The 72,089-nt window shown below is 38.8% G+C and overlaps 1 long non-coding RNA gene across 1 annotated transcript; it reads right to left on the bottom strand.

Moving 5' to 3' along the window:
* Nucleotides 1-28,370: 28,370 nt before the first annotated feature.
* Nucleotides 28,371-60,429, bottom strand: LOC138154019 (uncharacterized). The gene is made up of 3 exons (XR_011166534.1): nucleotides 60,290-60,429; nucleotides 47,840-47,937; nucleotides 28,371-29,102 (listed from the first exon to the last, which is right to left on the bottom strand). It is a non-coding gene; the product is annotated as an uncharacterized lncRNA (long non-coding RNA).
* Nucleotides 60,430-72,089: the final 11,660 nt, after the last annotated feature.

The following is a 72,089-nucleotide window of genomic DNA, read 5'->3' as shown; positions in this document are numbered from 1 at the left end:
CTTGCAGCAGAATCCTTAGGACCATCTGGCCTTTCCATTCACCCTGAAGCTGAATTCTCCTATATGTAATTTTCTCTTCCAATTAGAATATGAGCTCCTGAAGAGAAGGGACTACTTTACCTCTCTCTTAGGATTCCCAGAATTTAGAACAAAGATCTGCACATGCTGAGCACTTAATAATGCTTTGTCATTCATTCATTGAAGACAATGGCTATTGGAAGAATCTTTCATTCAGTTCAATTCAACAAAGTTAATTGGCTAGTCTGGGCAAAGAACACTTAAGTGCTGTCATTTCCCAAAGGCAAACAATCCCACTATCCTCCTTTTATTTAATTCTGGTTCTGGTTCATTTTCTATCTACAGTGACTGCTCAAGATATATGTACTAATGGATCAGCTCTATTAATTATCCATTTATTGTATATCATGGTCTTGGCAAATGGGCATACTTTATCCATCTGGTTTTTCAGGCATGGATATAGTTAGCCAGTTTATGTGAAAATAAAGAGTAAGCCATTAGTAATTCATTCAATGTCAAATGATTTTTAGTTCTATGCCTAGAACACTGGATAGGTTTCCTATGGAACATTTATAGAACTCTATGGATGAATTTGCATAGGATAAGACATGACTGCGTTATGAGTGAATACCTATATTGATGAGATCACCAGTGCCCCCCAATAAAGTCTTAAAAAAGTTAGAAATTAGATGCAGTGTGATTGCTAAACCCTTTGCTTATTCTTATATTTATTTCATTCAAAAACTGAGTAATAGAATTCCTATGAGAAGAGTTACTAGTTAGTTGGCAGCTGACCTTTCAAGGCTAAATCCTTGACAGAAATTGTTCTTTTGTCCCCTGTGAACAACCCAATTACTTGGAAAGACCTTCAATATGTCCCTCGTTACTAGTCATTAATGCTTGAGCAAATTCCCCCCTAGAAGTCACTCCAGACCACTTCCTCTGTTCTTAAGTCTTCTCCTTTCCCTCACAATTTTCACATGAATCATAAGAAATGATTATCATCTTACCTTACAAAGCAGATTGAAACTGTTGAGCAGAAGCTCCTTGAAGTACTGTCTCTTCAGCCTATCCACATTTATTCTCTCATCCTTCTGTTTGGTCTCAGAAGAACATTTTTCATTCTTTTTCAAGAAAATCACTTCATTATAGGTCTTCAGCAACACATACCTGCCTCATTATATAATAGCCTTTTAGCTTTTCTATCTCCTTTCAGTTGCTGTTCAGTTTCAATTCATTTAGCACTAACTTGTTCTCTATTTCCTGAGGCTGAAAAATCCTGGGAATCCCTCCAACTTAGGTGTTTCTCAGAACCTTAAGCTAAGGAAGCCCTCCTTGAACAACCCTATCTCAGATGTGTGTTTTCCTTCCTCTGAATTCCTCAAACATTCTTGTATGATCAGCACCACGACATCATATACTGGTCTCTATAATGCGTGGGTATTGTTTTTCCTGGTTCCACATGTGTGTTCTGTTGCCTAATTAGATTGTATATTACTGGAAGGGAATGTGCTTTTTTAGTGTGCCTTATAGGAGACCTAAACACTAATTGTTGTTGCATAGAGTCCTGTCTAAAAGTCTCTGAATCTGTGATTAAGCAACTGTGAGCTCCCACAAACCATTCTCTTCTCACCTATGTCTTGTTCTATGCTGATTCATTCAGACTCTTAGGCATTTCAAGGTGACTGAATTTTCTTATCAGGCAAATATTTACCTGCTTTGACATCTGCAAGTCTTTTCCACTGAGACACTATTAACTGAATTTGTCCTTACTCATGCATTTGTCTTATGCTCTACTCCCTCTTATATTTGTTTTCAAGTAATTTAATTACCAATTATGACAGCAGTCCTGTTCATGCTCAAATACCAGATCTTTGAAAAAAATAGTTGGAGTCAGAAACATGGCAGAAAATACTACACTAGGGAATGAAGTGCATCAACTCATTCTGAATAGGCCTTAGGGCAAAAATTACAAATGGACATTTTTAAATTTAGAGAATTTTAAAATGAACTAAGAGTAATTCTCCCTAGGCAATGTTGGTAATTTCTGGAAGAAATTCTGGGAAGTGAATAGGAGTAATACAATTTCTCTAAAATGTTAAAGATTCACAGAATCTCAGAGATGGATGGAATCCCATTGGTGATCCATCAAGTCTAGCCTATACCTGACTGAGAAGCCCCTTTTCAAAATCCTCCATAAATATGATCATGTGAGCATCTGCTTTACCATCTCCAGTGAGGAGGAGATGTACTACTAGGGCAGCTACTTATTTTGAATAACTCTAGTTGTTCTGCCCCTTAGGACCAGATGGTCAATCAACATCCATTAAGTCTCTAATAGGTGCCAGGCAAGGACATGAATATGAAAAAGAAAGACAGCCTCTGCCCTCAAGAAACTAACAAACTAATAAGGGATGATTACATATAAAAAGGAGCTAAAATGGATGGGGAGAGGAAAAAAGTACTCAGTAGGACCAAAGAATATTCATTTTTATTATTCTTCCACATGACAATCCTTCAAATATTTGAAGGCAACTAATCATGTAGTGTGTTCCCTATACATCACACCCCTCCCTCTCCAATATCTGCCCTACTAAAGTCTTCTCTAAGCATTCTCATTTCCTTCAACTAATGCTTCTATGGCATGATCTCAATCCCCTCTCTGTCCTGATCATTCACCTTTGAATATGTTCCAAGTTGTCAATACTCAAATACTCAGGTGGGTCTGCAATCTTGTCAGCTGAGCTATTTTCTACAAGAAGGCCTAAAGCAACCTCACTGGCCCATCCTGTATAACTCTTATTCATGTTCTCTCATAAGTTTGCTAGAGAGGTTCCACTCAACAGTCTGGAGGTCTTCTTCCAGACATCACAAGGATACCAGTGGCACATTCTGGCTGTCCACCTGCATCTCTTCATCTCACTGCTTGACTTGTTTTTCTTTTCTTCCTACCATACATTTCCCTGATAACACTTTTCACTCTTGTTTTCCTTTGAAGTTTCTTATAGGATTGTGTGGTTCAGCATGATGACTGACACCCACTTTGCACCTCTCCATTGCCCTCTGTGTGATATTAATTTTTAATTCTTTGAAGACTGTTGCATTCCGTGTCTCTCTACAACTGAGCAATTCTGGTAGAATATTAATGTTTAAGATATGGGACTTTGTTTCCAAGAGAAGTTTGGTGCTAAAGGAGCTTTTCAAATTCCCAAAGGCAGTCTTGCCCACCTCCCCTTCCTCCTGTTAAAATCCAAGCTCAACTTGTTTTCTAGACAAAGATGATGAATGACAAGCTCTATAGGTTGTCCTTCAAAATGCCTGTCAATCTAGACCATAGGCTTTCTTTATCCACTTGGTCTTTCCTGGGTGTGGTTGGACCAAACTCTTTTGAACAGTATTAATGTATTCTAGGAGACTCTGCAATATATTAGGGCTTAATAAAACCAGAAAGAGTCATTCGCAAATGGAAGCATCTAAAGGACCACACCTTCTGTAAGGCATGCCTCTTCAACTTGGACTTTTCCCCTCATCCTTCCAAAACTCCCACCTTGCTTTTCACCTTCCTTTTTTCATATTGTCTTTTGCCATTAGATCATGAGTTCCTTGAAGGCAGGATTGTCTTTCTTTTTCCTATTTGCGTCCACAGTGTTTAGCATAGTGCCTTGCATTTACTAAGTACTTAAACGTTTATTGGTTGACTGACTGCACTGGATCTCCTCTATCACAGTGACACACATTCTTCATGTTTTATGCCTCACCTGAGGTTTATTTTCAGGGAGTTCTTAAACAAGATTATTTCTATTGTTGTATCTTTCAAGTACTCCTGAATGATTTTGGCATATGGATAAGGATACATATTGTTGAAAGAGTCTGAAAAAGAGACTTTAAGGTAATGTTTAGCTTAACTGAATCAAATACTTTTCCCCAATCTACAGACATTAAGAACAGTGGGATCTTGCATTCTCTCCATCTTTTATTTGAGCACAAATATAGAATATTGCTTGCAAAAGCCTGATCTTTGCAGACTAATACTGTCACTGAGGATGCCCTCAGATCACCCCTGTGTAAGGATAGGGTTGAAACTACCCATTTGGCAATGGTACCTTGACTAGGTACAAATACTTTTTTTTTGCTTTTTGGAGGGGGGAAGGCAGGGCAATTGGGTTAAGTGACTTGCCCAAGGTCACACAGCTAGTAAGTGCTAAGTGTCTGAGGCAGGATTTGAACTTAGGTCCTTCTGACTCTAGGGCCGGTGCTCTATTCACTGCCACCTACATGCCCCACAATACTTTTTAAAAAAATAAATCAGAACTATGTTCAGGGCCTATATATCTCCTCCAATCAAAGCCATTGTATGTGAAACTAGGTCACACAGTAAGCACTTTGTATAAAAAGTAGAAGTTACCTCAAAATCCAAAAAGAAGAGATTCTAAATCTCTGGATTCAGGAGGTTGAAGCAAGTATTGAGCAAAAGGGAGGAAGGACTAAACTGTGCTATAGAAGAGTGATATAGAGCACAGTCCTTGACTCTATGTGGACCATGGAAAGGAAGATGCAGGTTCTTAGACTTGATAAATGTACTAGGCTAGAAGGAGTGGGATGATTTTGATTCCATCCTTACCCGAGTTGAGTTTAATTTCTTTTTCTTTTGCTAGTAAAATAATATATACGTAAGAGTTTTTGTATTTTATTCCCATATCTCAAAAGGGTCACCTTGTGCACTCCACTTTGGAGCATAATTTCATAGAATAACAGTGTAGTAGAATATTAGACTCGGAATTAGGAGAACCTGAGTTTAAATCCTGTCTTTAATATTAGCTTTGAGATCATGAATGATTCATTCAATCTCTTTGGGCTTTGGCTTCATCTTCCGAAAAATGGAAATAATTTCTCTGCTCACCAATCAATCCTTCACACAGCTGCTAAAATAAACTACCTAAGGCATGGGTCTGACCATGTTATTCTCCCACTAAAAAAAAATCTTCAATGGTTCCCTCTTATCTTTAGGATAAAGCATAAATCCCATATCATTCTCCTTTATGCCCTCTATGTTGCATCCCAATGGCACTAGTGTTTCCCCAAATCAGTGTTCCATCTCTCACTTTCAGCATTTGCACAGTCCATCATACTTGCCAAACAACACCCTCCCTCATCTCTGCTGTTCAGAATATCTGTCATTCTTCTAGACCTAGCTCAGATGCTACCATTTCCATATAGTCTTTCCTGATTCACACACCTGAGAGCATTCTCTCTCTCCTCTCTTGCCCTTATCACTCTCTTCCTTGTATAATACTTATGTGAATAAATGCAGTATCATTCTTATAAGTAGAATGTAGTTAAGGGAACGAGCTGTGTTCGAATTTTTTTCCTTTATATATAACTAGTGCCCAGAAAAGTATCTTTCAAATAGCAAGTATTTAATGAAGATTTATGGAATTTGAATTTGATGTAAAATGGTTGCCAAAATAGGAAGGCCCCAAAAACATAGAAAATATTTTAGCTATGAACCACCCAATAGTAACCAAGAACAGCATCAAATGATATGGTACACGCTCATTTGCCAACTGGTAAGGAGTCAGGTGGCAAGGATGATGAGTGGTATTGCTGTAATGAAAGGGGTAAGAATCTAGGATTATCCTATGAAAACTTTTAAATGAACCAGAGGGAAGATCAAACAATCAAATTGGAGCAGCTAGGTGATGCAGTGCATAGAAGCCAGGATTTAGAGTCAGGAAGACCTGAGTTTAAATTTTCCTTCAGACACTTACTAGCTGTGTGACTCTGAGCAGTCACTTAACATGTCCTTGCTTCAGTTTCCTCATCAGTAAGACAGGATAATAATAGCACCTACCTCCCAGGGTGGTTGTGAAGATCAACTGAATTAACATATATAAAGTGTCCTACAAATTTTAAAATGTCATATAAGTGCAGACTATTATTATTTATTTCAGAAATTAGTCTCATCATCAACAACAGAGGAACTACTATAGTATCATAGGATTTTAGGGGTCTTAGTGGCTGTTTAGGCAGACCTCTTTATTTTACAGATGAGGAAGTGTTCAACAGGGTCCAGTGACTTGCATGAGGTCACATAATTAGTAAATGGTAGTTGTGGAGCTAAATATAATTTTTATCATTAATTTAAAATTCGACAAATATTTCAGTCTGCAAAGAACAAAAAAGAAGAATATATATGAAATTGTGAACTTCCATTATGTCATTAACTTTAAAAATATAGATCAAATTTAACAAAATAATAACAAAATAGTCACCATTGTGTCCTCTTCTGAATTTTGTTTTTCTTCTACATATATTAAAAATGTTTTATAATAATTTTTACTTTTTATCTTTTCTGTCTCTGTCATAATTCACTAACTCATCCCAATTGCAATCCCTGGTAACATGGAAACCTTCCCTTGTGGCAAAACATTATGAATACTATGGTAATGTCTGAGAAAAAAATGTTTGCCCTCATCATCTTACATCTCTAGCCCTCACCTCTCTGCCAAGTGGTGGGAGAAATGTTCTAAACTCAGTTATTTTAATTCTTTAATCTCTTTATCTTTCCATTTCTTTGGGCTACAAAAGGGGGTTGGTGGACTGAGGGTTGTCATAGTTAGTGAAAGGATTCTAATTCCTTCTCTACTGTTCTCACCTCACACTCAGTTACCTGTGCATTTAGATGGATTCTTGAGTAGGTCTTTTTTTAAAAAAAATTTTATTTTAAACTTAAATATGCAATAAAAATGAAATCTATTATAAACTTAAATGTTAAAACAAAAGTAAGAAAAGAAAAAAAACATTTCCATGTGCACAACAGAAATTGAGAGGGTTCAAAATATACAGCAATAAATTTGCATCTCCACACATGTACAAAAATATTTATAGCCGCTCTTTTTGTGGTGGCAAAGAACTGGAAATTGAGGGGATGCCTATCAATTGGGGGATGGCTAAACAAGTCATGGCATATGAATGTAATAGAATACTATTGTTCCATAAGAAATGATGAGCAGGTAGATTTCAGAAAAACCTGGAAAGACTTACATAGAGCTGATGCTGAGTGAAATAAGCAGAGCCAGGAGAACATTGTACACAGTAACAGCCACATTGTGTGATGACCAACTTTAATAGACTTAGACCTTCTCAGTAGTGCAATGATCTAAGATAATTCCAAACTCATGATGCTATCCATATCTGGAGAAAGAACTATGGAGTCTGAATGTAGATTGAAGTATACTGTTTTCTTTCTCTCTCTTTTTTTTCTCATAGTTTTTCCCTTTTGTTCTGATTCTTCTTTCACAACATGACTAATGGGGAAATATGTTTAATATGACTGTATATGTATAGACTATATCATATTGCATGGTGTCTTAGGGAAGGAGGAGGGGAAGGAGGGGGAAAATTTAGAGCTCAAAATCTTATAAAAGTGAATGTTAAAAACTAAAAATATATAAATAAATAAAATTTAAAAAAATTTATATTTCTAGAAAGCTTATAAAACAAATACTTCTCATTGTGTTCAAAGCTATTCATCCATCTTTGCTTCCTAAGTGTAAGTATTCTTTTGTTCTCTGGTGTTCAATTTTTCTTTGTTCTTTTTTCCCTTCTTTATCCTTCCCTCCCCCAAGAAGTCACAATTAAATGTGGATATATTTATGGATATAAATATACATATATACATACATATATGTATAAACATGCATATATACACATATGTACACTCATATACACATATATACTTAGATATTGATAATCATACTTATGTGTAGACCTATACATTCATATGTATCTATGCAAAACCTTATTTATACTGAGTAGGTCTTATATCATTCTTTTATAAGCTCAAAAAATTTCTGAGAGGTAGTATACCTAAGTAACAAAAAACTTAAAATTAGATGCGCTTAGTTCTACCAGTAATGACCTTGGGGAAGTTTCTTAAATGTTCTATGACTTTGTTCTTTCATGTATAAAAAGAGAAACACAATGCTTAACCAGCAGCATAGCATGGCTTAACAAAAGACTTAATATGGAATATAGAACATTAAAAGTTTTAAGTGCTACATAAATGATTTAAAAACATGCATAGTTCCCTGCCAGCTAGTGATAATCATTTCTCAACAATCATATAATCTACGAGTTCAATTTCAGAGCTATGGGGTCATAGATGTGAAATGACTCCATTTAAAGGAAGCCCAAAATAGAGTAATTATCTTGGTATTTATTGAACAGGATTGCATTATCCTAATGAATAAGTTATACTGTAAGTTTGTTGGCAAAGTTATTACTGTGACCTTAACTGATCCCTCTGTTTCATAACACTTAACATTACAGTAGGTTTTAAAAACTGAAATAAACAAACCAATAAAAAAGTAGATTTTATTATTGAGTTAGAGTAGTGTTGTAGAGCAAAACAAAACAAAACATAACACTAGAACTGAAGTCAGAAGAGATTTAGTTTCACATCCTACCTCTGTCTCTCACTAACTATGTGACCACTTAACTTTTCTGAGCTCTAATGTCAACATCTGTAAAATGGGCATGCTAATACCTGTAGTATCCCCCTAGCTCAGAAGTTTTTTGTGAATACATTACCTCCTCTGGGCTTACTCTCCCAATCTCTATTTGAGAGATTTTTTTTATCTAGTAACCTTTTAGAACTATTTTATGCACACACACATTCATTCATAAGCTCCCATCTACTATGCTTCCCCCAATATTAATCAACCAGTTGATAGCAATTAGCTTTTACTAAGGAATATTTACTGAGAAGGTATAGCAAGGACAAAGATATCAAAATATTCCTCCAAATGGGATGTGGGGGAGTTGTTTCACTGTCCCTTGGGGATAGCTGACACAGGTGTTTGAGACAAAACATTCCCTCCTAAACTGCAGGCATATTCTTACTTTTGCATATACATAAGTTTCCCATGGCAGAATGGCCTCAAACTTGAAACACAAAGGTATTTAAGCACAAATGTACACCCTGTGACTCATATCTTTTTTTCCTCGTTTAGTTCCAACTGAACTCATTTTTGAGTAGTATATGGTGAGATGTCTTAGCTGATGGCTCACTCCACCACTAGGCTGAGTCACAGCTAGTTTATCACCAAACTCAGCTACTGTTACTATTGCCTCTGGTGGACTGAACTACTCATTCCAGTTATTGAAGGACACTCTGGGTAGGGGGCAAATAAATGAGGTAAAAGTATAGTGGGAAACTAACCACACGGCACCATTATTCCTTTGAGTGTCTGTTTATATATGTAGCACTGTGTAAGGCACCATGGAGGACTACTAAAAAAAGCATATAATTTCCTTTCCTAGAGAGGTAATCATCTAATTGGGTACCTAAGGTCGGCAATTTTGCAAAACAATTAGAGAACAATGTAAAACAATATAATTTAGTACAATAACCATTTGTAAAATGTGGGGATGAATGTGGGCTAGACTAGAAGGTCATCAGCCCATTTTACTTTCACTTTCTTCCTTTTCCAAATCTCTTTAGTTAAACATTTCGATTTTACACCAAATCACAACTTTCCATTACTTCCACCATAGAACTCCTCTGTCCTAAGGTTCACCACAAATTTAGGTTGTTTTATCTCAACTCATTTTTACGGCTATCAGGCAATCCTTTGACTCTTTCAAACCTTTTCTTCTCTCCTCAAAGCCCACTTGTTCCTGACTCCCATTTTATCAGCTATAAATCTTGGTTTAAATTTCACTGAAAGACATTGAGGTCATTTGCCAAAAGCCTCTTCTCCTCTCCTTCTCATCTCACATCATCCAAATGCCTTCTGCCACTATCTCTTCCATTGTCTCACATGAAGAGTTGACCTCAAGCAAACCTCATTCCATCCCATCCTTCCAGCAGATTACCCCCTTCATTATCTTCATTCTCTCCTTATCTACTGGCTGCTTCTTTATTGGACACAAACACGTCCATATGCTCCCATTCCCAAAACAAAACCCCTCACTTGATCCATCCATCCCTACAAATTACTGTCCCATATCTTTTCCCTTTTATGACTAAACTCCTTGAGAAGGCCATTTATAATTGCTATCTCTGTTTCCTTTCCTCTTATTCTCTTCTTAACCCTCTACCGTTTGGTTTTCCACCTGTTCTTGTATCCAGGTACACTTTGCAGTATAGTGCTTTTAGGTGCTAGATGAACAAAGGCAAAAAAAACCAAAACGTCTTAAATAGCTCCACCCCTGCCTTTTCAATCTTGCTCCCAATTGGCTTCCTTTTTTTGGGGTGGGGTTGAAAATAATCTCAGCCCATTGTTGGCAATTTTATTAAATAGAGTTCCCAAGATATTTTGATAGGAACCCAGATGAGCAACCAATAGAGCTGATAAGAATTAGGGAGCTAAGTGATGTGAAAGGGGAATTTCAAACTCAGGGCTTTGACTGGATGAATCTGAACAGCAATAGAGAAAAGCACAGTGCAAATGATGGCAGGGGTGGAGGGGGTGAGAAATGCTTCATAGCTTTTCTATTTACCAGCTGGGCATTTCTGACTGGTGTTTGCCTCTCCAAAGCACTGAAATTTCCTGAAGCAATAGACTTGATAACATCCCAGTTGAGGACCAGCAGATGGTAGCAGAGATTAGAAGTAGCTCGATAATGTCACCGTGTTTCAGTTGAAGATCACTAGATGGCAGAAGAGAACCACAGAAACTCCTTGAAGATCCCTGCTTAAGAGAAGTGTGTTCACCTCGTCAGAGGACATCAGCAGTTCTGGAGCACCCAGAGCACGATTTGTCCCGCCGGGGTTGTTCACTGACCGCAAGAGCTCCCCAGATGCGTGCCCCTTCTGTCCATGTTAGCTGGTCACATGTATTTCTGGAATACATTCTTCTTTCTCTGGTGGTGTGGCAACCTGTGGGAGAGTTTATCGCTAAGTGATCTTTCTTATCATTTTTTGCTATTAAATGTATTTTGCTTTGAACTAATCAATGTGTTTTCTAGCTGCTCTAGTAAAACAAAACATTGACAGTGGTTTGCCAGCAACGCTTTCAAGTGAATGTGGGCCTACAAAGCATCTTGAACCTGAGAAGTAACTTTTCAGGGGCTAATTTATAGAGACCCCACGAAAGGCTTTGAACTAGGTAGTTCCTAAAGTTCCTTCCAGCTATCACTATACCATTCTAGACCATGAGAATTTTTTCTGTTCCTTGACAGGAATGAAGGAATGATATTTATGTTTCTTTAGAGAAGCAAATAAAGAATTTGATGGTGTTGGTTTCATCATATAACCAAAGGCAATAAGACATATCATTTCATGGAACATTTGGTCATTTTGCCTTTATAGTACATATGATGAGAATAAGAAAAAAATCACCACGAAGATATTTGTGGTTTATGTGCTAATAGCTGCCATAGAGGAGAAAGGTAGTGAAATTCTATGAAGAATTTGCCAAGATCCTTCAGGCTGTGTGTGTGTGTGTGTGTGTGTGTGTGTGTGTGTGTGCATGTGTTCATATGTTAATACTTAGTGACTTTAGAGCACAGGAAAGGAAACAGGGAAAAACAGAAAATATGTTTAAGGATTTTAAAAAATCCAATGTTTACTTGAAAACCTATAATGAAAATCCAATGTTTACTTGAAAACCTATAGTGAAGAGGAAATCCACTGCCCCTTGTCACCCAGGAAATTGGCAGTTAGTTTATATTCAAACTCCCCGCCAATTGGAAAGGATTTTTTTTTCAACTGTTGTTACAAACCTTACTTTGATAGGGTGAAACACGGGGTTTGAGCCTCTCAGTGACCTTCTTTGAACAGCAGGGCAGGGAGTCTACTGAAGTCCTTCACAGGTTGAGGGTGTACTTTTTAGTTATTAGCCTGGGATTCTACATTTTTTGGAACTGGGAAAGGAAGAGATGAGAATTAGTCTTAGGATAGACATAGAATACCTATTGACTTCAACTTTCACTTTCAGGAGACCTGTGAATGGCAGAGCATAGAGTTAGTTTTCTTTGAATTGCTAGTGAAGAAAAGAGATTGGACATGGTATCTGTGACTCTTCCCATAGGTAAGATGCCCTAAGTAAGAGGTCTGGTATCTGAGTCATTAGTCCTTGACTAGATCCTTGAAGTAGGAGCCTGGTGCTGATCTTGTGTGTGAGGAGCTTCATGACTGGGGCTTTGCTTCTAGAGATGAGAACATTTGTTTTCTGACCCTGGAGATGTGGCTTAGATCCTAGAGAAGAGAGCAGAAGTCTCTAAAGCTTTGGGCTTTAGCTGGGTCCTATCCAGCAACAGAGACTTTGCCCTTGTCTCAGCATGGTGGTAATAGGTAGCATTGATTCCTTGAGTTAGGAAAGAATACCAGTGGATGTCAGGGCATTAAGTTACAAGGAGGAGGCTAAGGGGACTTCTCATAGCATAGGAAGACAGAAGTCTGGGTCCCCTGGTGATAGTTGATTTCAGCAGCTGTCTTTCTGGGACTTCCCACCTTTCTCTACTGTATTTTTCATTAACTACCTCTTTAATAATATGCTCTTGAAATTGTCAGAAGTTGAAGTCAATTTCACTCGTCTCTAGTGTGCAGACTCCAAAAGGGAGTCTGTCTTGAGTATCAACTCTCAATTAGAAATCTGTATTCTGTCCTTTCCATTCCAAAGATCATTACACTTGACAGAAGAAACAAAATAAAAGCTGAGCAACTTTATCTTTCTTCTGTAGTCAATGATAATCCCAGCCACCTAAAACAGGCAGTCAATGAACATTTATTAAGTATCTAATATGTGCCAGACACTGGGCTAGGCACTTAAGATACACATAAGAAAAAGAAAGACAAATCCCCTCATAAGGAGTTTATTGTCTAATGGGAGGAAGACAAAACACAGAAGGAAGCTGATAGGAGGGGAGGGAGGAAGGAAAGGTACTGCTTTCAAGACACGATGAAATAGTCCAAAGGTGTGCAGTTGGGTGGGAAAGGAAGAGATGGTTGACCTGGGAGTCTTCCTTAAATGGAAGATTGGGGATGGGAGTTCCACTTTCCAATCAGAGGGAGGGGCTCGAGGGGAAGAGGGTACTGATGAGGTCTTGATAAAAGAGTTATTCTATGCCTTCTGTAATTTCCTTGTTTCCCTCCCCCTGTATAGTTTTAAAAATACAACCTTTTTCATTATCCTTATCTTCCTTTGCCATCTTCAATTCATTCTGCACTTTAGTATTCTAGACACTAATCCTATAGGATTATGCCAAGCTTTTGCATCTGCTATATATGTCTTTTAAAAAAAACCTAGGTTGGTTGATGAATTTCCTGGGCATCCATATTGGTCTCTTTAGAAAAACCCCCTTTTTGGTCCTCATCAGAATTGTCTCTATGTTCTCAGAATTTCATTCTTGAGAGCTACCCTATCTCCTGCAATGACTTCCCCTGAGTTTCTACCTATCTCTCCTCAGAGTCCTTTAAAATTCCCTCCCTGAATCTAGATTGCATGCCAGGCTAAGTTTGCTTTTCTCTTCTCTGTCAAAAATTCTAGGAAGGAGTTATCACTTTCCCCAGAGTTGCAACCATTTCTACCCCAACAATCAAATTGATTGGAATCAGATCTAGAATAGGATTCTCCTTATTGGTTCTATAGTAATTTTAAGGAAAATTAAGACGTTGTTAGCTCCTTTGCTTTTGGCAGAAAGTGAGTTTCTGCAGATGCCTTTATAAATTAAATCTCCCATTACTACTGTATCAACATCTCTTTCAGGTTTGCATTTTGTTTTCTGATCTATTATTTCTTTTTTCCAGGTAGTCTAATATTGCCTATTGTTCAGATTAATGACTATTGAATACCTGTTGTTGAGGCTATGACATGCAATTCAATGGGCAGTTCATTGAATTGGTCCATCAGTACACATATTTTGTACAGAAACTGCTTATGGGCAATGACCTGGGTCCAGAATTGAATAACAGTAAGAGAAAGGATTGTATTGCTGTTGGGAAATAACATACCACTTGCAATGATGGCAACTTACTCCCTGTCACAAAAATCCATCTTTTTTAAAAAAACACTAATATTCACTGGATGATACCAAATGGCTGTGAATCATTGAAAACAGCAATCTCAAAAGAATCAAAATTTTAGGTGACTCAAAGAGCAATGGAAAGATATATGAGAGGTGTAAATAGGCCATAGTTTATTACCAATGATGACTTGTATATAAGACATGGAGTAAAAAAGCATCATCCAAGAAATGAACTCCAGAAAAAATTATTGTCCAGTCATGTCATGAGAGAAGTAGATGATAGAAGGGAAACCTGAGCCCTGCATCTGAATGTAATGTTAAAAGGTCTAGGGGAAGGCCATCAGCACTTTGAGGTGATGCTTTATGGAAGATTACTGGATAATATGGACAAGAAATATGTAGGATGAGAAGATTGCTTTATATAACTGCGTTTTTTGTTTTTTTTTATGTGTGTGTGTGTGCATGCTTGTGCCAGATTTTTGATGTCTTGACTTCTATTACTACTTGCCATAAAAAAACAAACAAAAGCAAACCCCAACTATGTGGGGTTGGCTATTTCTTATGGCTTTCATACAGGACTTATTTTCCCCCTGAAGAATGATTTGGTCTAATTGATAACAATACTTTCCAGTACCCTTTTAAGACTGTGCATTAAAAATGTCAGAGACATTTTTCCTCATTCTGTAAAGGTATTTGCCAAGGTTAACTTGTTTCTTGATATAGTGGAAAGAGACTTTGTAGTCAGAGGACTTTGTGTCAATCCTGGCTCTGCCACTTCCTACTTGTGTGACCCTCGGTTATCTCATTTAACATCTCTGTGTCTCAGTTCCTCACCTATAAAATAAGAGGGCTGCCCTGAATGACTTCTGTCTTGAAATCTATAATCTTTATGATTCTTTCCTCTGACCTTAAGAGCTCCTGACCTGGAAGACTATGTCTGCCCCTCTACTTACTGAGTGAGTCAAACCTTGTGCAAAAGTTAAAAAAAGAGAAAGGAAATTCTATGCCATATTCCATGTCCATAGTCTCCTACTTCTGTTAAAAAGAGAGGGAGGTACATTTTCTTAATCCTCTTTCTCTCTCTGCAATGTCCCCACCTTTACCTCATCTTTCTGCGTAATACCCAGCATACAAACCCTATCTTTTCCCATGCATCTGTATCAAAACATGCCTGCCCCGAGCCCTATTTCCGTAGGCATTCAGAAAGCTCTCCTTACTTCTACTCTATCCACTCATGAAGCTTTGTCTCAGCAAGAACACACAAAGAAGCTAGTGGGGGGCTGAATTATTGAGGTGCCCCATATTAGCACTGCTCCCAGCTTGTCAACATTTCTTTTCAAAATACAAATGCGGGGGTGGCTAGGTGGCACAGCGAACAAAGCATAGGCCCTGAGGCCAGGAGGACCTGAGTTCAAATCCAGCCTCAGACACTTAACACTTACTAGCTGTGTGACCTTGGGCAAGTTGCTTAACCCCAATTGTCCTGCCTTCCCCCTTCCAAAAAAAAAAAAAAAACCAAAACCAAAATACAAATACAGATGGAAAAGCCTTAATCTTTTGCACTAGAGAAGTTGTGTTCTATCAGAAAGGAGTTATTTCCCTCAGGTAACTCATTCAGTTAAATGTTGTGGTGAAACCATCCATGTGGCTTCCCTTACCTCTATCTCCAATCTATTTCACTTAGCTTACTGTAAGCTTAGAGTTGGCATGTTAAAAGTCTAGACATCAGATCCCTGGCAGAGAGATTTCTTTCAGAACCTGTCTTTCCAAAGTGGTTTCCAACATTCCTGGCTGAGACTAAAGATAATGACATTTCTGTAGCACCGATCAGCAACATTCTGAAAATGAATTCAGGTTAGAGATTGATTTCCATAAACTTCTCTTTGGCTAGCTTTTATTCTGAAATTGGGTTTTCCTCTTGAATTATAGCCTGATTGAAGTAAGGAGACAGTTGGTGACAATATTAAATCAAAATGGTGAAAACAGACTCCTTGCAAAATTCCCCTCCCATATAGATCACATCTCTCTCTCCTTCCCAGTGATTGGTGCGACACACAATTAAAGGGACACATTCAAGGAACTTAAATGTTACACTAGAGAAATTGGACTCATCACCAAAATCTGCTCTTTGTGAGCCCCAGTCAGAAGCTCTGTAACAAAATGATGTTTGGTGACTAAATTAAAACTGGTTCTTAGGCCAGCAAACAGCAGCAGCAGCTGTGGTGGCTCCAGGATAAGGCCCTTAGGATAAGTATCAGACATGTTGGACTCTGCCCAAGGGTTCCATGAATCAAACAATTGGAGCCATCCCCTAGAGGATTCCCACGGAGTGCAGGGCTTTTCCATGGGGCTGTGCACTGCATAGTCTGCATCCCTCCCACAAGTCCCAGGGTGAGGGCTTGTCATGTCTCCACTCACCATGGCTCCTCCCTCCTGGCATGGAGAGAAGACAGCTCTTGATGCTGGCTGGCATCAGGAGAACAAAGGAGCTGTTATTTTTGGTGGTGATGCAGCTTGAATTGGTGGGAAAACATGATGGCTTTAGAAAACTCACAGAGCAAGGAAGAGCATCATTCTTAGTTCTCTGCTTCCATCTCTCCACCCTCTTTCCTGGCCAAGAGCAGGAGACTGTGGCATCCCTAGGGCTAGAGGTAAGTGAGAGACAAGACAAACCTCAGGAGACCAGATGTGTTTGACAATGTGGATACAACTCTTTGCAACACAACATTGGATAAAAAGTTCATTTAAAAGGGGTCTCATTGGAAAACATTTTACGTTCATTAGGGACTGAAAGGTCGCTAGGTAAAGTGGAAAGAGAGTGGGATTTGGAGCCAGAGGACCTGGGTTTGAACGCCCATTCTGCTACTTACTAAACATATAAAGTTGGAGAAATTACATCTCTAGGTCTCAGTTTCCTAATCTCTAAAATGAATCTCTAAGGTTCCCTTCTAGCTCTAAATCTGCAGGCTAAGAGCTGGTATGTTAAAAACTAATCAACCAAATGATCTCTAAAGTTCGTTCCAGTCCTAAATCTATGATTCTCTGACTATTTATTGCTGCTTTTTTTGCCTTAACATCACATTCAGTTTTGGATATTTCCTTCTTCTTCACCATCCAGTGAGCAAAAACTTAGAAAGGGAAAAGCAATTTAGTAAAACCAACCAACATATTGACTGAGTCTGACAGTATATACAATATTCCACACCATAGTTCCTGTGGCAGCTAGGTGGAGCAGTGGATGGGGCACTGGTCCTTGAGGTTAAGAGGACCTGAGTTTAGATTCTTACTAGCTGTGTGACCCTGGGCAAGTCACTTAACCCTGTTTGCAACAGTTTCTTCATCTGTAAAATGAGCTAAAGAAAGAAATGACAAACCACTCCAGTATCTTTGCCAAGAAAACCTCAAATAGAGTCATGAAGAGTGGGACACAACTGAAACAATTCAACAATAACAACAAAAGTTTCTGTGTCTCTGGGTGCAGAGAGGCGGAGGGGAGAGAAATACAGAAAGAGAGAGAGAGAGAGAGAGAGACAGAGAGAGAGAGAGAGAGAGACAGAGACAGAGACAGAGAGAGAGAGTTATTTTCTCAGTCCTCCAAGTCCAAGATTGGTCATGAAAACTACACAGCATTCAGTTTCATTTTTTAAATTCTTTCTATTATATTGGTGTAGCTATTATATGGTTTTCTCTTTGAGAGTAGGGTCTACCTAACATTTATATTTGTATCCCCAGTGCTTAACTAGTACTTTGAATAAAATTTTTATATTAATTTTTAATTAATTATTTTTTTAGTAAAAAGATTTTCCCATGAATTTTCATTTATTCATTCTTAGTTCTCCTGCTTCACTCTGCACATCTTCCTGTATTTCTTTTAATTCTTCAGTCACCATTCCTAATGGCATAGTAATATTCCATAATATTTCTGTACCACAGTTTGTTTAGTTATTCTCCAGACTTTGGGAATCTTGTTTCCAGTTCTTTGCTACCAGAAAAAGTGAGGTAAAGATTATTTTGGGGGCAGCTAGGTGGCACAGTGAATAGATCACCAGCCCTGGAGTCAGGAGGGCCTGAGTTCAAATCCGGCATCAGACACTTAACACATACTAGCCGTGTGACCTTGGGCAAGTCACTTAACCCCAATTGCCCTACCTTCTCCCCTCCAAAAAGCAAAAAAAAGAAAGATTATTTTGATATGTATAGGAAACTTTCTATACTTGACTCACTAAGGATATGTTCCTAGAAGTGAAATCTCAGGGTCAAAGAATATGAATGTTTTAGTCACTTAACCCCCTCCCCCAACATAGAAACTGAGGGGATGCCCATCAATTGAGGAATGGCTGAACAAGTTGTGGTATATGAATGTAAAGGAATACTATTGTGTTATAAGAAATGATGAGCAGGCAGAATTCAGAAAAACCTGTAAAGACTTATATGAACTGATGCTGAGCGAGGGGAGCAGAACCAAGAGATCATTGTATATAGTTACAGCCACATTGTATGATGACTAATTTTGATAGACTTGGCTCTTCTCAGCCATGCAATGTTCTAAGACAAATCCAAAAGGCTCATGATGGAAAAGGCTGTCCATGTCCAGAGAAAGAATTACGGAGTCTGAATGCAGATCAACATCTCTCTTTTTTGTTTTGTTTTGTTTCTTCTTTCTTGTGGTTCATTCCATTGGTTACAATTCTTCTTTGTGATGCGACTGATATGAAAATACATTTAATGTGAATGTATATGTAGAGCCTATATCAGATTGTATGCCTTCTTGGGAAATGAGAAGGGAAGGAAGGAGGGGAGAAAATTTGGAACTCAAAAGATTGTGGAACTGAATGTTGAAAATGAAAAATAAATGAATGAATGAATGAATAAATGAATAAATAAATAAATAAACCCACATAATCGCATTTGCTTTCCAGAATAGTTGGATGCATTCACAATTCCATTGCATTAGTTTGCTCCAACCTTTACTATTTGCATCTTTTATCACCATTGCCAATTTGCTGAGCATGAGGTGAAACCTTAGAGGGTTTAGGTTTACATAGCTCTTCTCATTAGTGATTTGGAACATTCTTTTGTATGGTAACTAATTGTTTGTAGTTCTTTTGAGAACTTCATGCTTATATCCTTTGGCCATTTGTTGATTGGGAAATGACTCATACATTTGTACTCATTCTCTATATGTCATGACTGTAACACTTTCATCAGAGATATTTGATGCAAAGATTTTTTTCCAGGCAAAAGTTTCCCTTCTTATTTTCATTGTATTAATTTTGCTTGTTCAAAAGCTTTTCGATTTTATATAATCAAAACAATCTTTTTTTTTTTGAGATCTCTCCCTCTATCCTTTGTTTGGTGAACAAAGGATATCCCTTTAGCCACAGATTTAATAAAATGGGTCTTTTCTACACAGCAAGTTTCTGATGAGAAACATTCTCTCCCAATGGAAATGAGTGCCTCTTTTTTAACTTCTAGTCTTCAAGAACCACGTGGTATATACTTATATACTTAGTATATATATATACTAAGAGATCCAGGGCTACACAGTTTGTGTGGATCAGAGGTAGAACTTGAACTCAGGGCCTTCTTAATTCCTGGTCTGTGTTCTCTCCAGTACACCTGTTGTCTTGGAAGTAACATGTTTCATTTGGGATTAATGAAAATGGATTGTGATAGCTAATTCTAGAGATGAGAGTAGTTGAACAGATTTGGAATTTAGTGATGAATGAATATCATTCTTTTTTTCTTCCCTTCATTTACTGATTGGTCTTTGTGATTGCTGAGTAATGACTGAAACTCTCTGATATCTTATAGGAAGTGTGCACATTTTATTAGTCTAAAAAGAAAAGCGATGACATGTATGTTGCCAGTGAGATAAAATGGTTCAGACATTGTGTGGCAAGGGGACTGGACATTTTACAAGACTATTCCCCATTCTACAAATTCTATAACTGACTTTAGTAAGTAAATTAACATCCTTAGATGAATACTCATCACTGTAGCCAGGTTCAGCTCCTTGCTGCCTTCCAAATATGTCATTTTCGTTAACCCTTCATGACTTTGTTCTCTTTTGTTCCTCAACATCTCTGCTCTACCTCTTCTACTCTGACACGTCATTGAAGCCCTAACTCAACGTCTGTTGATACTTCCATGACTATTCCAGCTCTTTCTGTTCTTTCTGAACTATCACTGGCATTATTCATACATTAACTTTAGTATTTAATCATTATACCCATCTTGTAAAGAGAATCACAGAAATCCAAAGATGGAAGGGACCTTAGGGGTCATGCCCCTGACGGAAAATCACCTCTCCAACATCCCTGACAAGTGATTATCCACAATTTGTTTAAAGACCTAGAGTGAGGAGATAACCACTTACTCATGAGGCAGCAAAACCCACTTTTGGATAGAGTTCTAAAGAGAGGCAGTGTGCCATGATGACCTGCACCCACAGTCAGGAACACCTGGTTCCAGATCTTGATCCTTATACCTACTAGCTGTGTAATGAGGGACAAATCACTTAATCTCACTGTAAACTTCTCAGTTTCCTCATCTGCCAAACAACAATAATACCTTTAATAGTGACTCCCTCCCCAAGGTGTTGTGAGACTTAAAAGAAAAATTGATGTAAAGAGTTTTCCAAACTTTAAAACCCTATAGAAATGCCTTATGATTAGTCTACTTTGTATTTTGTTCATACTGTTTTTTGGTTTGGGTCTTCTCTGTCCAGCCAGATCATAGGTGCCATGTCTTAGTTTTCCCACCCAGGCAGCACAGAACTGAACATCTAGGAGGGTCTCTGTAGATGTTTGTTGCATTTTTTACACGATGAGTTTAAACTAAGGCATTCATATCTTTCTTGCTCGGGGCTCTCCCTCTCTCCCAATTCCCCAAGTACTAAATCAATTTGGTTTTAACATTTTTCTCAGTAAGAGAATTCATTTTGTGGATTAGCCAGGACCCCTGCTTTTCTTCTCTTTGCCTGCCACATTCCCTTTTACCATTTTACTGTTTATCTTTGCATCTATCCTGAGAGGTCGACCTTTGCCTCCTCCCCTGATCATCTCCTTGACAAAGCATCTGAGTCTGAGTAAAAAGAGAGATAGTGGTGGTTGTCTCAATACCTGCTAAGAAGCAATAACTGGAAAATACAAAGGAATTTTGTACCAAGCACAGAAATTGCTATTTACCACACTGCATGGAAGCTTTCTAGGGATTTTTACAGGGTTCTGAACACAGCAGTGACTCAATAAATGGTGGATGATTGCCTGACTGATTAACTCCTGTTATCAGATACAGATCATACCTCCACATCCAAAACAAAGTAGAGAATTGGTCCAGCTTTCCAGGTTGCCCAATCCCAAGAAATTCATCAAGGGAAGTGATGTTAACCCCAGAATCTCTTAGGAATTTTCCTGAATTCTCAAAGTTGATTTTTGTTTGAATGATTGTTTAATTGACTCATTTAAAAAAATATTACAAAGAATTGTTCTGAAGGTTTGGCTACTAAATTGAAAACATTTTGAGGTATTCCTAGAGCCTAAAGTAGACCAAGAAACAAAGGTTAAATCCTGAAGAAATAGGGGCTGGTATGATAGAAACAGGGTTGGGAGGGTGGGCATGTAAGCTTGTCCCAAACTAGGGGTACCCAACAATGGAGTTAGCTTTCCCTCTTCTGTCCTTAGGCTTTGTCTTGACATTTGAAATGGGGGGAACGATCTGTTGTTTATCCTTCATTCTCAAAGAGGACCATGCCATCATGAAAGTGATGCCATGACTTGCAAGTGAATTGGATTTAAGTGAGGGAGGGCTAGGCAAAGTCACCAGCCTCACTCTCTCCTTGGGAAATGTCTGGGTCTAGTAGCCAGATATAGATCAGAATGACTGGAGATGGCCCTGGGTGCAGTGGGAGATGGCTTTTTTCAGGGAGGGAGCATCTAGGGAAAATTGAGAGGAGTGTGTGCTCCTCAAGAAAGAGCACAAGATAATCTGAATCATAGAATCATAACATTTCAGAGTTGGGATAGCAATTATAGCTAATACATGGTCCTTACTATGTGCCTGGTACTGTGCTAAGTGCTTTATAATTATCTTTTTTTGATCTTCACAGCAATCCTGGGATGTAGGTACCATTGTTATCCCAAATTTATATCTTAGGAAACTGAAGAAAAGAGATGTTAAGTGTCTTACCGAGGGTCACATAGCTAGGAAGTGTCTGAGGCTGGATTTTAACTCAGGTGTTCCTGACTCCAACCCTGGCAGTCTATTAGCTATAGCACCTAGCTAAGTCATCATCTCATTCAATTCATACCCAAAAGGATTTCCCACTATAAGATGCTCAATGAGTTGCCATCTCACCTCTTCTGTGAGACCTCCAATGAGGGGAAACTCACCACATCTAGGGCAGCCCATTCACTTCTGGACAGTTTTAATTATGAGGAAGTCTTTCCATCCATCAAACATAAATTGGCTTCTTTTCCTTTTTTTTTTTTTTTTTAAAGCAATCGGGGTTAAGTAACTTGCTCAAGGTTACAGGGCCAGGTGTTTCTGGGTGTGGTGCTAAGTATCAGAGCCTGGATTTGATCCCAGGTCATCCCAACACTGGGGCCAGTGCTCTTACTCACTGCTCCACCTGGCCACCCCTAAATTGGCTTCTTTTCAACTTCAACCCATTGTTCCTGGTTTTGCCCTCTGGGGCCAAACTGAACAAGTCAATCCCTTTTCCAATCCCTTCAAATATTTGCACACAGCTCCTGTGTCTGCTCTGGGTCTTCTCTTCAACTAGTTCCTTCAAGTGATCTTCATAGAACATGAACTCAAGATGCTTCCACATCTTCTGTATCTTCCCTAGGGTGCTCTCCAGCTTATCAATGTCCTTCTTAAACCATGGGAATGAGGACTGAACATCATATTTCATATGTTCTTGGACTATAGCAAGTTATAGTGACTCTGCTACATACTAATTTCCAGATGCTATGTATGCCCTTAATGCATCCCAAATTCATTAGAATTATTTGGTTTTTTTTTGCAACCACATTGACCTACTGAATATTCATTCTTGAGAAACACTCTAACTACAATGATTTATGCTAAAGAATATGGGAGAGTGAAGAACTTAGAATTTGATACTTAGGTAGAAGAAGATAAAAAGAATGTACTTTTTTTCCCTTTTTTACAATTATCAAAATAAGCTGTGGTGACTGGAGTGGAGGAGAGGAGAGGAAGAAGGATAGACTGGGGTAAAAAACCAGGAGTTTCTTAGTTTCTAGTATTCTCCATTTCAAATGAGCTTGGAGCTCACATAGCTATAGCACTAATGACATACTTTGAGGACCAAGAATTATCTCGCAAATTTAGGAGATCACCAGTTTATTCACATTGGGCCTCTGTATAGTTTGTCTTCAGGGATTATGACAAGAACTTGTGCATGATACATGTCAATTTAGGTTACTGAATTGCCCTATCCCAAATTCAGAGTTGGAAGAGAAATTAGAAATATTCTAGCCCAGCTACCTTGTTTTATAAATGAGCACATTGAGACCCAGAGGGACTATGACTTATCCTAAATCATCTAACCTAGACATAGGATTATAAATAGGGTTGTAACAGAGCCAAGTTGAACCAGTACCCATGAGCCAATTGTTTAATTTCCAATGATGAAAATTAGCAACCATAATAGACCAGAGCTTGATTGATTGTCTAGACTTAAGAAAATAATGGAGAAAATATTAATAATGTAGATTAAACTTAAAAAATGTGTTATATGTGCATTTTCCCCATAAAGCCTGATGTTAAATATTTACCAGCACACCACTGACTACAGACTACAAGATCCCAAAATTTAGAGCAGTTAAGAACTATTGAAATTTGTGCTGAGTCAGTCTGAGTGATCTCTGTCTGTGCTATTTTCTTCTGAACAGGAAAATTTCCCACCAGGGTAATCCTGAGCCTAGTTACAATACTCTGGGAATAATGTGGAATACAACTTGTTGTTACATATGACTTATGCCTGGAATCAAACAAAACTAAGGGAGTTTTTTCCCCTATTATGGCTTATGTCAAGTTGAAGGACCAGTCTTGACATTGTCATAACCATGCCCCTCTTTTTTTTCTGTCATAGCAAATTTCTATAATCAGGACAGGTGAATAGTGGAAGCTTTGTCATTTCATTACTGAATCTACTCATTAATAGATTAATACAAAAATATCTGTGCTACTATAATAGAATGCAAGTATGAAAGATCTTACTTCCTCAATCTGAATTTGTGGTCAACTCCACATCCTGAACAATTTAGTAAATAAATTCTTGGGTTTTCCATGCCCTTGCTAATAATTCTGTATTCATGTGTGAGATTAAGCTCTGGAAATATCTCATCCTTTCAAGATGGTATGAGATTAAAATGTGTGTGCATGTAAGTATATATGCACACACACACATATCCCCCAAATGAGGGATAGGATAAAGATGTAAAAGTGTTTAGAGACAAAAAAAAATTCCTGGAGTGGTAAACATTGAGGAAAGAATAAGATTAACCTATTGGAAATCTAAGGAATAGAATATGTGAGCAATTGGCTTCTAAATATTTCCAAAGAGGAAGTACAGCTTTGAGTATGCTTAGGAATAAGCCAAAAAAAATTAGGATTGAGGATTTTACATGAAAAATAGCATTAATAATTATAAAGATTTTAAATCATGTCTTTTCCTGTTTGAAGTCTCTCTCTGGTAATATCTTAATGTAAGATACAAGTGCTCATTTTCCAAGTCAGTACCTCATAGATCTCTTTCAAAAATAAGATTAGTTACGTAATGTCTGAATGGGTTTTCACCACATGAACTAATTACTGAAAGACCAATCTAATTAGGTTTTATTACAGTTTACTAAATTATTCAAAGGCTTATCACTAGCAGGTTTTAATAGCATTATCTAGAGAATCTCTGCAAGTGACCTGGAACCTGAAGATGGTAGAGGAATGGCCTTCACAACCCTTCCCTGGTCCATATACAGCTGTTTGAAAGATGCACAGGAAGTGCTTGCCAGAACCCTGAAGATCATGTGTGCTGCAAAATGACTTAATACCCTTAAAGCTACTGCTATATTAGGTTTCTGAGAAAAATAATTATTAATAACCAATATGTTGGGAGAAATTCAGAGGCTTTCCCCTTCTTTCAAATTCTTTATTTTAAAAAGTCCAGTCTTTTGAAGGACATTATTGATAATGAGATTGTATTAACTCTCCATGATCTTGGTCAGACCCCATCCGACCTTACAAGAAATTTAATCTGAGGTAGGCAAGCCCATAGTGTTCTGCTCAAGCTTAGGTGGAGACAGATCCTTTAATCTAGATAGCTCAAGCTGGTCTAGAGATATTTTCTCTGTTCAAGGGTGACCTGATGATGAGTGACTGCAGCCCTCATTAGAAGGGTATATAAACTGTGATTCCCCCCACCTTGATTGTCTTTGGTCTAAGAGAGATGGCCAAATGACCATCCTTTTTTAATAACCCAATGACCTTATTAATAAAATGATTTAAAAAATTGCCCAGAAACTTTGTTTCTTTTTAATCTTTTTAATCGTTACATTTCTTTAGTCATTATTGTCCCTTTACTTGTCATGTTAGTCCTGTGCATGTTTATGGATTGTGTAGCATCAATGCAATATTCACAGCACCCGCAGTCACTATAAATATATGGTACTCATTTTGGTGCTCAATTGCAAAATATAACAGAGTCTCCACATACAAGACAGAAGCAAAACATTTATTCAGACACCAGAAAACTGAATCCCATAACCAGTAAGCCAATTCCATCATAGTAGCAGAGAAGTTAATAAGTTACAACAGCACAGAGAACCACAGCATCCTTTAGCCTTTCCACAAACATCAGACCAACTTTTACTCACAAGCCTATCTGTCTCCTTGCCTGAGTGTCCTCTCTCTCTCCCAGTCTAGCTAGCTCAGACTCCCAGCTTCCTGTGGGCTCTGCTTCATCTTTCAGCAATCGCTTCCCACCACAGGCTTCATGTGATTACATTCAATCTATTAGTGGGCAGAGTATATTTTTAAAGCAGGGAAGGTCTCAGTCTATTAGGGGGCAGAGTTTATTTTCAAAGTAGGGAAGATCTTCAAATTCACTTAGGCTCTAAGGGGCAGGAAAAATCTTCAAATTCCCATTCCCATTACAACTTGTTACCTATTCTGTAAGTTGCTTATCATTTCTGCTTGGACTGATGCCAAGGTGGGAATGGAGCCCTTGTACTGTACATTTGTTGGTCATGGTTTGCCCATGGCATTCATTCAGGGGCCCTTGGGGGGGGGCTCTAGCTGACTTTCTTGTCAAGAGTCTGACTCCTCATGGAAGGAAACAGTAATGAAAGAAGAGTGAAAGTGGGTACCCTACTATTTGAATACCGACAGAGTAACTATATTGAAGTGTCAAAGTCTATGGGCTACAGATATGTTTTGAAGTGCAGAATTTTTCATTGGCTAAAGTATCTGTGGATTTTCTCATGTATTTTCATAGGGCTTGTATGCTGTTTACGTTTACAATTCCTCTCTCAGTGCAAAGAAGTGATCCCCAAGACAAATCCCATGTTTACAGGCAATAGAAATTGGGATAATGCAGTTGACAGATGATATAAGTCCAATAGTGATGCTGCACCATGGGCATAGCTAGCACCTCAGGGTGAGGGTGGGGTATTATGGACCTTTGTGCCGAATCGGTCCTAGAGGCCCCATGTTTCCAGTCTTGATTGTTTTCCATGTACATGCCAGGCAGTCTGTAGCGAAGGGAGCCATTTCTTTTGATCTCATCCTCTTGATCTTTGTCGTACCTGTTAGTCAGTAGGTAGCCACACGGGTGGTCATTCCATGTCCTTACCTCTAATTTCACTTCCCTGTGATGTAGCAACAAGGGAGGAGCTGAGAGATGCCGGTTCAGCTCCTTTTATGAATGTGCAGCTATCAGAATTGTCTTTCTCCTATTACGAAATTCATCTATAAAAACAACTGTTTGGGGCCCAGTCCCTCTCAATCCCATGTTGCTCTGAGATGCTAACTGAATTTTTAATTTTCTCTATCTGAATTTGCTTCATTATTGAGGAGGGCAAAGCCCAAACAAAGATTTTCTTTTAATAGGACCTTAGAGGGAATATCGTCTGACTTGATCAATTTATAGCTAGTTGGTGACAGAGCTAGGACTAATACTGAGGGATTAAAACAAAACAAAATCTATGTTTTAAAACTAGGATATACAGTGCCCCGAGGCAGGTTCAACCTGCCTAAAGAAATCTGGAGCCCCTGGGTTCCAAATTTCTGTTAGGTTAGAGGTCTACTGCTACTGACTCTTCTTCCTCTAATCCTCCCCAACTTCTTCCACCTACCATTGTCCTCTATCATCCCCTTTCAACTGTAGCCCCCATCAAGAATGTTACTAGGTAAACAGAAGTTTCATAGGACCGGTGTAGATTTTCTTTGCACAATTTAGAACATAGATTTTCTATATTGTCTCATCTCCTGTCCCTCCTCCCACCCCAATCACCATTATCGAAGTGCTAAGGGACCCTTTGACAGTTCTGAGAGAATATGGATCTGGGATTGAGCTGCAAATGTGAGAAGAGACAGGATAGTACATTGTATCTCATCTGTTGCTTTTCATTGTTAACTAGCTTTTAGAGTGTCTAGACTACAATTCACCTTGTAGGACTCCAGGTGCTGACTCCATGCAGTCATTATCAACCAGCAAAGTAAAAGAATAGAAAATCGGACAATTTGTCTGCAGGTAGTAGGACAGGATCACAGTCTGATTTCAGCCACAGCAGGGAAATCTGAAGCCAATAAATTCTGACCTTACATGAAGCTGGCAGGGCCCTGAGGAGGAATGGCCCCGGGCTAGGGTTTGGCCTGCTCAAGAACTTTGAGCTCTCCTCTTCCTTTGTACTATAGAATATGAATTTCTCTGGTGCCCCCCACCCCCCACCTCTTCAGGAGCTTTCTCCTCATCTGACTCTATGCTCAGGCAGCAGTGAAAAATGAAGCATGGTTCTCCCTAAAACCATGTCCTTGGCTTTGAGGGAAGGACAATTACAGGCACACACATGACTTAGTTCTATCCAAGTCCTCAAGTCTACTGGTCTTATTGGTGGTGATGAATGTCCTCAATGAGGGATGGGATGGAGTTGGTGAGAGACAAGAGAGCTCTAGTCTAGTGAATAGCTTTATTGAGAACTAATAGGGATAATAATAGTACCTTCTTTCCAGGGTTGTCACGAGGATCAAATGTAATAACATAAAGTGTTTTACAAATCTTAGAGCAATAAATAAGTGCTAGCTATTACCCATTATCTTTTTTTTTTTTATTTTTAAGCAATCGGGGTTAAGTAACTTGCTCAAGGTTACATGGCCAGTTATTTCCTCTGAGCCCGGGATTCGATCTCCAGGTCGTCCCAACACTGGAGCCGGTGCTCTTACTCACTGAGCCACCCGGCCTCCCCTAAGCAATTGGGGTTAAGTAACTTGCTCAAGGTTACACCGCCAGGTGTTTCTGGGTGGGTGCTAAGTGTCTGAGCCCGGGATTCGATCTCCAGGTTTTCTCAACACTGGAGCCGGTGCTCTTACTTGCTGTGCTACCTGGCCGCCCCTACCCATTATCTTTCAATATTGTATCTCTAGGACTCACACAGAATGGGACCATTGGAGATGATGTGCAAGATTATATATTTTCAAGGTGAATGGAATTATGCACATGTGTGGTTGCATTTTTACATATTGTGTGTTAAATATATTTATATTTATAATATTTATATAATATACTATATAATATTTAAATAAATATATACTTTAATTTATACTTATTTATTTACAATATTCATAAGAAATACATTTGTGTTTATAATAAATATAAGCCCCAATTAGACACAATATGATAAACCAAACTTTCTTATCCTCCATCAGAGTCCTGCTTCAGTGCTTCATTACGATATGGCAGCTGGGTAGTTCAGTGGATAGAGCGCTAGGCCTGGAATCAGGAAGACCGGAGTTCAGATCTGATCAGAGACACTAGCTGTGCGATCCCCAGCAACTCCTTAAACCTCTGTCTGCTTTGGTTTCCTTTCCTATAAAATGCAGATAATAATAGCACCCCTCTCTCAGGGTTGTTGTTAGGAAGAAATCAGCTGTATTTGTAAAGAACTTCGCACAGCACCTGGTACACAGTAAGCTCTACATAAGTAGATTATTATTTGTTATCATCATCATCATTATGGAAGTTACCCAAGACTTTTGAAAGCCACGCCATCAGAGTGTAAGTTCTGTCAGGTCCTACCATGTTTCCAAGCTTTGACTATAGGCTTGATGTCTGACTGGTCCAAGGACTAGCCTGGTTAAGTTGGGAGTGGTTTTCCCCCAAGAAGTTGACCGGGAGGGCATGAATGTTTTGGAGATTGAGCAATTCAAGGCACAGAAGAGTTGGATCAGTGAGCAGAATTCGCCCTCTGTTGCAAAGTCACAGAGCTTTTGAAATAGTGAAGTTCTATATTGTATTGTTATTTGTTTCCTGAGTATGGACCATGTCTCCCAAGAGAGACTGTAAACTTCTTGTGGGCAGGAATACAGTTACACTTCATTGTATCCCTTGCCTGTTTAGTGCGGTTCTGGGCACATTGTAAACGCTTACTAAATAATGGTTGGCATATTTAACTGTTGGATAGATGAATATTCTTGATTTTCAGTTCAGGAAAAAAATTGTCCAGAAATACAAGTAGGAAGTGGGTACTCCATAAATACTGAATGAATTGAACTGACTTTGCCAGCAGGTGCTTACACAGATTTATTTTTGTTCCAACTGGTGGGGGAATTAGGATCTGTGCCAAGTGGTTGATCTCCATTTCCTAGCTGCCCCAGGACTATTAATGCAGTACAAAAGTAATTTTCATTTACTTTGGTCTTATTAGATTGCCAATGGGGGCAGTTGTGCTTATGGGATAGGCAGGACAATTGGGAAATGTTGACTATGCTTTCTAAGCTAGTTTTGCATATGCTTCCAGAATATACCTGGTTATAATCTCTCCTACCTAAAGCACAAAATGCCCTATTCATAGCATAATGAAGTATTTGTAAAACCACATAGGAATTGGGGCCAGATCTTACATTTGCACAGACCTTGTCTTAGGAAAGGAAGAGCTCTTAGACCTGTGAAAATTACCTAGTCAAGACAAATCATCAAGCATTTAGTAAGCACTTATTGGTGTTGTTATATGTTATATGGTGGTAAGTGCTGAGGATACAAAGAAAGATCAAACTAAAGCAAAAAACCCACCCCATAAAACAAACAGACAAAAATGCGTTCCTTGCTTTCAAGGAGATCGCAATCTAATGGGGAGACAAGAAGCAAATAACTATGTGAAAGCAAGATACATTAAAGACTATCTCAAGCAGAAGATATTAACATTAAAGAGAACAAGGAAAGGATTCTTCAATAAGTGAGATTTCAAATGAGACTTAGAGGAAGCCAGGAAAACCAGGAGAAAGAGGTGAGGATGAAGAGAATTCCAGGCCTGAGGGTCAGGGGGATTGCCTGTGGTTGGGAAATGGAGTGCTGCGTGGGAGCAACTGCAAGGAGGGCACTCTCATGAAGACTCCCCAGTCAGTTCTGGCTTATTTAGTTAATCCTCTGTCCTGGATGACTATGCACTAGACCAAACACCTCTTAAAGTCCCTTATGATTCTAAGATTCCAGAAACATATCACATCTAAGATCCCCACTGACTCTAGGCTTTAAAAAAAACTTTTCTGAGGGGAGGATGTGCCCCTCTTCTAAAACCCTCCATCCCACTCTCCCACAGAAATAGGTATTGCACTCATCAGACCTGAATTTTCTTTGACTCTGACCAGGAGGGGCCCTATCTAATTTCATACTTAATTGTCAAAAGGCAAGGAAGTAAAGGAGGAGTGATAATATAGGTGGCTATGGTGTGTGTGTGTGTGTGTGTGGTTTTGTTCATATGTAGGTGTGTCTGAGCATTAATACACACACATGAACACACAATCAATAGCACATCTTTATTCTGAAGAGAAGAGCTGATGTTAGTCTGGTTTTGGATCTCAAGAAACAAGAACACAGCCATACCACATCTATTACTAGCATAAAAATAACTGATGGAAAACTTGCTCACACAAAAAAGGATACAGAGAGACATGCTTCTGTCTCACAGCCACCTTTGGGTAACGGTTTTGTTCCAGTTCTGGGAAATGAAGTTGCACACCTAATTAAGCACATCCCAGCTCTATCCTGAGTCACAGGCTGCTTTGGAGGGGCTCTAGATAGGTAGAGGCTGTTCCATTTTACACAGAGATAGATAAAAGAAGCAGAAATCTTTTACAAATGTGCTAAAGTAGGGTAAGCAGATCCTCAGGCATCTTTGAATAAACCAATCTAGAAGGTCAGATAAGGATAAGTTAAGAGTAGGTAGGATGTCTTTGGTATCAGGGACTGGCTGCACTTAGAGACTCCTCAGGTCATCATCATTGGAGCTGTTCCTGTTTATTTGGCTCTGCTTCTCCATCTAGAGGCAAAGAACTAATTTAACTAGCCAGGATGGGAACCCCTCACTATCTTCTTGCTGGATTCCCCAACAGGGTCCACCTATTCCCCTCTCAGAAAGTCCCTCAGCAGCCATTGCAGCCACACTTAAATTACCATGCAGAAAAGTCCTTTCCATGGGTGTATTTTCAGCCTCTTGTCTGGGAGTAGGTTATGGTGGTGGGGCTGAAGAGTGCAAAGACTAAATTCCTGTTTATGTGTCCTCAGTCTTTCTTCCTTTTCCTGGACCACATCCACGAACTAAACTTGGCAGCCCTCAGGGAATTCATGGGTAGGACAGACTCATTTTCTCCATACATTAAAGAAAGAATTTATAGTCCCTCTGTAATGGAACTCATGTAAGAACTCTTCTATAACCCACTTGGGAGGATAACCTCACATCTCATTAAAGTTCTTCCTCCCCAATGAGATGTTTTTTGGAGTAATCCTCACATGCTGGGAGTAAGTAAGGTACAAAGAAACAAATGGACTTCTGGATCATTACGAAGTTCACAGTGTTTGGAAGGTCTCCCCCCCAACTTCTCCTCATACATGTGTCTTCTCAAGTCTCTCTCTCCTTTAGACTAGATAATCTCCAAATTCCTTCCAGTGTGTATAATCTATGAGGCAAGCGACAACTTCTCTGCAAAGGCTTCTTTGACTCTTCTGACTATTTTCACTCCCATCCCACTCCTCCTTCCCCATTTTGCCTGGACACTCTTTTTTTGTCTAATTTGTCTGATCATGGGAGGTAGAGATGGAAGGGTTTTTAGAGATCTTCTAGTCTAACCCCCTTATTTGACCATTTATAAGTCTAAGAAATGCTAGTTGCATTGGATTGAATTGGACCAAATGAGGGTACTGAGACCCAAAAAGATGAAGTGACTTACACAAGGCCTTATAAGTAGTAATTGTTTACTAGAATCTGAAACTAGAATATCTGACGCCAAATCTGAAACCCTGTGAATTACACTCAATTCTCACTTCTGTTGTCATTATGGATGTATATATCTCCCCCCTCTTTAGGCTGCAATTTTCTTGAGAGCTGTGTTGTGTTTATCTGAGAAGTGCCACCCCCATCGCACCTCCACCCCCACCCAAAGTTAGCCCCAAAATTTCTATGAAAATAAGTACTCTCTGAGTGTTTGTTGTATGACTGATCATACCACCAGTCATTGCTCTGTGTGACCGCTGGATCAATAATCTTAATGATGGAAGCAAGTTTCTGGAGTGTTTGATCCAATTAAATTCAAATTAACAAATGTTTATTAAACAACCATCACTATGACTAAAGAGTGTGGTGTGGTAGAGAGCTTCAGAGACAGGAAGACTTGTATCCAAGTTATGCCTCTGACAGTGTTCATGTAATCATGGGAAAGTCACTTAACCTTTTAATGCTTCAGACAACTCCAACTTGGTGAACACTTGCCAATCTGTAATGGTACAGGAAATTCCTCACCAGGAGTTATTTACACCAGTGAAATCATAGGTCTCACTTTTTTTTTTTATTTTTTAAGTTCAATGCACTGCTCTAGGCATTGGGGATTCAAGGACACAAACAAAACAGTTCTTGCTTTTGAGAATCTTACATTCTGTTAGGGGAAAATCATTAGTGCCAACTGGCATCAGTCATCAAGAAGCTTGAAGTGAACAGTTCCACTATGAATCTATCAACCAACTAATCAACAAGTAGTTAATAAATGTGTTGTATTTATTTATTTATACATACCATGTAATAGTCACCAGTTATAAGTTGTTCATCTTGCCTGTGTAGACATAGCATAAAAAAAATGAAGAGATACTATACTCACTGCTGAATCAGCTGACAGTCAGTGTTATCATTGGCACTGCCAGTGCTCAGAGGCACTCTAATAGAGGAGGTGTGCAAGTAAGTCCAGTGGGCTGCCTAAGAACCTTTCCAAGAAACTTGGAATAAATAAAGCAAAGTATAAAGAATTACTCATCTTAGTCTCTCTGAACATGATCTCTAAACAGTCAGAGGGGCCAACTCCACATTTCTCAAGGCCAAAGTCTCCCAGAGAAGGGTCTAAAATAGAAAATTGGTGAGAGTGACATGATTCTCTGTGTTTAGCAAGGTAACCATGTCCAATAGAAAAAGGTCATAAGACATCCTTGGAATTTTTTTTAACAGCTGCAGAATGTCTATTTATAACCAATGATGAAATGAAAATGTATTGTGAAACTGAAGCTAGAAAATGGACCAGGGATATAAATGTGCTGTGGCATAGTATTTGATGTGGATTAAAAAAAATCAGGGAATGCTTGCTAAGTAATTTTTTTTATCACCTTCATTCATTTTGTGAATAGAGGAAAAAGGTCAAATGATGAAGTCCTTATGTCATCATGAAATTCTTTGGACTTGGAGCAGGAGGCTGCCACCTAGCCCCATCTTATTTTACAGATGATGAAACTGAGGCTAAAAAAAGTCAAGTGATTTGTCCAAGATCATACAGATATTTGGTGGTAGATTCACTCAGGATTTGTACCCAGGACAACTGTCAGTAAATCCTAACTCTTTCCATTACATCCATTCTTGGTTTATCTTTCTACTCTCTCTTCCTGGAAAGAAGATAAATCCTCACAACCCTTGACTCCTCAAGTATCTTACATTCCCACAGCTAGTTCTGGTAGTGTTTGGTAGTATTTGCACAAAGTAGTGAAGAAACCCACCAAAGATCACTCAATTACAGGGTATCAGGACTGGTACACAAGCTCAGATAGATCTCTATCAGCTTCAAGTCCAGCACCCTTTCAGCTCCATCATACTAGCTCTATTTAATTTATCCACAGTCTGGTATAGTACTGTGTTTCCCCGATAATAAGACACTGTCTTATTAAATTTTTTGGACAGAAAAACACCAGAGGGCTTATTTTCAGGGGAGGGATTATTTTAATGAGCATTGACAGCAATTTTAATAAACAGGTAAATGTGAACAAAAAAATGTACCTTTATTCAATAAGCAAATCACTGGGGAAGAACAGGATGACGCTCTCACTGCTGCAGCTCTGATTGGAGCGCGGTGTGCATTTCACCGGGGGGGGGGGACGGTGCATACAGAGGGTACCGTAATGTAGCATGTAGCGCAGGGGATCACCTTCACTACAGTAGCAATCTCAATAGGGCTTATTTTCGGGGGAGGGCTTATTTTAGAGGAATCTTACACAGTAAGGGGAGGGCTTATTTTCGGGATAGGTCTTATTTTCGGGGAAACATGGTAGGTAGGTCTAGAGAACCTAACCACCATGCTTAACAATGTTTCGATAGTAGAAATGCATTTAAACTTTCAGCTTGGGATGCCAGGGATGAGTTTTCCTTTATCCCTGAAGTGGAAGTATTGGTTTATTTTTCCTCTCATTTAAATCTAATGAAAAGTCTTAGGGCACAAAGGACTAATTTATGATTCATTTACATTTACATTTCAGAGGAAAAATAAATTCAGATTTGGGTATTTAATCATAGAAGTTAGGGTGAGATTGGTGCTCTGATGTCAAGAACTGAACAAGGAGAGGATTCTGGGAAGATGATGGAGTAGGTCAGAAAATTCCAAGCTGTCAAGATTTTCCCCTACAAAAGAGTTAAAATAGCTCCTTAGGGTGAACAAAGTGTGGGTTGAAATAAATAAGAACAGGGGAGTAACCGGGTCTTCCAGGAACGATTTGAGAAGATTGGAAAAGAAATCCCAGGATGAGTTTTGGTCTCATGTGGAGTAAACACCTCCAGGATAGGTTCTGTTTTAACAAGTGGCTAGCCTCTTAAACAAGGACAAGCCCTGGGGTTAGTTGGTTTGAGAAGCTACCTCCACTCCAGTCTCCAAAACTTTTACGCCAGGATAGTGAGGGGAGTTGGGTGTCTGAGCCTGGGAAGATAGAGGGAACCTCTGCTGACCAGGAATGCCAGATCCAGCTGTGTTGCAAAGAGAGGCCAGGGGTGAGAAGGAGTCAGCACATGCCTGATGAGTGCCAGAAGCAATGGGACAGAGAGCCCGTGGTTGTGGGCACTTACGGGAGGTTGGAGGTTTGACTTTGATTCCAGGCTAGAGGGGAGAACTGAAGATCTGGGGCAAGAGCCACCATTTCCTATACCCTAGGACTAGAGGTGATTATAAAAATTAAGCTATTGCTACAAAAGATGCATAAGCAAAGGAGAAAGAATCCAACCATAGAAAGCTATTATGGGAATAGAAGTGACAGGGGTTCATTTTCAGAGGAGGATATTGAAGTAAAGAAACCCTCAAAGAGTAATGTCAAATGATCACTTGCCCAAAAAGAATTCATAAAAGATCTTTAAAAAAGACATTAAAAATCAAATGACAGAGATGGAGGAAAAACTAACAAAATAAAAATAATCCAGGAAAAAACAGAAGAAAGGAAAGTCATCCAACTAGAAAAGGAGATCCAGAATTTTTTTTTTGCTTTTTTTTTGGAGGGGAGATGGTTTGGCAATTGGGGTTAAGTGAGTTGCCCAAGGTCACACGTCTAGTTTTTTTGTGTGTGTTAAGTGTCTGAGGTCGGATTTGAACTCAGGTCCTCCTAACTCTAGGGCTGGTTCTGTATTTACTGCACCACCTAGCCACCCCAAGATCCAGAATCTTAAGGAAGAAAATGACACCTTGAAAATTAGAATTGGGCAAAATGAAATTATAAGAGATCAAGAAATGATTAAACAGGGGTAGCTAGGTGGCACAATGAGTAGAGCATCAGCCCTATAGTCAGGAGGACCTGAGTTTATATCTGGCCTCAGACTCTTAACACAAAAACTACCTGTGTGACCTTGGGCAAGTTACTTAACCCCAATTGCCCTCCAAAAAAAATTAAAAAAGAGAAATGATTAAACAAAATATGAATAATGAAAAAAATAGAAAAGAAAGTCATCCATCAGATGACCAGTGGCAAAATGGCTTAAAGGGGAGAATCAAAATGGGCTAGAGTAGCTGGGAAAATCTGATTTAAAAAAACAGCAGATTTGGAGAATGGATCAAGAAGAGAAATATAAAAATAATCAGACTAACTGAATGCTATGATCAAAAAAAGAATTTTGATAAAATAATGCAAGAAATAATTAAAGAAAGTTGTCCTAAAGTATTAGAACAAGGAGGGCAAGTAGAAATAGGAAAAAAATCCATTGATCATCACTTTAAAAAGATCCTATGATGAAAACTCATAGGAATGTCATAGTCAAATTCCAAAACCTCCAGTTCAAGGATAAAATATTATAAGCATCAAAATGAAAATTTAAATATGGCGGTGCCACAATTAGACTCATACAAGACCTAACAGTAGAGATATTAAAGTCAGGTCTTGGAACATAATATTATCAAAGAGCAAAAGAATCATATCATATTCTGAAAAGTTAAGTATTATCCTGAAGGAAAAAAAATGGGCATTTGATAAACTCTCTGACTTTAAAGACTTTGTTGAAAAAAATCCTGAACTCAATAGAAGATTTGACATACAACAACCAAGAGAAATATAATATACATACCAAAGACTGATTATAAGGGATGCATAAGGACAGACTGTTTACTATATATATATATATATATATATATATATATATATATATATATATATGTGTGTGTGTGTGTGTATATGTGTATATATATAATGTATGTCTAAGATTCTTATTAATAATTGGGTAGTTCATAAGAAAGATTGGGGTAAACCTGAGTATACGTTTAAAAAGTAAAACCACTCCAGAACAGCTACAAAGAGTAATTATTTTTATAAATGAGGTGCAAAAGGAAGAGATAATACAGAGGAATTAGATGGGGGAAGAGGGTTGGTGGTTTTGGTAACCTGCTTTCATTGGGAATGGGTTTAACAAGAAACAATACATATATATTTAGAAGAATATAAAAGTCTTCTAAATTCAGAAGAAATAAAATGGTAGGGGCATGGGTAAAGGAGAAAAGACAAGGGAGGGATCTTTAGAGGGGAGGAGAAAGGAATAAGTAAAAGGAGATATAGAAGGATGTTTAGATTTACAGGAATGGGAGGATGGGGAGGGATCCTTGGAGGGGGGTAGGCAAGCAATAGGAGGGCAAGGTAGTGGTAGAAGTAAAGTGAGGGGGCAGCAGGGATAGAAAATGAGATATGCACAAACATAAAAACAAAAATCAGGAGTAGAATATATTTGGGGAAGTATTTGTCTATATATGTATATAGCTATAGCTATAGCAAAACATATCTAAACTTTATTGTAGCCTTCTGGGGAGTGGTAATGGGAGGGAAAAAAGAACAAAGTAAAAAAAAGTGCACAGCAGAGAACAAAAGAAAACTTACAAGGAAGCAAAGAAAAGATGGCCAGTTCTGAATTCTCTCTTATGTTCTGCTATGCACATGACATGCTTTTTTTCCTTTCTAACTTTGTGTTTAAGTTCCAATATTTACGTTTAAGATATGTTTTTGTTTCTTTTCTGTATTCTGTATTTGTATTCTGGCATTTGAGTCTAAAATAAAATTTGTAAAAAAGAACTGAACAAAATTATTATGGGAGCATTGCAAGGTGTAATCAGCTCCGTATTGGGGAAGCAGGACTGGCAGTGTATAAAAAAGAAAAGTCTCAGGCTTTTGTTCACTATTTCTTGTCGTTCCTGCCACCTCCTCATGAAGAGAAGCTGGAGTCATTTGAAAAGCTTAGAATGAAGAACAGTCCTATGTAGCAATAAACCAGAGGACAGGGAGGGAGGAGAGAAGGAAGAGATAATGTGCCAGTAGTAGATAAAGCAGTTCAATTCTGATTTTCACTAGCTCACCAACCTGGGGCTACTATTGTGGGATGGTAATTTGCATGTAAGACGCTTGAATATGACAGCATGATTAAATGCCAGGGTTATTCCATCTTACTCCATCAGATGACCAATGGCAAAATGGCTTAAAGGAGAGAATCAAAGTGGGCTAGAGTAGTTAGGAAAGCCTTCATGTAAGAAGCTAAATTTGAATCAGATCTTGAAGAGTGGGTAGGATTTGAATAGTTGGAGAAGAGTATATGGGACATTTCAATATCAAGGATTAGGATGAATGAAGACTTAGGCCAAGAAACTTGTACCTTCAGGCTGAACTGTAGAAGCAAATTTGGTTCCTGGAGCAAGTGGCACTAAATGTGCCTTCAAATCAACTTTATAAAAGATTATATAAAAATAACATAAGAAAACGTAATCAAGAGAGGAATTTGGTATAGTTGATAGAGAGCTGGATTCAGCATCAGGACTACTGGGTTCAAGTTCCACTTCTGACACATACTAGTTATATGAGATTGGGTAAGTCACTTAACCACTCAGTGTCCCAGACAATGCTCTAAGACATGTTGTCTCATTGTCAAATTTTATTGGTGTCCATCCTCTTTGATAGAGGAAGTGTGTCACTTGTAACACACTATAATAATGATATAACAGATCCAGTTTAAAAAACAAGGACAAATTTAATTGAATGAAAGGGGGAATTAGTTAATATAGCCCAAGAAGGGTGTTACTAACAACGTAAGCTATCTTGTTTCTTCATATTAATAACTACTTCTTCTTATTGACAAGCTATTAAAGGAGTACATAAATGTTTGACATTTAAATAAATTTAAACACTGAATAATTGTGTAAAAGTCAAACTTTGAAAATTTTTACTGCTTCTAAATTTTTGTGCGTGGGGACAAAACCCTAATAGCCCTGCCCTAGTTACAGTTCTGCCTTCAGGAAACAATGAGGAGACTAGTCAGTTGGATCTGATGTATTTGTGTAGGGGAACAGTGGGAAGCAAGTCAAATAGGAATTAAAATTATTGAACACAGCTAAAAAAATTCCTTGGAGTAATTAAAGGAAGAAATGAATGTGGCTAAAATATCTCAGGAGGAAATGATGAAACTTTGAAAAATAGAAAATAGCTTAGAGAAGTTGAAAATATCAGTGGACAAAAGCAGAATTAAAACAGTGAAAAATAGAATGTTAGAGAATGAAGTTGAAATAGGAAAGAAAAAAACTCAAGATCAGAAAATAACAGCTGGAAAAAAGATTTGAAAGCAGTGCAGATGGAAAGGATGGATTTGTCAGAAAGATTGGGAGGAAGCAACTTGGCTTTTAGGGAGGCAGTGGATTATAGTGGATATGAATTAAATTGAAAGTCAGGAGCTAAGACTCTATCTAGTCTTAGTTCAGCTACTAAATGATTGAAAATTTGACCAAGTGACAATTTCATTGGATTCAAGTTTCTACATGAGTAAAATGATGGAGCTAAATCAGATGATCCCTAGGTCCCTTTCTGCTCTGGATTTTGTGTTTTGGAAATAAAAACTAAGATTAGATGTAGAGGACTGAATTTAGATGATCAGAGCCATTTGAAGTGATTGAGAAAGTTTTAGGAAGATAAATCTGGAAAAGTGTGTGGGTTGGATTGAAAGTAGAGCCTAGAGGCAGGGAGATTAGTTAGGGAACCATTGTAATAATCCAGGCATGATATAATGACATTGGAAGTCATTGATTGTGGGATTGGGAAGAAGGGGACATATGTGAGACTTACTTCAAAGAAATAGTTAACAGAGCTTGGTGATAGACAGACTATAGCTGATATAGGCTAAAGCTCAGGGAAGACAACGTCAAAGATGACTCCAAGACATCAAAGTAGATTGCTTAACATTTTGCAGTTGTCTTTATGTTGGTTAGGCCTAAGATTGTCACCTTAAACAGAGAGACACTTAGAATATCATGCTCATGAACATTTCCTCTCAATAGGGATACATGCGTTTGCACTAGAATTGTCTAAATTATTTTCATTTTGCTGGAGTTAGACTCTTTCTATCATACTAGCCATGGAGGGAAAAGAGGTGCTGAGACACCAAAGGAATAAGATAATTTCATGTAGGTGGCTTAATAAGGGCATAGCTGTGAGTTCAGGTAATCAAGTACGCTTAGGCATTTTATAATGTATAATGTTATGTAGACTACTTGTCCCCGAAAGATTATAAAATTTTATCCCAACAATAACCTCAAATAAGGACTAAGTAAAACCATGGCAGAGACAATATTTTTGAAAGAGTTCATTATAATATAGATATATTCATTTCTGAAATTCCTAAGCAGAATTTAAAAAAAAAATGAGCCTGTAAGAAGGTATTTGTGAGGTTCAGAACTTTGAGACCTTGATTATGGACTTCCTTCAAAGGAAAAATAAATGTTTTCTCTTTGAATTTTCTTCAGTATTTATTTGAATATTCTGTCTGTCTCAAGTCAAAGTTAACTGACCATGATGATTTCTTGCTTCTGTGAAAGAAGGTTGAAGTAGAAGTAGAAGGATTAAGAAAGATTACTGGAAGAAAAAAGAGAATGTTGTTGGGAAGATTCAAGAAAGAAAAGGAGTAAATGATTGGCAAAGCAAATTTTAAAAGAACAAAAACCTTTAAAAAGACATTCTCTTGTGAGGAAATCCAGGAACCAGACTGGGAAAGCACGGTGTAGAATATTTACATAAAGATCAATGGAGGGAGAAACAAATGATTTTGTCAATGGAATATGCTACTGTCACCTGAAAAAAAGGAGAAATGGATGAGATGTTTGGGCAAAGGATCACAAGCCTGGCATAGAACCATGGCTTAGTTGTGATGAGAGACTTCAACTACATATACATGTGCCAAAAGTAGCACAGCTAAAAACTTCTTAATTTGCTTTAATGATGATTTCATCTGTCCAAAGGTAGAGAAAGAAAAAGGAGGAAATTCTATTTTGAAACTGATTTTCACTAAGTGGGAGGAACTGGTTATTGGGGTGTAAATGATAAGAATTTTGGTGCTAGGGTGAAGTGAATGTATTGTCCTAGAGTTTGCAAGGAAGAAAGGGAAGGAAGTCTAGTATAGTCAGATGTGGACCTTAGATTTTGGGAAAGCAGATTGCAAAGGGTTTGGAGGAAAGATAAGTAGGATACAATGAGAAAAAATGCTTTAGGGAAACAGTCCAAAAGAGAGGGAAAACTCTCAAGTGTGAAATTATGAAGATACAAAGGGAAATAATTCCTATGGGGAGAACAAAGGAGAGTTAGCTGAAGGAACTGATGCAGATGCAGTACTGTAGACATACCTATAAGTCTAATTGAGTTTTTCTAAAGTGATAAAGTACTTCATACCATTTGTGTGTTATATATGGGGAACTATGGACTAAACAATAATGGCATTAGATGAATTTGAATTTGTTTGAACATCCAGACTTAATGGTTGGTTGTCAATAATTCAATGTCAACTTGGCAGAAGGCCTCCAAAAATGAATCTGTGCTTGACCTTATGCTGTTTAACATTTTCCTGCATTTACTTGGATAAAGGCCTAGTTGGAATACTCACCACATTTTCAGATGACACAAAAATGGGAGAACTAACACATTGAGAGACCAAGTTGGTGCCTTGAGCACTGAGCTAAATCTATTTAGATAAAATTGTTGTGATTGATTGCCCTCTCAGGGAGGGGAAAAGGGAGAAAGGGATAGAATTTGGAACCCAAAACTTAAAAAAAAACCACAAATGTCAAAAAAATTGTTTTGACATGTAATTGGGAACTTTCAGGAGCCCAGGTGGAAGAGCAAGCAGTAAATTGCCACAACTCTCCCATATTCATCTTCAAACAACCATAAAATAGCATCCCCAAACAAATTCTGGAACAATAGAACCAGCAAAAAGACGGGGTGAAACAACCTTGGAGACCAGGAAACTTGGGAGGTTGGTAGGAAAGGTCTGTCTCACTCAGGCAAAAGGCAGTGTAGTCCAGGACTGGGAGTATCCCAGCAGCAAGCCTCACCTCAGCAAACCAGTGATAGATCCTGAGCCCCAGTGGGGTGGATCAGGCAAACACCGACCTACAGGAACCCCCACATACCTCCACATAGCCAGAGGAACAGGTAGACTCTAGCTCTGAGAACTGCCATGTGATTTAGCACATTCCCAAGCAAACAGGCAACCTCTAGAGGCCAGACCCTCAGATGCTTCAGTATATCCCTGAGAAAACACAGAAACACCTCACTAGCCTCAGCACATGCCAGACACAAGCACTAGGACCATGGCTCAGCACCAGGTAAGCTGCAAGAGCCCTATGACTCCCAGAAGCACCAGCCCTCACCCCCATCGCAACCCCCTCAGTGCAGCACCAGACAAGGCAACATGAGTCCATCCCTGGCACAAGAAGCCTGAGATAGTGCCCCTTGCACCACAGGAGCAGAGCTGAAATAGAAAAGAAAAAGACCAAAAAAGGTGAGCAAAAGACAACAATGAGAAAAAAAGAGTCTGACCATAAAAAGTTATTATGGTGACAGGGAAGATTGAGACACAAACTCAGGAAAGGACAACAATATCAAAACACTTATGGGCAAAACCCCACAGAAAAATGGAAGTGGTCTCAAGCACAGAAAGAATTCATGGAAGAGTTCAAAAAAACCCTTAAAAATCATATAAGAGAGGTGGAAGAAAAATTGGGGAAAGAAATAAGAGGAATGCAAGAGAGTTATGAAAAAAAGAGTCAACAGCTTGGAAAAAGAAAACAACTCCTTAAAAATACAATTGGCCAAATAGAAAAGAAAGTACAAAAGCTAATTGAAGAGAACAACTAATTAAAAGTTAGAATTCAGCAAGTGGAAGCCAATGATTCTGAGATATCAAGAATCAATCAAACAATTTCAAAAGAATGAGAAAATGTAAAATACTTAATGGGAAAAACAACTGACCTGGAAAGTAGATCCTGGAGAGACAATGTCAGAATCATTGAACTACCTGAAAGTCATAATCAAAAGGAGGACCTGGACAGCAATTCAAGAAATGATTATCAAGGAAAACTGCACGGATATCCTGGAACTAGAGGGGAAAATAGGTGTTGAAAGAATCCATTGATCAGCTCAGGAAAGAGATCACAAAATAAAAAGTCTAAGGAGCATAATAGCCAAAATTCAAAACTATCAGGTCATTTTCATGAAAGGAAATGACAACAAACAGATAATATCCCAAAATTTATGGGATGCAGCCAAAGCAGAACTTATGGGAAAATGTGTTTCTCTAAATTCTTACATCAACAAAATTGAAAAAGAGCAGACCAATGAATTGGGCATTCAACTAAAAAAACTAGAAAAAGAACACATTAAAAATGTCCAAATGAGCACCAAATTGGAAACCCTGAAAATCAAAGATGAGATTAATAAAATTGAACATAAAAAACTATTGAGCTAATAAATAAATCTAGGAGATGGTTTTATACAAAAAAACCCCAATAAGATAGATAAACCATTGGTTAATTTGATTTAAAAAAAGAAAACCAAATAGACAGTATTAAAAATGAAAATAATAGAAATCACTACCAATGAAGAAGAAATTAAATCAATCATTTGGAAATATTTTGCCCAACTAAATGCCAATAAATCTGAAAATCTGAGTGAAATTGATGAATATTCATGAAAATATAAATTATCCAGGTTAACAGATCAGGAAATAGAATGTCTAAATAATTTCATCTTAGCAAAAGGAATTAACAAACCATTAATAAACTCCCTAAGAAAAAATCCCCAGGGCCAGATAAGTTCATAAGTGAACTCTAGCAAACACTCAAAGAACAATTAATTCCAATACTATATAAATTATTTGGAAAAATAGGTGAAGAAGGAGTCCTACAAAACTTCTTTTATGAAACAAATATGGTGCTGATACCTAAACTAGGAAGAGCTAAAACATGGAAAGAAGATTATAAACCAATTTCTCTATTGAATATTATGCAAAAATTTTGAATACTAGCAAGGAGATTGCAGCAATATATCACAAGGATTACACACTATGACCAGGTGGAATTTATACCAGGAATTCAGAATTGGTTCAATATTAGGAAAACTATCAACATAATTGACCAGATCAATAACAAAACCAACAGAAATCATATGATTATCTCAATAGATGCTGAAAAAGTTTTTGACAAAATATAGTACCCATTCCTAAAACGTTAGAGAGCATAGGAAGAAAGGGAGCTTTCCTTAAAATGATAAACAGTATCTATCTAAAAGCATTAGCAAGCATCATCTGTAATGGAGATAAGCTAAAAGCCTTCCTAATAAGATCAGGGGTGAAGCAAGGATGTCCATTATCACCACTATTATCCAATATACTAGAAATGTTAGTTATAGAAATAAAAGGAATTAGAATAGGAAATGAGTAAATAAAACTATCACTCTTTGCAGATGATATGGTGGTATAGTTAGAGAACCCTAGAGAATCAACTAAAAAACTACTTAAAATAATTAAAAACTTTAGCAAAGTTGCAGTATATAAGATAGACCCACATAAATCATCAGCATTTCTATATATGACCAATAAATCCCACCAGCAAGAGACAGAAAGAGAAATTCCATTTAAAATAACTGTCGACAATCTAAAATACTTGGGAGTCTACCTGTCAAGACAAACCCAAGAACCAGATGAACACAATTACCAAATACTTTTCACACAAATCAAATCAGATCTAAACAATTGGGAAAATATCAATTGCTCATGGGTAGGCCAAGTCAATATAATAAAAATGACAATTCTGCCTAAATGAATTTACTTATTCAGTGCCATACCAATCAAACTATCAAAAATTATTTTATAGTCAGAAAAAATAAAATCTAGATTCATCTGGAAGAACAAAAGGTCAAGAATATCAACAGAATTAGCAAAAAAAAAACCCAAAATGCAGAGGAAGGCAGCCTAGAAATACCAAATCTGAAACTTTATCGCAAAGTGGAAATTATTGAAACAATCTGGTACTGGTTAAGAAATAGAGTGGTGGATCAGTGGAATAGGTTAGGTACACAAGACACAGTAGTCAATGATGAAAGTAGCCTAGTGTTTGATAAACTCAAAGACCCCAGTCTTTGGGATAAGAACTTGCTATTTGAGAAAAACTGCTGGGAAAAGTAAAAAACAATAGTACAGAAACTAGGTATAGACCAACATCTCACACCATATTCCAAGATAAGGTCAAAATGGGTGCATGGTTTATATGTAAAGAGTGACACCAAAAGCAAATCAGAAGAACAGTGCCTGTCAGATCTATGGGGAAGAGAAGAATTCATGACCAAACGAGAGATAGAGAGCATTATGAAATGTGAAATAGATAATTTTGATTATATGAAAAGTAAAAAGCTTTTGTGCAAACAAAACCAATGCAACCAAGATTAAAAGGAAAGCGGAAAGCTGGGAAACAATCTTTACATCAAGTATCTCTGATAAAGACCTCATTTCTCAATTATGTAGAGAACTGAGTTAAATTTATAAGAATATAAGCCAGTTCCCAAATGATAAGTGGTCAAAGGATATGAACAGGCAGTTTTCAGGTGAAGAGATCAAAGCTGTCTACAGGGATATGTATAAATGCTCTAAATCATACTGATTGGAGAAATGCAAATTAAAACAACACTGAGGTATCACCTCACACCTATCAGATTGGTTTATATGACAAAAAAGGGAAATGATAAATTCTGGAGAGGTTGTGGGAAAATTGGGACACTAACACTGTTGGTAGAGTTGTGAACTGATCCAACCATTCTGGAGAGCAGTTTGGAACTATCTACAAAAGACAACCAAACTGCACATACCCTTTGATTCAGCAATACCACTGCTAGTCTGTATTCCCAAGAGATCATAAAAAAGGGAAAAGGACTTAAATGTGCAAAAATATTTATAGCAGCCCTTTTTGTGGTGGCAAAATATTGGAAACTGAGGGGATGCCCATCAGTTGGAGAATGACTGAACACATTGTGGTATATGAATGTAATGGAATGCTATTGTGCAACAAGAAACAATGAATAGGTAGATTTTAGAAAAACTTGGAAAGACTTGTAGGAATTGATGCAAAGTGAAATGAACAGAACAAAGAAAACATTGTACGCAGTATCAGCAACATTGTGTGATAATCAATTAAGAATGACTCAGCTTTTCTCAGAAACACAATGATCCAAGACAAGTACAGAGGACTCAAAAAGGAAAATGTTATCCACACACAGGTAAAGAAGGGATGTACTCTGAAGGCAGATTGAAGCATATTTCTTTTTTCCATTTTATTCTTTTTCGTGTTTTTTTTTTCCTTTTGGTGTTTCTCCTTTCACAACTATGATTAAAATGGAAATATGTTTCATATGATAGCACATGTATAACCTATATCAAATTGTCTACCATTTTTGGAAGAGGAGAGGGAGAAAAATTTGGAACTTAAAATCCTGTAAAAATAAATGCTAAAAATTGTCTTGACATGTAATTGGGGGGAAAATAAAATACTATTAAAAATAACATGTAATTGGGGAAAAATAAAACATGTAAAAACAAAAATAAGACTCAATAAGGATAAATTTAAAGTCTTAAATTTGGATTAAAACAAATCATCTTTGAAAGTATAGGATAGGATAGGCATGGCTAGATAGCAGTTTCTCTGAAAAAACTTGGAGTTTTAGTTTACTAAGTTCAATATGAGCCAGCTGCTTGATTACAGTAATAGCTAAGAAAGTTAATATGCTCTTGAATTGCACTAAGAGGCAGCTCCTCGGGAAATAGGGAAGCAGGCCATGCACTGCCCTAGTTGGACACTGCTGAGCTATTACTCTCATTTCTGGATGCCGTGGTTTAAGGAGGACATTGTCAGCTTAAGAACATCTGGAGGAGGACAGCCAGGAGGATGGTGAAGGGCCTTGAGTCCAAGTCATACGAGCATCAAATGAAGAGACTGGGGATATTTGGAATAGAGAAGTGAAAACTGCATTGAAAGATTTGAAGGGCTATCACATTCGAGGCGTTAGAATTATTCTATTTAACCCCAGAGGAGAGTACCAAAAAAAATGATGAATGGAAGTTACAAAGAAGAAAATTTCAACTTGACGTCAGCGGGGATAAGACAAAATAACAAACAATTTCCTTAATAGTTGGAGCTGCCCCAATGTGGAAGGAACTAGTTATGGAAGTACTGGTTCCTTCTCCTTCGAGTCTTCAAGCAGAGGCTGAGTGCCCAATAGTTGGGGGTGATATCCTGAGAAGCCCTTTTAAGGATGACTTGGACTGGCTGGCTGCTGCATGTCTTTCCCCCTCCCAGACTTGCGATTCTGTGCTTCTGAATGTGGATAGGTTTTCCTTCAAAGTTGTTCTCCAAATTTGGACTGGATTTTTCTGGTCTCTGCCATGTCCATAAATGTAAACAGGCAGGTTTACTCTCCACCCCTCCCTTCTGCCAACCAAGAGTCCTAACAGACAGAAACTTAGTGTGAGGTCCAGCTTGGTCAGCGACTTACCCTGGACTTGAGGCAGGTCATTATATCTTCCCCCTTCGGTTTTCCTCAGCTGTCTAACGAAGGTCCCAAGAGCAGCTTACTTCGCAAAATTGTTGTTGCTAAGAATGAAATAAAAGGTTATTATAAAAGTCTGTAGCCCTAGAGTCTTTGAAAAATGCTGAGGCCTGACAAAACAGCTATGCCAAGGTCATTCTGGTCTGTGCCTGATCATCTGTTCAGCAGGGTAGCTGGCTACGGGAAAAAAAAATAGAGGAATATTTCTTTTTTTCAAAATTGGTAACCTAAGGTAGGTGACTTTTTTTTAACAACATGTTCCAAACTGTAATTTTTCTTTTTCTATTCCCAACATATCTAGAGAAAACATAATGCAGAACTTTTCTTCCAGGAAACTTATGTTCTGCCTTAATTTCTTCTTTAATGTACTGCTTTATGTGAAACTTCTTAAGGGAGGGACCAGGGGAGGGTGAAAAGTCAGCAATCAGACAATCAACAAATATTTACTGAGCACCTGCTATGTTCAGGGCACTGTGCTGAGCCAAGTGGGGGATTTGAAAACCAAATACTGTTGATATAGCCAGACTCTCAGCCTCCCAAATCCTAGGCATATCTGAATGGAGCCCAAGACTGCATTCACTTTTCTGGGTGCAATACATATTGCTGACTCACATATCACTCATAATCCAGTAAATCTTATGAATCCTTTCCACACCAATTCTTTTCTGTTCATAGTTTTCCTTTGCTTTATTGGAGAGCTGATATTTTGGACCCAAATATCAGAAATCACCTTTATTCCTATTCCATTTCAACCTCTTTAATCCAATTCAACATTCTGACTCGTCAAGACCTTTTTTAATCAACCAACCAATAAGTATTCATTATGTACCTAACAGGTGACTGGTGCAATGTGGGGGATACAAAGCCAAAAATGAAACATCTTCTGCACCTCAGAAACATGCATTCTGTGGGGGGAGACAACATGTATACAAATAGATACAAACTAAATAAGGGGTGATTTTTTTTTGGAAGAGGTGATAGTGGATAGAAAAAGCTAAAAAGGCCTCAAGGAGGAAGTGCTGTTGAATCAAGCTTTGAAGGAAATTTAGGGATTCTAAGAGACAGGTTTAAGGAGGAAGGTCCTTCCAGTCATGGGGGCCAGTTCCCACAAGAGTATGGGTATGAGAGATGAGGTGTCGTGGGTGGGAGTAGCAAGAGGATCAGTGTGGCTGGACTGTAGATTGTTGGCAGGGGAGTAATATGTAATCAGGTTGGAATAATAGACTGGGGACGAATAATGAAGGATTTTAAATACCAAGAAGAGAAGTTTGTATTTGATCTTTGAGGTGATAGAGACCCAATTGAGTATAAAAATAGCATTGTCAGAGATGTGCTTCTGGAATTGATATCGTATTGGCAGCTGTTTGGAGGACGGAATGGGAAGGATACCAATTAGAAGGTATTAGCGCAGACAAGAGGTATTAAGAATTTGACCTATGTTAAGTGAAGAGAAGGGGATAGATGTGAGAAATGCAACAGAAGTAAAACTGACAAGATTTGGCAATTGAAACTGTCCCTTTTATCATTTCTGATGGGATAATAGTATTCTATTACATTTATATACAATATTTTTTTTCAGCAATTACCAAAATGATGGGTACTCCTAGAATAGTTACAGAGAAACCTAGAGAGTTTTTGAGCTGATGCAGAATAAAGTGAACAGAACCAAGGGAATAACAATAACATTGTAAAGACGAAAGGGCACGAATGATTTAAGAACTATGATCAATGCAATTACCACCCTTAATCCCAAAGGACTGATGTCAAAGCATGTTACCTACCTTCTGACAGAGAGTAATAGACTTAAGAGAAGTCTATATATATATAGTCAAAGTAGAAATTTACTTTGCTTGACTAAGCATATTTAAGACTTATTTTTTTCCAATGGGGAGAGGTAGGAGGGAGAAAAAATAAATGAAATGAATTAATTGAAAAGAATAAAAGTATGAAAAAAGACTTAACAACTGATTAGATATGTTGGGTGCAGGAGAGAATGAGTAGTCAAGGATGACTACAAGGTTGTGAACCTGGGCTGGGCAAGGGAAAACACTGTGGTGCTCTGGTAAGAAATAAAGATGCTGGGAAGAAGGGTGGGTTTATGGAATTATTAATTCTGTTTTGGACTTGAATCTTTGTATCTTGACTGTCATTCAGCTTATTAGCTATCTTTTTCAGCTTTATGTTATCTCCAAATTCTATAAACATGTTATCTATATCTTTATCATAGTCACTGATAAAGACATTAAGCAGAGTAAGTCTGAAGAGAACTTCCCAAGGCACTCTAGTTTGACATATATTCATTAGTCTCTACTAATGTTGGGTCTAGGTATTGAACTGGTTTTGAAGCCACCTGATTAAACTGTTACTTGGGCCACATCTCTCTGTATTGTTTTTTTTTAAGCAATTGGGATTAAGCAACTTGCTCAAGGTTACACAGCCAGTTATTTCTGGGTGTGGTGCTAAGTATCTGAGCCCGGATTTGATCCCCAGGTCATCACAACACTGGAGCCGGTACTCTTATTCTCTGAGCCACCTGGCCGCTCCTGTATTGTTCTTAAGATAATATACTATCAGATTTAGCAAGATGTCAATATCAAGCTCGCCACTACATAATTTGAAGAATCTACTTTTTTCTTTTACTTTAACAATATAACCATATTTGTTCATTTTCAATCTTGTAGCACTTTTCCAATTTACTCCCCCCCACCAATCACAGACAATGGCTTAGCAATTCCACCAGCCAGTTCTTTCTTTTTTTTGCCTTTTGGAGGGCAATTGGGGTTAAGTAACTTGGCCAAGGTTACCTGACTAGTGTTTTAGTGTGGGTGTTAAGTGTCTAAGGCTGGAACCGAACTCGGGTCCTCCTGACTCTGGGGAGGGTGCTCAGCCAGTTCTTTCAGTATCCCAGAATATAGCAATGTAGTTCACCCATGAGTAATGAAAGTGTGGTACATGTGCAGAGTGCTTCTGATGTGTCTCCTGATATGAAAAATGTGTAGATCCTGTTTCTTGTTTCCAGAGGATTCAGGATGACATGGAATAGAAGCCTTGGAAAGACTGTGAAGCATGTATGGACTTCCTATAACTACTTGGCTCCTCTCAGTTAACAACATGGTGAAGAGGAGGCTCTTTGGATCAGGAAACATCCAAAAAGGCCCATTGGTTTTAGCCACTTCCTTTTGGCCTCAGAGCTCTTGAGGGAACTCGTTGACACTTTCATGGGTCTCCATACATTTTTTGGGAGTTTGTAAGGTCCAGAGGGTGCCTCACTATTCTGGTATTCCAGAGTTCAGATTTTCAGCCTTTGGAGAACTGATATACAGAGGAGCAAGGGATGAACTTTGTGAGCGGCCTTTAGAACTCCAGAAGGGGGCAGCGAGGTGGCAGAGTGAAAAGAGTACTGGTCCTGAAGTCAGGAGGACCTCAGTTCGAATCTGACCTTAGACATTTGACATTTAACTAACTGTCTGAACTTGGGCAAGTCACTTAATCCCAATTGCCCCCTCAAGAAAAATAAAAAAACTCCAGCCCAGCAGTAGTTGAAACAGAGACTCATCTGGAAGAATGCTGCTTATGTTCTTGACCTTGGTGGGACCAATGCTATAGAAGAATTTAGTTAAGTTGAGCCTACTTTCTTCAGTGACCAAAGTGGTATAGGGAAGGTATACCCCAGAGAATTGGGGGAAATATTTGTACATTATTCTTGCTGCATATTGGAAATGAATATCCTTTTGTAAAAGCTAATTAACCTTAGCTTCTTTGGTCTGCATCCAGATATTTTATACCATCCTTTGTATCTCTGGCTCATGGATCTTCTTTTTCCACATGAGTCAGTGTGTGTTGAGAGGCAGCATGACCTTGTAGATCTAATGCAAAAAAAATTATGATTCAACAGAATCAATCCCTCTTCCCCATGACAACCCTTCAGAAATCTGAAGGCAGTTATGTGTGAAGATTCCTGTGTCTCCAATGTTATCTTCCTCCCCGGGCTAAACATCCTCTGATCCTTAAACCAATGCTCTTAATGCATCTTCTCTAGTTTTCTCACCATTCTACATGTTTTCCTCTGGACAGGCTCCACATTTTCAATCAATTTCCTAATCAACTGTACTCCTTCAGATGTGATCTTACCAGGGTAGAGAAAAGCTAGGCCATGCTCTGTAACTGGAACTTCCTGTTCACTGTTTTGAGTCTGTCTTTCTGAAATCAGTGATTGTTTTTGGTAAACAGAATGGCAGCTTGGTGGTGCAGTAGATAGAGCGTTGGGTTTGGATTCAGGAAGGCTTGAGTTCAAATCCAGCATCAGACACTTAATTACACTTAATAGTGTAACCCTGAGCAAGTTACTTAGTCTCTGTTTGCCTCAGTTTCCTCAACTGTAAAATGGAGATAATAACAGCACCTACTTCCCAGGATTGTTGTGAGGATCAAGTGAAATAATGTTTGTAAAGCCCTTAGCCCAGTAGCAGGGACATAGTAGACAAATAAATTCTAGCTATTATTGTCATTGTTTTTCATGTCAGAGAGTTTGTCAGCTGCTTTGTGCCAGGTTTGTGATCTATTTCTCAAACTCATATTGTCCTTTAGATCTCTGGCTCATGGACTTTTTTTTTGCCACTTGAGTCTGTGTGTCAAAAGGTGGCATGATCTTGTAGATACAGGCAAAAAGCCTTAGGTTCACATCCCGCCTCTGACGATTGCTCTGCAACAAGGGACAAGTCACTTAATCTCCCCCAGTGTTAGTTTCTTTATCTCTAAAGTAGAGATACAGGGAGGCTAGGTGGCACAGTGAATAGATCACTGGCCCTGGAGTCAGGAGGACCTGAGTTCAAATCCGGCCTCAAACATTTAACACTGACTAGCCGTGTGACCTTGGGCAAGTCACTTAACCCCAATTGCCCTCCCCCCCCCAAAAAAGCAAAACAAACAAACAAAAAAATAAAATAGGGATACAAATACATGTAGAACCTCCATTCCAGTGCTGCTGTGAGGCTCAAATGAAATCATGTGTGTAAATCACCAAGTCAGTGTCAGCTACAATTCTCTACATGGATACTCCATTGCACCTTTTATCCATTCTGTTCCTTTTGGATGAGATGAAGTTTTCCAGAATCATATCACAACAAGTCATGGCCCAACATGCCTCTGTGATAGTCCTGAGGTTGAATTTATCTTTCATATCAAGATGTCCCAGTTCATCTTGTTTATTATCTGCAATCTTTACATTTATGTATGGAGATCTGAAATTGTAATTTCTTTATTTGTTGTTCCTCTTCTTGGATATTTTTTCCTGTGAATTTCTAGATTTCTTCCCTGACATAAATCCTGTGTTGTGTTTAGTGCTGCTGTTTGTTGAATCTAAGCCGGTGGAGAAAGTGGATGCTTTTCTTCTCCCTCCTTTATTTTTAATATAAAGCCCTCTTGAACAGTTTTAAAAATATAGCTTTATTGGCCCTTGTTAGATACACTCAATCATTTCATTCTTCCTCTGTCTTAAATTATCTCCCAAGACTTTAAATCCCATTTTAAACACTATCCTCACCAGCTATTGGTTTGCCAAATCCAGCTTTCTCTTCTGAAACTCCTACCTCTGATTGTTAGCAGTGATGAAAACACCACCCTAAGGCCTCAAGGTTTTTGCTTAGTACTTACTCAGTGAAGTGGCACAGTAGATGGTCTTTGATGTGGAGTCAGGAAGACTCCTGCCTCAGGGTCTGGCTGACTGTGTGACCCTGACAAGTCACTTAACCTCTGCCTTAGTATTCTCAATTGTGAAATGGGGGTGATAGTAGCACCTTCTCCACACGTTTGTTGTGAAAATCCATTGAGAAAATATGTGAAAATGCTTTGTTAAACTTAAGATGCTATAAAAATGCTAGCTACTACACACAATCTGTAACAAAGCTCTCCAGGTTCCTTCTGAGGCCATCCCTGCTCTTGACGAATCACCAGAAATGGATAATGGTTGTCAGGTTTGTTTGTTTTTCAATAGGTTTTGGATGAGTTTGCATACCATTCCAGCATACCTTCCAACTGTTTGTGTTGGCATAACATATGACCGCTTCGTATTTCTCAGCGGAAAGCTGCCAAACAAGAAGACTCATCTCTTTTTTTTCTTTGACCTTCTCTCTGATAGTGCCTGTTGATCCTAAGAAGGTAGGTCATTGAATGTTTCTTAGAGCATGACAGGCTGGTTCCTACTGCAAGAGTTCAGACCCACCCTCTGTAGGGAGAGCCTGAAGGCCCTTCCATAGCTCCAGAGATTGTCTAGGCCTTCCCTTTATTTTGTCTGTCACTTCATTCTACCCTTCAATCATCCGACAGAATTTAGGATTCATACATTTTTTTCCTCTTTTTGTTTTTCCTTTGAAGAATTTTCCTCTTTCAAATAAAACTTTATTCTTTAACAACCACAAAACAATAAAAAGAGAATATTGCAAAATTACAAAAAACAAACATGGTCCCAAAGAAGAGATATGAGGAGACACATCTCTCTGCCCTTTTTGTAGGAGTCAGAGGTCTACAGGTATGGAACATTGCACATATTTTCAGATGTTTTCAATGCATTATTTTTGCTGATTGCTCCCCCCTTCTTTTTCTTTCTTAAAAAAAATATCCTTTGCTATATAGGCTGATTCTCTGGGAGGGGAGAAGGGAATAGATACAGAAATTTAGGTGGTATAAAACAAAAGATATAAAATTATCTCATTCTTTGAGAAAAGGTAGATATTCTTCCAGGTATCTAATTTTTTTCTTTTATGGAGAAACACCTACATTTTGTGCATATGCAGTTATTACTTGGCACTGGCTGGAATTTAACCACTCTGTACTCACTGTAGGTCACTGGAAATTAGCTTTGTTTTCCTTGCTGGAAATGAAACCCTTAACTCTTTTATATCTAACTCTCTTGGCTAGCTGCTGTGGCAGACTATTTGTCATGACTGTGCAATAGAGGCTAGAGGAGGGGATTGAGGGGAATGGGTCCTGTTGCTGGAATCTTTCTCTTCTTCTTCCTCCACCTTTACTTGGTGTTCGATATGCCTCTTTGCTGCCGCAGCATCTTGACATACTCAAATCTAGCTTATAACTGTCCTGAGTCCTCCATTACCTTTGATTCAGCCTCCTGTGTGGTGTTAAGCCCTGGTGATCAGAGGTCTGGACTGTGAACATCACAAGGTCTGAGTTTTAGTCCCAGCTCCACCACTAACCAGCCAGGAGACCTGACATTGCTTTTTATTTGGCATTTATTTCATCACTCTATTTACCCTTTCTCCTTGAGAACAGGGGTGGTTTTATCCTTGGTTCTTATGTCTCCAGTGCCTAGCACGGTGCCTGGCACAGAGCAAACACTTTTACATACTTTTAAATCTATAGATTGGTTGTTCTTTGTCTTCACTACTATTTTCTGAAAGGTTTTATCCTACTTTTCCTTCCCAAGAGGTCAGTCCTAGTTACGCCCTGGTTCTTCTTTATACCACATTTCTATTTCATATCTTTGCCTCTTTTAAACAAACACAAAGGAATGGGACACTAAACATGTTGTACCTTGAGGAGCAGAAATGTAGTTTAGGGGTCAGGGAAATGTCCTCCAGTGTATCAGCAAGCACCCTAGCATACCCAGGATGGCTATTAGCACAGGTTCTTTGATCTGCTTTTCTAAAGGAAAGCAACTGGAAAGGGGTGAACAATCTTACTTTAATCAAACACATATCATTTACCTAGTCCAGGGGGAAAAGTTAGCACCCTGAACTTCAGAGAATGCAAACAGAAATTACAAGCAGACAAAAAATACAGACAGAGAAAATAACACTTCAACAGACCAACAGATGGGGCTTCTAGCTGTCTGACCATCACATACATACATAGTTAGTTACCAGAGAGAGAAGTTACCAGCAACATGTGTGTGTGTGTGTGTGTGTGTGCCTTCCTGAAAAACAAGCCTCCCCTAAGCAAGCTTCTCTTGTTGGGCTTCAAGTGATACCCCTTAAAGGGCAGGGAAGATCTTCAAATTCCCTTATCAATACATCCAGTTAGAGAGGCAAAGATTCAAGTCCTCCCCCCCTGACCCATACTGGTTGTGTAAGTGACCCTGAACAAGGGTAACTTCATTATGTCCCAAGCAACCCTCAAAGATGAGAAATTGCAAAGCTGGTTTGGTCCTCTGTCAGTATAGGGTCAGTATATTTCACCTGAAGTTCACTATTCAAATGAAATCACAGTTCTGGAACAAAAAAATTAAAATTAAGTTCATTAGCACCTGGATTTATGGAATCATGTGAATGATACTATAATCACTAATCACATGAGAACTAGGAGGGAAGCTTTCTAGTTGTAATGGAAATTCAAATTTAAAGATCTTCCCTGCCCTTAGGCCCTTTGATAGGCTTAAGAGACTCTGAGAATCTTCCTTAATTTGAAAATATCCTCTGCCTCCTAATAGGCTGAATGTGGTCACGTGGAGCCTGTGGCAGGAGGCTTGGTTTTTAGGAATGCCCTCACCTTGATGCTGTGTGATTGGGAAGGGGGTCAAGAGTGTGGTTACATTCTCTGACCCAGGAGAAGGCTATATAATCCCTGTTGTGAGGCTTTGCTTTGGGGCTCACTTTGAGAAATGTTCTGTGATTTGATCAGATGAGACTTTGGGAAGCCGTTATTGAGAGCCCCCCGGCTTTGAAAAACCCAGATGTTGATTTGGTATGGATGTAATAGTTGGACAGTTTGGAAACCTGTCTACTTGATCTGTTTCTCTGTCTTGATAATTTTGTCTGTATACTCTGAAGTTTGGGGTGCTGACCTTTTTCCCCCTGAACTAGGTAAACGATACATATTTGACTGATTAAAGTAAGCTTGTTAACCCATTTTGAGTTGCTTTCCTTTAACAAAGCAGATCTAGGAACCTGTGTTGGCAGACACCCTGGGGACGCTGGGGTGCTTGCTGCTACACTAGTTCAAGTCTTCCATTTTAAAGTCAAAGAGACTGAGGCTCACAGAACACCATCAGGACCTAGTACAGGGCCTGACTCTTAGGAGATGCTTAATAGGTATATATTGAACTGAACTCTGTCTTCTTGGTCCATATATAGGACTGGGATTTCTTGCAGCCTTGGAATTGAGGAAGTTATCCTCCATATAGATTGTACCCTCTATGGGATGCTCCCAAACTTACACTCATAGTTGGATTACTTAGGGAATACTAGCTTCAAGGTTCTCTGTGAATCCAGACTCCCAAAGTTATAGCTCACAAGCTGCTAGACCTGCATTTACCTTTAGTAGTCAACACAAGGCAATTAGCAAAAAATGGCATAGTAAGCATCACACAAAACATTTCCATAAATCAAATACACGACAAGAGCAGGATAGTGGATGTGCACATGAAGTTCACAGATGGACAAGGACAGAACAAGAGAACACTTGTAGCCAAGGCAATGTAAATTCCCAGTACTTCAAGCTTCCACAGTATGATAAACTTATATTGCATGGTGTCTCCTTTGGGAGAGTCACTATCCTGGCCCCTCTAGGTCCACCTCTGCTCCACAGATCAAAACAGCCACACAGCCAGATTCTCTGGGCCGGGTCTCTGTTGGGAATGGTGCCCCCTAATAGTCCAGTTACTATTTGGCTAGTGTAAGGTCTTGAATTCCCCTGGCTGGGGAATCCTATACCTCCCTCATTCTGAGGGGTGAGCTCAGTACCAAAGAAAGAAGTCAAGGAGCTCCAGATTGATTATAGGAGTTTAATCAATCATTATGATTACTTAAAAACAGGGGTAATCTAGGGCAGCATCCAGATGATTCAGTATATCCCCACAAAGACTCCTAAAAATCCCTCCCCAAAATCTCTGGGGTAATTATAGAAATCAGACAAAGGGAAGAGGAGCCATAGGGTGCTTCACTGTGGATTGGTGGATATTTTGGGTTTTTCTTCTTAGTTAGTGTTTTGGCTAACATTTTAGTTTATACTTAGTACTGAACCTGGTTCCCAGATATCCAGGCATTTATCAAGCACCGTTGGGTAAATGCCGAGGCACTCAAGGTTGGGTACTTGTCCTATACCAATCACAGTATCTAAGTTATGACTCAGTATCTGAGTTATGGTTTTTTAATAGGTCACTAAATCTGGGCTTCCACCTAGAGTTTAAGCTAATGGCTTTCACTTCTTACTGTGTGTTATGGCTTTTCCCCAATATGGATCCCATAGCAAGATATTATTACCAGTTGGGAAAAGGAAGGAGAGAACCTTCCCCCCAGCCCAGCACACTATGGAAGAAGGGTAAGGGAAAAAGGCAAAGAGTACTCAGGAGTTGGGTTCTTCTTTCCTAGCTAACTTGCTTCTCAGCCGCCAGTGATAACTGACTCTTCAGAGTTCCTTCTTGCTCCTTAAGCCCAGCAGGGCTATTTCTGATACTTCTGCCACCTGGGGGCTAGCTGCCCTGTAATTCCATCAAATCTACTAAGAAACACTTCTTAATGGAGTAAAGTGGCAAAACCATTTATTTATACTTCCTTTACATTGGCTGAAGTCTAAAAGGGTTGTCCACCTTTACAAGGAACAAACTGGCCTTCAGACTTTAGTCTGAAATCATCTACACTCATGTTGTTTTTATTTACTGCCTCTTATATCCTGTAAGTTTTTTGGAGGGTATTGGAAGAACTCAATTAATATTGACTTTCCTGATCAACCCACTCTCTAGAGAGACATCAGTATCATCATCATCAAAGGAGAAGAGAAATCCTGGAACTGCTTTTTGTGCTGATGGACCTTGGAACTTTTGTGCACATCTGCTACCACACTCATACAGACATACAGATTTAACTGTGACTTCATGTGTATCTGTGTGTGTGTGTGTGTGTGTAAACACATGTCTTTATTTAACAGGGTTTCTGGTAGCAAATAGTCAAGGTCACAAGATGACTTTCATTATGCTGTCACTTATTCCCAATGTTCCAAAATACTCTCCCTTTGGCCTGAAACTTTCCATAGTTGGTCATTTTAGACAGTCTGAACTCAATTAGTCCAATTATCTTTGCCTTATGAAAACCAGGTAAGTGGATTTTTCCTACTTCAAGGCTAAATTTGTGGCATCATTTAAAGAGGGAAAATAATAATAAAAAGCATAAACTAACAAAATATCTTTGTGGATTAACAATCTGAACAATATGGAAAGATGTTTAAAGTAATATGAACAAAGAATTCATAATCTGTGAAGCTTTTAAAATTAAATACCCAGGATACATAGACATATCTCCAAGGTAGAGAAAATATTATTCTAGCAGTCATAATTCACCTTAAAAATTTTTTTGCCCATCCTCCAGTCCTCCCCCCCTCAATGGGAAGAAATAAAATGCAGATTCATGGGGCATAAAACACTAAGGCTGTCACTGGAAACATATTCTTCCCTCCATCCTCCCAAACTCCACCACTAGGAAATATAAAACTTGTAGTTGAAATAGCAGCTGGCTTTATTCTGCGTGTTAATTGTGTGGCATGTTCATTTATTCATTCCCTTGAATTATTAGGTGGATAGTAGGTATGGGCTTGAATGCCTATTTCCTTGGGCTCTAGAGTATTCAACCAAGTTTCCTTGCAGGCTCCTGTGTTTATGGGCAGTTTCTGTATCCCATTGTTCCTTCTGTGCCCCCCTACCTACCTTTTTAACTTTCCCTTCTCTCTCCTGTCCTTTGAATTCCTTATTCTTTCCTTTCTGCTTCGCCTCACCACTGCCTTTGCTGCATCATGGGGTCATGGAAAGGGCAAGAGATTGGGTCTCAAAAGATCTGAGTTTGAAACCTGCCACTGATGGTTAGTACCTGAGTAACCTTAATCAAGTCATTTGCCATCTCTAGGACTTAAGTTTTCGCATCTGAAAAATGAGGTGATTGTTCTGAGAGATCTTTAAAGACTCCTCCAAGCCTAGATTCTTTGATCCCAAAACCCTTCTCTTTCCTCCTCCACAAATCTAATATGACATGTGGGCAGGGAACATAGTTATTGAGTGTGTGTTTGTGGGGGGGGTGCTGTGGAAGCTGAGGTGAGGGTGGGGCTGCCTCTGTGGTCAAGGTGTCTAGGGGACAAGGCTGATTCTCTCTCTCCCCCCTCTCCTTCTTAGGGAGGGTTATAAAACAAACAGCTGTGCTTGAACTTTTCAAGAGGAAAACAACTTACTAAATATTACCAGGGGACTAGCACTAAATGCAGGTTTCTAAGTGGCTTTTGGAGTCATTTAGGAAGTTCTCAGAACAGGTGAGCAAGGGTTGTGGTGAATGATTGATTGAACACCTGTGCATGTTAATGTAGTGATAGGCCTTGTACTCACATGCAATGAAACGGACAGGGGGATTTGGAGCACACACACACACACACACACACACACACATTTTTGTTCATATGGATACTTACAGTTCCCAAGGTGGAGTTAAAATCTCAGTTTTACAAATGGGAAAACAGAGACTTAAAGAGGACAACCTGTTTGCACACATTGAGAAACCCTAGAGTCTGCATTTGGACCCAAGTCTTGTGACTTGTAGTCTAGTATGATTTCTATTGCAGTTGCCTTTCCAAAAGGACACAACTCTATGTACAGACAGAGTATCCAGCTGCCCATCCAGAGTAATTTGGTTGCTGCTGACTCTCTAAAAATATCTACCCCACTGGCCTTTGATGGCCTCAACTTCCTGACCTAACCCATTTGAAATTCTATCATTAGAATCTCTTCTTGGATTAGACAAGAGGGGCATTGTCCCAGAGGGTCACAGTTAAAATGCATTGGATAGATGAAAAGAAGACCCTGCCTAGGAGGTCTTCTGCAAGACTTTCATCTGCATGGATGAATTAATAAGATTAATTAATTTTCACTTTGGGAGGCATAAAGAATTTAAATATGTAATTGTCCTTGTTAGGAAGAGAGAATACTTTTTTAAGGAATAGAGAACATGACAGCAACAGATCCTGGGCCTGGAACGATGGGGCACACTAGGGTAGAGTCATTGGACAGGCTCTGGACAGAACAGGAATATGCATTTATTAATGACCCATTATGTGCCAAGTACTGTGCTGGATGCTTTACAAATATTCTCTCTTTAGATTCTCACAGTCCTTGCATGTTCCTCCCTCCAGTCTACAACGTCACAAACCACTGCAGAAACCTTCTTCTTTTCTGGAGCATCAAGGGCTTAGGAACTTTTTTCCCCAAGAATTATGGCACCACCTTGCTTGAGATCCTAGGAGTCTTAAGTCAATCATATAGCACCCCATCTGGGCCACTCCCCCAACATGGACAGACTTGGGTTACTAGAAGCAGCAGCTACTGTTTCTCCTTCTCTCTGTGTTTGTCTTTGTCTCTCTCTTTCCCCTTTTTCTTCCTAACTCTCTTTTTCCTCCCTGCCTTTGTCTTTCTCTGTCTCTCTGTCTTTTTATCACTCTCTTCCTTTCTCCCCTCTCCTCCTTTCTCTCCCCATCTCTACCTCTCTCTGTTTCTATCTTTCTGTCTGTCTTTGTCTCTGTCTGTCTCTGTCTCACAAGGTTTCTGCCTGACTATGTCCTTCTCAAGGTTGCTGCTCAGATACCTCCTGACTTTGGGGGCTACCATTTCCTGTGGCCATTATTATCAGCTCCATCTTCTAGTAGAATCTCATGGAACCTCTGGGGTCCCTGAATATAGAGAATTGCCTGTGTACTCCCATCTTGGGATATTTATTCACCTAAGATCAGAAAAGAATAAACCCAAAATAAACAGACTGCTGATGAGGGATGGCTCACAATAGGTTCAGCAGGAACTTATCTAAGACCAGAAAATCTGCGATTCAGTCTTGAAAGAATTCTTTGATTTGAAATTGAAATAGAAAGAATTATATATATGTATATATGCTGATTCCTTCCCCTCTCCCTTCATTCCCTTTCCTCCAACCAGCAAGTAGCTCAGGACCCGCCTGAAGTATGCCTCTTCACTCTAAGATGCCAAAGAAAAGAGACTAAGAAATGGCAGGTCAACACCTTTTATATGTACACTCAGTTCTGACTCAGCTATTCCTAAATCATCAGTTTTTCTGGTTCAACAGTCATCAGAAGACCCAACCCATGACTTGAAACTGGCTTCTCAAAATTTCTGTCTGGTTGGATTGAAAACTGTTAGTAAATATCTGCAAATGCTCTAAGGAAACCAGGTAGAAAATATGTATTTGTGCTTCAGGTTCTGGGCCTTCATTGGCCAGTGTCCCCACTATATCCATGCAAAATAATACTATACTCTTATTCTAGGACTGTTCCCTACCCGTCCCTGGAGTCCTAAACCTGCCATCTGTAAAGCAGCCCTATCCCTGCTACAGACACCAAGCTCTCTCCTTTTGAACCTTTTCTCTTAGTTTCTCTGTTTTGCCTGGAAGCAAGCTCATCCTCTCTGGCAAGCTTTAGCTTTCCTGGCTCTTTCATGTGCAAATAAGTCACTCAAAGTCTAATGCCCTTACAAGCTACAAATTGGTCACTCAGAATCTAATACCATCACATTACAAAATATATAACTCTGAGAGTGATTATTCATTTTACAAAAGAATTCAACCATAGCTTCCTTCAGTAAAAAGTCATAATGCATTTAAAATGGATTTGATTGATCAAAATTCAGTTTACATATGTGTTGCATAGAATACGACATAAAAGATCTAATATATTGGCTGAAACACACCTGTATCCCATTTTGTATTTCTAAGGCAGCCATTCACTCATAAATTATATACGCAATTGCAAACTCTGCGTTTATAGAGTGCTTATGTTTTTTAAAAAGCTTTCACACTCTCATTTGATCTATACAACAACCCTAGAATGTAGGTATAACAAACATTTTAATTTCTGTTTTGCAGATGAGAAAAAAGAATTGAAGAGGTTAAATGCCTTTCTCATAGTCAATTAGTAAGTTAGTGACAGAGCCAGGATGGGGACTCAGGCTTATTGATATCTAATCTAGCGGGTTTTCTATAATATTGTATTATCACCTGATTCACCACATGGACAATGACTAATTTCTACCAAAATGTGTGCTCTGGGGGTTACTTTCTACAAATGGTACAAGACACATCCAGACACTCACATACTGCAGGCCAATGCATTGATCAAACCGGAGTGCTTATTGTCTTGCTGCAGCTAAAACAGTTAGTTGATAGAATTGCATTTTTCATCTGCACACTGGCTGCTTTGGCACTATGTACACATAGCCTCAGACTCAATTCTGTGTAGGGGTTGAAACTGCAGAATGTTTCTTCCCAAACATAAAAGAAATAAAAGGAACTGGGAATGCATGTTAATGTCAGCCCACAACATTTACTTAGGGCCAAAGATGTAAATTTCATTGTTCTCTAAGAAGCTTTTTGCAAAGAGCTCTTCTCTGGCATACAGACTTAGACCAAAAATGAGCTCTCACTACACAGTTCTGCAGGCTCTTTATCTCCTGGGGCCTGGGATGCTGCAGGATCTGCTTGGGCGGCACGTGCTCTTCACAGGGTGCTCTTCACAGGGTTGTTATAGGTCTCAGATTAGATGTGAAAGTGATAGAGAGGTGTAAAGTTTTGTTATTCTTGTGCCAATCTTCTGGCTAAGTGTCTTTGATTGCTCATCTAAGGGTAGTGTAAGAAATGTCAGCAACATCTGGAGGAGTCAAACTATATTTGTCAACACGCCAACCCTGGTACAATGGGAACTAGAGAGTGACTGACACAGAACTTATGGTTACATATACATATACAAACCATTCGGGGTGGTGAGGGGAGATTGTTTATGTTTGTAGGCATAGACAGACACTAAATACATCACTGGCTTTTACCAAAATGAAAACTAAGGAATATAGGTTTGGAACTGGAAGGGACCTTAGAAAACATTCATTTTCTCATTTTGGAACTGAGGAAACTGGCAGCTAGAGATGTTAAGTGACTTGGCCAAAGTCACAAATGTATTAAGTGTATGAGGAAGGATTTGAACACAAGTCCTCTGATTCTAGTGCTAGTGCCCTTTCCATTACTGGACAATGCTGTCTCTTTGGAAAAATCATTCAGAACCATTCAAAACAGATGAATGTCGCAATATTCTTTGAAGGAGTGCCAAGAATAATGTAAATGTTAAGTTAAATTCGATTTGATCTGTATGAAATTAGCAAAATATGGTGTCTATCTATTTTTGATGTTCTGTCTGTAATAATAGTTGACACATATTTTCAATGTCTCCACATTGCCTTTAGGATAACACATGAAATCATCAGCCAGGCATTTGAAGTTCTTCACAATATGGTTCCTACCTATATTTCCAGTGTTATTTTGTCCTACTTCCATTCACCCATTCTCTGTTCCAGTCACACTTGCATACTAACTATTCCCATTATACAAAATTCCATTTTCTGCCTTTGTGTCTTTATACAAGTGTTCCCTCATACCTGGAATGTACTCCCTGCTCACCTTCACCTCTTAGAATTCTCAGCTTCCTTCAAAGCAGACTTCAGGTGATCTTTACTATATAAGGCCCAAGTACTCAATCGCTCTTGGAAGACATTGTATAACTTTGTATATACTATTTACTTAGAAGCATTGTATCATAGATTGGGAGCTGCAAGGAACTTCGGAGGCTATGACATAATTTTAACCTTTTCATTTTAGAGATTAATAAACTAAGACCCATAGAGATTCAGTAATTAAGCTATGTATATGTCAGGGTGGCTAGGTGGTGCAGTGAATAGAGCACTGGCCCTGGAGTCAGGAGGATCTGAGTTCAAATCTGCCCTCAGACACTTGACACACTTACTAGCCATGTGACCTTGGGCAAGTTATTTAACCCCAATTGCCCTCCAACACACAAACAAAAGAGCTATGTACATGTTGTATCATCTTCCCCTTCTTACAAAAGTGAAAACTCCTTGAGGGCAGGACCTGTTTCATTTTTACTCCCCTCCCCCCAATATCTGGTTTGGTTCTTTGAACAGAATAAATATTTAATGAATGCTTATTATTTTCCAAATTGAATAAAATGTTTTAAGGTTTATAAGGTACTTTTATGTGTGAAAAACAGAAAAATTGCTTTTGGAGAAACAAAGTTCTGCAGATCTAAGAGAAGGTAGTCCTTCTCTGAGACAAAAGTATTGACTGATAGCTGTAGTGCATTTTTTTCTTAGCTGCTAATTTACTGTTTTTAGGACTTGGGATGTTTATTACTGAGAATCTGAATCAAAAATAGTTTGAAGCCAGGGAGACTATTGTATAATAACTATGTCCTATCTGATTTGTGTAAATGGAAAGCTCACTGATAGGGGCTAAGGAAATAGTGTGGCTCTTGAATGTTGGCAAGTATTAGGACTGTATTGCCCCCACAGTAGGGTTACTCTAAGGCACACTAAGAACAAGTGGCAGCCATATGTCAGCCATGGCTGCCCCTACTCTGGTGGAAGGAAAAAAAACCCCAACAAAACAGATCCTCTGGAGTGGGTATAGATTGGGGTGAATGTGTCAGCCCAGAGAGAGAGAGAGAGAGAGAGAGAGACACGGGAGATACTAGTGCCACATTGAATGCCACACTTCTTTTATCAGCTAAAGGTACATTATTTCATTTGATCATCACAGTAACACTATAGGTGTTGTTGAATTGTTTCAGTCACGTCTGACTCTATATGACCCCACTTGGGGTTTTCTTGGAAGATATAATGAAGTGATTTGCCATTTCCTTCTCCAGTTCATTTTACAGATGAACTGCGCTAAACAGTGATAAGTGAATTGCCGAGGGTCACACAGCTAGTGAGTATCTGGGGCCTCATTTGAACTCAGGTCCTCCTGACTCCAGGGCTGGCTGTCTATTCACTGTACCACCTAACACTGCTGCTGCTGCTGGTGATGTTGATGATTTTGCAGATGAGGAATCTAGGGTTTGGGAAAGTTAGTGAGTTGACTATGGTCATATAACTAGTAATTGTTAGAAGCAGGATTCAAATTGAAGTCTCTCCTGGCTTCATATTCAAGTCTTTTTTCACTATATTATACTATGTCGATCATTTAGATAGACCATTCTGTTACATTAGAAATAACACTTTGCACTCACTTGATAGAGGTATTCCCTTTCAACACATAAATCCTAGTAGGAAGGATATTGCCATGCACAGGAAAACATCCATGAAGAACAAGAAATGGTAACACAAGAAGTTGCCTCTACCTCTTAGTCTGTGTTTCTAAAGGGTAATATAAGGTAACAGACGATTGGACCTGTACTCAGAAAAGGTGGGATTAAATTCACACTTGGTCATTTAGATGATGTTTCATCTTGACTAAGTCATTTTTCTTTTTCTTTTTAAAGCAATTGGAGTTAAGTAACTTGCTCAAGGTTACACAGCCAGTTATTTCTGGGTGTGGTGCTAAGTATCTGAGCCCGGATTTGAACCCAGGTCATCCTGACACTGGACGATGCTCTTACTTGCTGAGCCACCTGGCCGCCCCTAAGTCATTTTTCTTATCTGCACCTCAGTCTTGCCTTTAATGGGAGGGGATTGGATTTAGATGACTGCTTTCCAGTTTTGACATTCTATGATGTCAGACTTCAGGAACCATTCTGCTCAGTATCCAGAGACTTGTACTATTACTTTGCATATCTCTGCCCCTCCTCCTTTTCTTCTCTCACTATAATTCTAATCATAGAGAGGAAATTTGTTTCATATATGAACTATTTCTTTTAGAAAATGTGGTAGCTGTTGTGTTATTCTAAAATCAGTCATCTCTTCAATGTCAACAAGCCCACTGAGATGTTTAATGATTACCTACATAATTCATTAAAAAGGTATTTGCCCCATCTCTGAATAAACTAACTCTGCTTACTCCAGTGACCATTACACTGAAGCTTTTGCAGATTCAATTCATGACCAGTGAACCACCACATATTTTTACAGGGAGACTGAGGAAAAGAATTTTCTTTTTAAGAAATGAACAAATGGGGCTGCTAGGTAGTGCAGTGAGTAGAGCACCAGCCCTGGAGTCAGGAGGACATGAGTTCGGATTCGGCCTCAGAAACTTTACACAAAAACTAGCCATGTGACCTTGGGCAAGTCACTTAACCCCAATTGCCCTACAAAAAGCAAAAAAAAAAAAACCCAACCCCCAAAAAACAAAGAAATGAACAAAATATGTCTTATGAATTAACATTAATCAATAATTCATTGATTTTTTATTAGATAATACAATACAATACACAATAATATATTGATTTTTTTTTACTAGATTTGAACTCACAAATATGAGTCTTCCTGATTCCAGGCCTGGCACTCCATCTGCTCTTCCACCTAGCTGCCCAACAACAATAACAATTGTTTATGTAACAGAAGCTTAATAGCCGTGTGACCCTAGGCATGTCACTTAACCCTGTTTGCCTCAGTTCTTTATCTGAAAAACCAGCTGGAAAAAGGAATGACAAACTACTCCAGTATGTTTGCCAAGAAAATCCAAATGAGGTCATAGAGAGTCAGACATGACTGAAACGACTTAATAATAACAACAAATTGATTTTAACTAATTTCCATAATAGCAGCTAAATACTGGAATATGTCTAATGAGATCCAGAGCTTCTCTCTTGATCACTAGGGATGTGGAACTCCTCATTGAACAAGGGTAGAACACTTAACCCCAATGTCTTCTTGGATACATTCCAACAGGATAATTACTGACCTGGTACATACCTAAAATTCTCCTTCGGCTCTAATTGGAGAGATGTTTCTTTTTCATTTCCTGAGCCCAGATCTACTGGCTAGCTTTAATAGAGCCTTTTTAATGACTACCATGTCTCATTCCAGAAGTTACTTCCAGAAATGGGACAAAGGAGCAGCTTAGAGAGACACACTGAATTTATATAACTTTTTTCATGACAAGAGCTTTATATAGCTTAACTTTTACTCACTGTAGAGGGAACAGGTGCTGTTTTCTTTCTTCCTTTTTTAAAGGAGAATTAGAGAAACAAAGAAGTTAATTTAGATGACAAATTTCTTACACAATATATCCACAGATACCAGCCATCCTTTGTTGAAAAGTTCAGATTTAAGGTAGACCCCCTTTGGGAATCAAAAACAGCTTGAGCTTCACTTGAGAGAATGAACCAGGGCTACCCTCTTTGTACTGGGCAAGAAGTTTAGAGGCAGACTTCCCTTGAAAAATGCCATAAATATCTAGAATGGTAGTCACTTAATATAGGCATGAGTTTTTTAAGGCCCTTGAGACCTAACATGGAGGTACTTATAATTATTCCCTACATGTAAATGGTAACTGGGATTTCTACAGGAGAAGGGAAACAGGCTTCCAATACACACAGATTCTAACAGGAGGAAAACCTCAATTATTCATGTATTTCTTTATAAATATGTATATGCATGTATTGGTTCTATAGCAAACTATCACTTCATTTACATTACCCAGAAAAAGGATGACACTTGTAGTTAAAAAATTCTAAGAAGCAAATACATCCCTAGACACTTCATGAGAAAGGTCACAGAAACCACAAACTAGACACTATGAAATGAATCAAGGCAGTCATAGTTTAATGGATCTTGCACACCCCCTCATTTTACAGGTGAAGAAACTAAGGTCAGGAGAGGTTAACTAACCTGACAACCCAGAGCTAAATTCACAGTCCAGTGCTTTTAGAGGCTGACATAAACTAGCTATAGCAGTATAGGTCATAACAAAGAGAGAAGGAACTTTGTGATATGACATGAGTAACCAACAATTGCTGTATGTCACTCTAGGATAGAAATTCTTATTTAAATGGAAGTCCATGGTCTTCTCAGGTGTCCATGGCTAGAGTTCAGATCTCTGAACTCTGAAAGGAAAAAAAATATACTTTTATTTCAATGTAATCTTTAATTTTTTTTTATTTTTGTAGGGGGGAAAGTAGGGCATTTGGGGTTAAGTGACTTGCCCAGGTTCACATGGCTAGTTTTTGTAAGTGTCTGAGGTTGAATTTGAACTCAGGTCCTCCTGACTCCAGGGCTGGTGCTCTATTCACTGTGCCACCTAGCCACCCCTCAATGTAATCTTTTAAATTTTATTTTATGTATTTAAAAGTATTATTCTGAAAAAAAAGGTTCATAGGTTTCACCAGATTGCTAAACGGGCCCATGGTACACACTGGCAAACACACACACGTAGAGTCAAGAATCCCTGCTCTAGCAGAAAAAGTTTAAAAGTTTTTAGGAGTGGGTAGGCTGTTTATTGGGCATTTGGGAAGCCTGCATTATGAGGATGCCAATATAAGTGATGAACTCATGAACTAGCAATGAGTCTTCTCTCTTCAAGAGGAAAGTTCAGGTTCTCTTTTTTTATATGAGAACTGGAAAAGTAGAGCTTGGCCAATTAGAGGCTGGAAAATTATCTAAAGAAGGGGGTTCAATCCCCTCTAGGTGAAGTAGTTAAAGAAAGCAAAGTAGATGAGAGTGATGAAGTGTTAACAAGGTGTTAACACCTGCTGATCTCTCTGTAACATCTTTTTTCAGACTGAATTAAAGGAAACAAAATGATTGACTGGGCAAATAAATTACCCTATCCCTAGACAATAGCCCAGAGTCTCCCATTTACTGGTAGGTGTGGTTGACTCTTATTGTGCCCGCCTTGTGAGACAGGGGAGCTACAACCTTTCTGCACTTTAGTTACCCCCATTTACTGCCCTTCTCACAGTTGTGAGTGAGAAAACCCAGGCTATCACAACACCCAAAAGATACCTTTATAGCTTATGAAAGAGTGGGCTTGATGATTTCAAGAGAAATGGAAGGGGAGAGGGTAGCTCCAAGATCTTTTACAGTTAGTCGTCTAGTGCCCACACTACACCAATCCTCTCTGAGATACTCCCAAAGGGGTCCAAGATTCATGGAATTAATGGTGCCTGGGGGAGGGGCATACATGTAAGAAACTCATGTAGCCTGGGAAAACAGAAGTCAAGAGCCCCTCATTATCATTGTCTAGCTCATATTGAACATTAATCTGACCCCTCCTTTGTCCTCTTCTTAACCAAAGAGATTTAAAAATAGCCCAACCTTTTGTTGTTTTCAACCTTTCTTGACTGTCTTATCTCATTCTGAACTTTACTTCCTTGACACTATTCTTATAGGAAGGGAGTACACTCTTCTAATCATCCTCAGTTATCTGCTTTTACTTCTGTTTTTGTATATGCCTTTTTTTGTTTCTTTTTTTGGAGGGGGGAAGGCAGGGCAACTGGGGATAAATGACTTGCCCAAGGTCACACGGCTAGTGTTAAGTGTCTGAGGTTAGATTTGAACTCAGGTCCTCCTGACTCTGCAGCAGGTGCTCATTTAGCCACCCCTGTACTTGTCTTTTTGATGCATGTCTCCTTCAGTTCTGGAATCCCATGTTTCTGTGGCATGTTGGGGAGACACATTCAGTTCAAGTCCCCATCTAGGGTTTAATCTAGTCATAAATATTTATGAGTGCAAACTACAAATCAAGAAAAGATCTCTTTGAGAGAGAATAGCCAATTAAAAAAATAAAATTCTTGAATTCTCTCTCTGTCCCCTGTTGCCTCCCCTCCCCACATAAAATGAGTACAGCTTCACAGAGTCTCATGTATCAGTGAAGAAAAAAAAATGAACTTTCAGATAACTCATGTTCTGAGGTGGATTGATTTTGACCAGTTCCTTCTTCCTTGCTTTGTGGCCAGGAAAACTTCTCTCATTTGAGTTCTCGAGGCTCCAGCTCTGATCAACTACATTAATGTTGCTGCTAGCCCTGCTTCTGACAGCTTCTTTGTGTGGTCTTAGAACTCTTTTATTGCTACTGTGGCTCACTCACTTCTCCAGCTGCTATCTTAAATCATTTTTGTTTTGTTCTTTTTCAGTCTTGTCCAACTCCTTGTGACCCTATTTGGGGTTTTCTTAGCAGAGATACTGGAATGGTTTGCCATTTCTTTCTCCAGCTCATTTTACAGATGAGGAAACCGAGGCAAACAGTGTTAAGTGACTTGCCAAGGGTCACACAACTAGCAAATGGCCAAGAGCAGATTTGAACTCAGGAAGATGAGTCTTCTTGACTCTAGGTCCAGAGTTCTATCCATTGTGTATGTAGCTGCCCCAGTGATCATCCACTTTCATTTTATCCTTCCTTACCCCCTCTTCTTCAGCTCCGAAGATCCTTTTGGATGCTTCTCCATCATGATGTTCCTGTTCCCTGACTTTTTAATTGACATTTACTTACTGTCTGTGTGACCTTGAGCAAGGCACTTGACCTTTCTAGGCCTCAGTTTCTTCGCCAATAAAATGGGAGGGGGATATACTCTAAGATCCCTAACTCTAAATCATACAATTTGTCAATTCCCTACAAGTGGTCAAAATGGAACTGTTAACAAGACAACTATAAGAAAAAGAAAAAGGGAGAGGAAAAACGCTATTACAAACACTGTGCTCAGTGATCCATTTTGAGGTGGTATTTCATTATGATGGTCAGACAGTCACAGGAGGGTGTCTTTCTTAGTCACTGATGGCAAGATTCTTGCCAGAGTCCTCCTTAATAGGCTGATCCTTCACTTGGAAGATGGTCATCTACCTGAGAGTCAGTGTGGCTTCAGAAAGGGCTGAGGAATGATCAATATGGTGTTTGCTGCTCTACTATTTGTGCCTGACCTGTGGTAGAGCATTCCCAGATCATACTGGTCTGATCAGCCACAGTCAGACACACTGAACCTGGACTTCAGCATAGTCATGTCATGTTGGTCCTCTTCAAGAATGAAGGACCACACAACTATGTGCCAGGCACTATGTTAGTTACATCTTGATTGTGGAAGCCTTTTCTTAACAGTCACAAGTTGATACCATTTGCCTAATGTGTAAAATCCCACTTTTTATAAATTGTTCTGTCCAACATTAGGGTACCAAATATACTTCCAAATTCATAAAAACATAAACTTGTAGGCCAGGATTAAGGTAGGAAATAGTGGAATTGCAATGGCTTTATCCTACTCACACATTACCCTACTTGCCATAATTTCTCTCTGGTATATCTCTATCTCCATCTCCATCTCCCTCTCCCTCTCTCCCTCTTTCTCTCCCTCCCTCCCTCCATCCATCCATCCATCCATCCATCCATCCATCCATCCACCCACCCATCCACCCACCCACCCATCCACCCATCCACCCATCCACCCATCCACCCATCCATCCATCCATCCATCCATCCATCCATCCATCCATCCATCCATC

This window comes from Petaurus breviceps, unplaced genomic scaffold (assembly GCF_028583685.1).
Source record: "Petaurus breviceps papuanus isolate PSGF00001 unplaced genomic scaffold, PetGlider_PUasm1.0 151, whole genome shotgun sequence".
Lineage (NCBI taxonomy): Eukaryota > Metazoa > Chordata > Mammalia > Diprotodontia > Petauridae > Petaurus > Petaurus breviceps.
This window is presented reverse-complemented; position numbering and strand designations above follow the sequence as displayed.